The sequence below is a fragment of the Gossypium hirsutum genome, chromosome D10, assembly GCF_007990345.1.
Source record: "Gossypium hirsutum isolate 1008001.06 chromosome D10, Gossypium_hirsutum_v2.1, whole genome shotgun sequence".
Taxonomy (NCBI): Eukaryota; Viridiplantae; Streptophyta; class Magnoliopsida; order Malvales; family Malvaceae; genus Gossypium; species Gossypium hirsutum.
The window spans coordinates 7903067-7975155 of NC_053446.1; the positions used below are offsets into that span (position 1 = coordinate 7903067).

The 72089-nt window shown below is 32.3% G+C and overlaps 1 long non-coding RNA gene, 13 other non-coding genes and 1 pseudogene across 14 annotated transcripts; 6 read left to right on the forward strand and 9 right to left on the reverse strand.

Moving 5' to 3' along the window:
- Nucleotides 1–3063: 3063 nt before the first annotated feature.
- On the reverse strand, nt 3064–3223 carry LOC121222701 (U1 spliceosomal RNA). Its single transcript, XR_005920064.1, has one exon. It is a non-coding gene; the product is annotated as a U1 spliceosomal RNA (small nuclear RNA).
- Nucleotides 3224–19545: 16322 nt separating this feature from the next.
- Nucleotides 19546–19742, forward strand: LOC121222902 (U2 spliceosomal RNA). Its single transcript, XR_005920271.1, has one exon. It is a non-coding gene; the product is annotated as a U2 spliceosomal RNA (small nuclear RNA).
- A 1392-nt stretch (nt 19743–21134) lies between these two features.
- Nucleotides 21135–21285, forward strand: LOC121222655 (U4 spliceosomal RNA). The gene has a single exon (XR_005920012.1). It is a non-coding gene; the product is annotated as a U4 spliceosomal RNA (small nuclear RNA).
- Nucleotides 21286–22883: 1598 nt separating this feature from the next.
- On the forward strand, nt 22884–24643 carry LOC121222363 (uncharacterized). The gene is made up of 3 exons (XR_005919597.1): nt 22884–23090; nt 23371–23485; nt 24347–24643. It is a non-coding gene; the product is annotated as an uncharacterized lncRNA (long non-coding RNA).
- Nucleotides 24644–26995: 2352 nt separating this feature from the next.
- Nucleotides 26996–27160, reverse strand: LOC121222967 (uncharacterized; annotated as a pseudogene).
- A 669-nt stretch (nt 27161–27829) lies between these two features.
- On the forward strand, nt 27830–28026 carry LOC121222913 (U2 spliceosomal RNA). Its single transcript, XR_005920283.1, has one exon. It is a non-coding gene; the product is annotated as a U2 spliceosomal RNA (small nuclear RNA).
- Nucleotides 28027–29499: 1473 nt separating this feature from the next.
- LOC121222974 (U4 spliceosomal RNA) lies at nt 29500–29650 on the forward strand. Its single transcript, XR_005920340.1, has one exon. It is a non-coding gene; the product is annotated as a U4 spliceosomal RNA (small nuclear RNA).
- A 4691-nt stretch (nt 29651–34341) lies between these two features.
- Nucleotides 34342–34502, forward strand: LOC121222973 (U1 spliceosomal RNA). The gene has a single exon (XR_005920339.1). It is a non-coding gene; the product is annotated as a U1 spliceosomal RNA (small nuclear RNA).
- A 4693-nt stretch (nt 34503–39195) lies between these two features.
- Nucleotides 39196–39355, reverse strand: LOC121222768 (U1 spliceosomal RNA). The gene has a single exon (XR_005920139.1). It is a non-coding gene; the product is annotated as a U1 spliceosomal RNA (small nuclear RNA).
- A 4419-nt stretch (nt 39356–43774) lies between these two features.
- LOC121222660 (U4 spliceosomal RNA) lies at nt 43775–43925 on the reverse strand. Its single transcript, XR_005920018.1, has one exon. It is a non-coding gene; the product is annotated as a U4 spliceosomal RNA (small nuclear RNA).
- A 1392-nt stretch (nt 43926–45317) lies between these two features.
- LOC121222924 (U2 spliceosomal RNA) lies at nt 45318–45514 on the reverse strand. Its single transcript, XR_005920294.1, has one exon. It is a non-coding gene; the product is annotated as a U2 spliceosomal RNA (small nuclear RNA).
- Nucleotides 45515–47687: 2173 nt separating this feature from the next.
- LOC121222712 (U1 spliceosomal RNA) lies at nt 47688–47847 on the reverse strand. Its single transcript, XR_005920077.1, has one exon. It is a non-coding gene; the product is annotated as a U1 spliceosomal RNA (small nuclear RNA).
- Nucleotides 47848–55363: 7516 nt separating this feature from the next.
- Nucleotides 55364–55523, reverse strand: LOC121222812 (U1 spliceosomal RNA). Its single transcript, XR_005920183.1, has one exon. It is a non-coding gene; the product is annotated as a U1 spliceosomal RNA (small nuclear RNA).
- Nucleotides 55524–65425: 9902 nt separating this feature from the next.
- On the reverse strand, nt 65426–65621 carry LOC121222834 (U2 spliceosomal RNA). Its single transcript, XR_005920205.1, has one exon. It is a non-coding gene; the product is annotated as a U2 spliceosomal RNA (small nuclear RNA).
- Nucleotides 65622–69411: 3790 nt separating this feature from the next.
- LOC121222823 (U2 spliceosomal RNA) lies at nt 69412–69608 on the reverse strand. Its single transcript, XR_005920194.1, has one exon. It is a non-coding gene; the product is annotated as a U2 spliceosomal RNA (small nuclear RNA).
- Between the last annotated feature and the right edge of the window lie 2481 nt (nt 69609–72089).

The window sequence follows — 72089 nt, forward strand, 5'->3', positions numbered from 1 at the left end:
GGAGGAAGTCTACATAGAACAACCACCTGGATATAGCATACAAGGAAAGGAGGACAAAGTCTACCGATTGAAGAAAGCTTTGTATGGATTGAAGCAAGCCCCAAGAGCATGGAACACAAGGATCGACGAGTACTTCCGAAGAAATGGATTCATCAAAAGCCCGCACGAGCACACCCTGTACACAAAGAAGAATGGATATGGAGATATCATGATCGTATGCCTATATGTGGATGACATGATCTTCACCGGAAACAATCCAGGTATGTCTGATGATTTCAAGAAAGCTATGACTAAAGAATTTGAAATGACAGATATCGGTGAGATGTCATACTTTCTTGGAGTCGAGGTGAAACAAATGCAAGATGGAATTTTTGTCTCTCAAAAGAAGTATGCGGAGCAGATTTTGAACAAGTTCAAAATGAAGGATTGCAAGCCAGTAGTCACGCCAGCTGATCCAGGGATGAAGCTAAGTGTTGATTCGACAAGGGAGTCGATAAATCCGACGTTGTTTAAAAGTCTCGTTGGAAGTTTAAGGTATTTGACAATCACACGACCAGATATTACATATGCAGTAGGATTGGTGAGCAGATTCATGGAGAAGCCGAAGCAAGACCACTTAATTGCCGCAAAAAGAATTTTGAGATATATCAAAGGTACGATGAACCATGGTTTATTCTATACCCACTCACAAGATTCAAAATTAGTTGGCTACTCAGATAGCGATTATGGGGGAGACTTGGATGATCGGAAAAGCACTTCCGGATATGCATTCCACATCAGTTCCGCAGTTTTTTCATGGTCGTCAAAGAAGCAACAAACAATTGCTCTCTCAACATGTGAAGCAGAGTATATGGCCGCAGCAACTTGTACATGCCAAGCAATGTGGTTGAAGAATATTTTGGAAGAAATAGGTGTTTCAAATGAAGGTCCAATTACCATCTACGTTGACAACAAATCCGCTATATCACTTGCCAAGAATCCGGTGTCGCACAGCCGAAGCAAGCACATCGATACGAAGTATCATTTTATCCGAGAGCAAGTGAAAAACAAAAACGTGGAGTTGGTCCATTGCAGGACAGAAGATCAACTGGCAGATATTTTCACAAAGCCGTTGAAAGTGGAGACATTCAACAAATTCAAAGAGAAGCTCGGTATGAAAGTTGGGTTTGAGGGGGAGTGTTAGAAATCAAACCCACTCCAAGCATAATCTAGAAGCATGAGACGTGGAGCAATTTTGTGCCATGCAAAGTGCTGAAATTTTAGCCATACAAAGTGCTCCATTATTGAGATGTTTTGTGGCTGGAAATTAAGTGGATTAATAGCCACATTTGTTGTCACTTTATCAGCCTATAAATAGAGGCTTGAACTTGTGTTGTAATGAAGAAAAATGAGAAGAAAAAAGAAATAAGAGAAGCAACGTGAGTGAGAGTGAGAAGGTTAGCAAACCTTGAGTGAGTTAAAATCTAGCAGCAGCTAGACTATCTAGTCATTGAGAAAATATTTGTAATCTTCGTATTGTAATATATTGAGTGTGTAATAAAAAGTAAATTTTCGGCCCATCACGTTTCCAACAAAGCTATCAACTTGCCTTTGAGTCCAAAACGCTGTTACAGGTAGCCTCTTCATAGGAAATGGAGTGGCTCATCAGTTGGAAGCTGATGTTGTTAACAACATAAAATCTCTTTATTTTGACCGACATATTTCAACATTGAATTATTAGATTTATTCTGTTTTCAGCTAAAAACAATTTATGCCTTCCTTTATCTCCTCTAGTCTTATATGTGACCATTTTGGAATTTCTGGGAGGCTCCCTTTGGGGCTAAATACTTATAATTGTGTCAAAACCAACTGATATTTGCCTTGCCCAATTAATTATGTAGTCCAAAAAGAACCATCAATCAAAGCCATTAAAATATAAGCTCGCTCTCATTAAAGCTGCTCTGCCATTTCATCTTTGGAAACAATGGACACCGACATCGCAAGAACATAACAGTTGTCCGAGGAATTTATAGGACGGAGCAAGAGTCGCTGGTCATAACCTTACTTGAACAGTATCTGTTCAATAGGCACGAATCTCTGGTCATAACCTTACTGAAGCTGTGTAGAGGATCGTTTCCTCCCGACTGCAATTGAGGTCACTACTGTCTACCCTAGACCATGAGACTCAATGATCACCCATCGACTCCGTTTATATGCCGCACCCCGTACAGGGATGTTTAAACATTGTGAGGTGCTCTCTCTTTATATGGTCCACCCTTACGTTTTGTTTATCATATACTAGGGATGTGGACTAATTGTGTGGTTGTATTCTTTAAAAATTTCACACCATCATTTTCATCATTTTCATTAAGGATTAAACAAAGAGTAACTAAAACAGAATCAATTAAAAACGATAGTGATAAAATTAAAAATTTTTGTAGTTTGATGATCAAATAGAAATATATTAAAAATTAAGTGACTAATAATGTAATTTATTCTAATATTTATTTGACATAATTTATTTGAGGCTTGGCTTTATGGGATTACAACATGGTGAGCTAGACTTTATTTTCTAATGCTTATTGCTTATGAAGAAAAATAAATGTACAATGTTAAATTTATTCGGTATTTTAAAAACATTAGTTCTACTAGTTGACATATCCAATCTTGTTCGGTTTATATAATTTTAATTTGTAAATCAAATAGCATGAAATGATCACAAGATTGCCTGATGGACTTTGCCGCACTTTTATTTCTGCGAGAGCTTCTTGAAATATATGCTTTTAAACATACTCGGAGATTGCTTCATAAAAATTATGTCATATTCATTATTAAATCCTACGATTGACATACAATTATTTTATTAACTTAAAATTGGTAGGGGTTGCGTGAACACAGATCCATGCTGGTATCAACTGACCCTTTCCTGCTGGTATCAACTAGCATGGAATGGTCACAACTCACAAGGTTGTCTCTCTCTTACACTTTTTTCACTCCCGCGAGCTTTTCAAGCTATTTATCCGTACGTAACAAAGAATTATGTCCTATATTATGTTACAAATTACTTTTTACAGCTTGAAATTGGTAGAGGCTGCGCGCACGCAAGCCCTACTGCCACAAATTATGACATAGGCTCTCCCTCCTGGGGAGACCTTAAAGCAGCACCCCTCCCAAGTGCAATGGTGGTCACTACTCTAGGCCATGAGTCTTCATGATCACTCATTGACCCTGTCCAGGTAAGTATGTTTTAATGTTGCCCTATCCTCTCTCCTTATACACCACCTCTTATGTTTTGTTTACCATATGCTAGCAATGTGGGATTCAAGTTGCATTGGGGCCATAAAGATCTAGAACATTTTTACCTTTCAATGCTTCTAAGCAGTAATTAACATTTCCCAATCTCAATTTCTGTCAATAATAATATTGTTTTATTTTGTCAACATTATTCTTAATTTTATAGTAATGTGTTAAATACTTTTCAATATCAAATATCGATCTTTTAAAATACCAATAAATATAAAAAACATGCTCATTGTTGCTATGTATAATACACCTGAATGTAAGTGAATTTTTCTTATTTACTAATTTAAGATTGAAACATTATGATATCATTTAGGATTATTAAGTGTATAAACAATATCTATATTTATAAACCCATCGTCCAACCTCTATTTCAAAAAACCGAAAGCGTATGTTATCCTAATTAGTGTAAGTCATGTTTCATGACTAAAGTACATAATAGAACACATTGATTGAACTTTATTTGTTCCATACGCCACAACTTTTATTGAAGTGAAGTCTACATAATAAAAAAAGGGTATTCATAAGACATGAGTTGGCCATTTTCTTCTTGAAAGTTTAATTTGTACAGGGATGTGCTCAACCAAGGAAAAGAGGAGCGGATGACCAATACATACATAGTTTAAAAAATTTAAACAAAATTCAACATGTATCAATACTTATACTGAATTATCGATATCTTTACTATAGCATCGATACTTTGACTGAAGTTCGTTACTTTCCTTAAGGTATCAGTATTTTACCCCTGGTATCGATACCAAATCTTGATTTGATGTTCGGAAATAAGAGAAATTCATTATGGAACAATGTACACCTTTATTCCCTAACTCTCTCAGTCATTTCAAATTAGCCCAATATGTTCAAAATATGCGGTTTGTCATCCAAGATCATTATCCAACAACTCATTTCTTAAATATATATATGATATTTTCTTAATCGATGAACTCTATGTGGATACCTTTTGTACCAAAATTCATAGAGTTAACACAATTATCAAAGTTTTACAAATAAGTCATTTAGAGGACTTGTATCAGCAAAAATAGTTTACCTTTTCCACATACCATCACTATTGCCAACATTTATCGGTTAATTCATCAATTAAGACTTCCTTAATTCATTTTAAAACATTCACTCACTTGATACTTCAACAGTAAATTTGATGTTCTTCTACGTGTTAGCAGATCTATAGTTTACAATAATTTCTTAACATTATAACTCTCATATTAATTTTGCCTCATCCTCCTTTCCATTCCACATCCTTTATGTATATATTAGAATGTTTAGCTTTTAGTATAATATGCTTATACGTAACATTAACTATAATTCCACTATTTACTTATGTGTTAATAACAAAGTTGTCCACTTGTGTCATAATCAATTCATTATTTATATTTTGAGCTACAGAATTCGAAATTAAGATCTGCTTGATATTTTTGAAACTGGGCTCAAATATATTTTTACCATAAAAATTTCAAAATTTATACTTTAGCCAATCAGGATAATAAATTCTTCAAATTTTCCCATGTTTTGTTGTTTGACAGTTTCGACCTTTCTTTACTAAGAATCAATTATCTACGGGGTTCAGATAATGTTTGTGTTTGATTTTCTTGAAAATAGGCTTGTTAAAAATTTAAACATACAAATTTAATTCCCTAATAAGTTTTGTAAAATTTTTGATGATTTTTCAAAGTCAGAACAGGGAAACCCGAATCCATTCTAACCTTGTCCGACAAAAACTAATATATCTCAAAATCTACAATTCCATTGCTTACACCTTTTATTCTATACAAAATTAGACTCAATAAGCTTTAAATTTATCTTTAATTAAACCTCTAACTAAATTTCCATGATTTTTTGGTGAATTTTCAAAGTTGAGCCACTGCTGGTGTCCAAGCTGTTTTAATGGAAATATTTTCTTCCCATGGTTCTTTACTAGAGGTGCTCGTGGGTTGGGTCGGACCTAAGCATGATATTAGTATAATTTATGCTTGTCTAAGATTGGCCCAACGCAAAACATGGGCTTAAAATTTTGCCCAAACTCGTATATATCTGCAAAAGCTAACCCAAGCTCATTTTAGGTCCACCCATATTATTTTTAATTTTTTTTAAAAATATTTATTTTATATTATTTTAATATTTAATAATTTTATACATTTTTATTTATTGAATTTTTTTATATAGTCATCTTAACACTATTTTAGTGTTTACATTACAGTAGTATTATATATTTAGTATAAGTTTATCTTTTTTAATGTGTTTTAAATTATATAATATATAAAAACAATATAATATAAAGTATTATACACTTAAAAATGGGTCAGGCTGGGTCGGGCTCGAGGCTTGAATTTTCAAGCTCGAGCCTATTTTTAAGCTCAAGCCCGACCCATATTTTAAACAGCCCTAATTTTTTTTGCCTAAACTCATTTTTTGAGCCTAATACTTTTACCCAAACCACCCCAAATTTTGGGCAGACCTTCGGGCCTTGGCAGGTAGCCCGACCAATGAACAGGTCTATTCTTTGCACTATCTTTAATTCAATCATACATAATCACCATATTTTGATTACTATTCAATTTAATCACTTATGTTTATGTGTACATTACATATTCATTTCTTAATCTCAGTACTTTTCACAATACAAATCACATTTTCTCTTATTTACCAATTTAGCATTTTAAATCTCTATACTTTATCAAATACTTTTTATTTCTAGTATTTAAATCACAATACATGTTTCATAAATCTCATTCACAACATATTTAACTCAATCTATTGAAATACAAGCAGGGTTAGTATAAAACTTACCCCCTTTGTCAAGAATTTCTTCCTCTCTTCTTCATTTCCCTTCCTTCCTTAACTTCACCACTTTCATTCCCTTTTCTTCTCATTTTCTTCACTTTCATCTACTATTTTTTTCCTTCTAAATTGATGAACATATTCTATAGAATCTCTACTTTATCTTTTCTCTTTGGTGTCTAAGGAAATTTTCAAGATGAAAAGGTGGATTTTCATGGCAAAAGACTAAGTTGTAAGAAAAATAAGACTTTCTTTTCTCTAGCTATCTCTCATGTTGAAATGTGAAAAGATGGTGAATTCCCTTCATATTTCCTCTCTTTTTATACCAATCATTTGCATAATAAAATATTAACAAAATCTAATTAAAATATTAATATTATAACATTTATCTAATTATTTAATTTAAAATATCATTAAAATATCTCCCATGTCATCATTACACTCTAGAATTCTTTCTCATGCTAATTGACCATTTAGCCCTTCATAATCCTTAAAAATTTCATCCTTGAATAATCACTTAATTTGATAAATTATGATTTAGTCCCTCATAATTTTTATATATCCAATTTAGTCCTTATTCATTCATTTTCCTTATTTTTTAGACTCTTTTATCTGTAATATATTTTCACTATTAGCCCTTCAACATTTCCATATTTATACTTTAACCCCTCACATTTTAAGTATTTACACTTGGACTACGAAACTTTTCATATCTTTACAATTTAGTCCCTAGGTCAAATTAGTATTTCACAACATACTTTTTGTTTCATTTTTCTCTAACACTTATCCTTTACTTTCTTTATATCTTATTTCATTAACTCGTTTAGCATTGCTTTTGAAAAGTATTTTTAAAAAAGTGTTATGGAAAAGTGATTTTGAGAAGTACTTTTGAAAAGTTTAGCTTAAGATTTATGTAACACCCTAAACTTGGCCTAGACGTGATGACCGAATTTGGAGAAATTACATTAGCTTGTTTTAAAACCTAGAAGTTAAATCCTAGCTTTAGAAACTGAGAATTCTGAAAATAATATTTTTAGCAAACTTCTATGTTATTTTGGAAAAATTACGCATAGAACTTATTTATTTTACAAAATAGCTCTTAACTTGATCTTGTTTGAAAACTTCCGATTTAATCAAACTTAGTTGTGCGTTTCGAAAACTTAAGTTTTGGCAAAATTCTCAAGAACTTAAGTTCGGAAACACTATTTCCAACCCAGAAATTAAATTCGAACTCATGTGTTTAGAAATATTAATGTTGACAGATCATTTCCAAAACTAAGGTAAACATTTGTTAAAAACCATTTAATTATTTACAAAAAAACACTTAAGATATTACTTAATTTACAACGTAAAATTATCAAATTTTTAGTTTTAAAAACCAAAATCCATTTTGTTAACTCGTGTGATTTTGTTGTTTCACGTTCGAAAATATCAATTACCAACAAATTAAACAAAAACCAGAACACAGCTAAAAAACATATTACAATCCCAAAAGCCCAAAATAGATAATTACGAAAATCACTATATTTTAATTAACTGATAAAACAATCCGAGCTCCCACACGTTGTCCGATCCTAAGTCTGTAGTTAACCTGAAACATATTAAACAAACGAGTGAGCTAGAAGCTCAATGTAACACCCTATACCCGGTCCATTCGCCGGGCCCGAGTAACAGGATGTTACACCATCGTCACACATCGAACTCATAATAATTTATCACATTATTAATAAATCAGTCTTATTATAAGGCATTCGCGCGAATTTTAAGTCCAACATACATCAAAGCAACATTAAAACATGCCCAACATACTACAAACAAACTTATTATATCAATTAAACATGCATTAGAGCCACTTAGCAAAAATTCTTGAATAAGTACGTAGGTATCGATATTGTAACAAAGATATCGATATTTCTCTTATAGTGTATCGATACCAATTAGAAAATCGATACCAAATTAACATTTTATTTCTCATTTAAAAATCGATGTCTCGAAAATTATCGGTACCCCTATTAAAGTATCGATTATTTTACCCTGAGTATCGATACTCGTGGTAAGGTATCGATATCAAATTACAATATTGACTTCCTGCACATCAAAATATCACAAAGGTATCGTTTTTATAACCCGAATATCGATACCTCTGCTCCAGACCACAAAAATACAACACATCTAAGCATTTAATCCATCCCAACAAATATCTAATCAACATGCATCATTTACCTCTTTAAACTAATGTCAAAACAACCAAAATAACAGTTCAAAACATTAAAAACATGTCTGAGCAAGAATCAACATACCAAGGTCCAAGCTTATAGTTCCTAGGAATAATTAAGCTATAAAATATCCAAAACATCATGGCAGTATCATGCAATAGTTCTACTACATTATTCAACGTCCATTGATCATACATACATTTAATGGCATTTCAACACAGTAAATATTCAAACCAAAACAATAAATGGATTAGGGAAAAATCAAGAAGAAGAAAAAGAAGAGAAAGATGGAAAAACTCAGAGAATTTTTACAAGAGGAGAGGGAGAAGAATAGATAGCAAAATATTTTTTTTGGAAAAGAGAGTCAAAATTTGGTTATGGGAAAAAAAAGAAAATAAAATCTCGATACCCCCAAAATCCCTTAATCTTATCCCCTAATTCCCACTACACATCCACTACTCAGAATCCCCCTATTACACAACTTTATCCTGAAATCTGAGCAAAAAATAATACCCTTGCCTACATAGGGATTCGAACACAAGACCTCCACCATAATAACACACTATTTAACCACCAGACTAGCAGGCCCATTCTAATGTAATTTACCCAATAGTAAGACATACTTCATTCAAAATACCAAAATTTACCCAAGCGAAGGCTTGAACTTGGGACCTCGCAAACACTTCCAGAACACATAACCACTAAAGCTGAAAAATATTTATGTTATATTTTTACAATAACGAAATTAGAAATTTTGGGGCATTACACATTCAAAGTTACAAGCTCGGGAATATTGGAGATGTATCCTTCATTTGAATTGTCCCTTTTTGTTTTCTGGGTCCTCAAAGACCAGTCTCAGACTACAGCATTTTTCTCGGTTACTTGCGTAATTGACTCTTCCATTAGAAACCCTTTTTTTGGCAACCAACCTCTAATCAACACCTTCCTAATAGGATGCCTATGAGGCATGATGAGAAATAAAATGAAGACAAATAACCTTAGGTAGTACTGACAACAAATATAAACGGATGAAAAACCATGATAAATCTAATAAACTATTTAATCATGCATTTTTTGGAGAAACTGACCCATGTTTTTACCCTATCATGCTCTACGAAACAAACCTACCCCACATACTTATCAGATAATCTACCCGATCCCAAATCTATTACACGGACCCGATTCCTTCGTAAAAATGTAAATGTAAAAGAAAAACAAGGTAGAGGACAACGTTCCCGTGTACTTATTTGGTAACTATCCAATAGACGGAGGTTCGGTATGGCTCTAATTGGGTAGCTTGTACGATTCACTATATGTGGTTTTGGTTCTAGAAAGGTACTCGAATTGTCCATACTGTTGCCTACTAAGGCTAGTACGGAGCCTCAATCATCACCCATCACAGGCTTATGAGTTCAATTCAAGGGATTACATTTACTTATGCCTATGCGGAAGGACAAGTTAACTCACAAAAGCATAAGTCATATGTAACCCGGAAGTATTTCACTAGCCTGTGAGAAGGGACAAGTTAACTCATGAAGGCGTAGCGTTTACTTCCACTTAAACGGACGGAGCTCGGGTAGAGGGCTCATGTTATGCAAGAATGCAAGTGCACAGTGTGTGGGGAGAAACTCATAAACCTTTTGTTTTTTTATTTACTAAAAACCAAAATAGTAAAATTTAAAGCTAAAAAGCAAAAAGATAAAAACAAGTTAGAAAAATATTTACAACATGATACAGATGCATGACTTTTCAAAAACAAAATTCAAGGATCACGATTAAAAGTTAATTTGAACAAGGAATTTTTAAAATTTTGACAACAAACATTTAACATCAGACTCGACTCTAAAAGAAAAAAGGATGTCCCCAGTGGAGTCGCCAGCTGTAGCGACCTAAAAATTTGGCACGAGCGCTAGTCGAAGTGATTATTGAAAATTTGAAAACAGAGTCTCGATTTTTTTTAAAAAAATATGAGTCGCCACCGATTTTTTCTAGGTGTGATCGGACACCTATTAAATTCTTTTTTTAAAAAAGAAAAATTATCTTTTAAATTATCTTTAAAAAAGAGTCGTTTTTAGGTCTACGTCAAAATTCAGAGAAAATTAGGGTTCAGGAGTCGGTTACGCACGAAGAAGGTATTAGCACCATCGTAATGACCAAAATTGGTATCTCGTTAAGCGCACGTTGTCTTAATTTTTAAAAATACGAGTTCAATTTAATATTTAATCGTGATCCGTTAAAAAATTTGATAAGTTACATATTATTATATATCCTTTAAAATATAATTTGATATTTTACAAAATAAACATTTTATTAAAACATGAGAATTTTTGAATTTCTCGATTTTCTAGAAGGGTGTCCCGTATTTAACACGAGCCAATGATATTCACCTAACATAGCTGTCGAAACCAATTTTAAATTTGAAAAACAGGGATCGACCTTTAAAAATAAAGTGGGAGTCACCACCGGTCTTTTATTAAGGTGTGATCGGTTCACCATTAAAATAAATTTTAGGTCTGCGAGATTTGAGAAAATAGGTTCGGGGGTCGGTTACTCACGAGGAAGGGTTAGCACCCTCGTGATGCCCAAAATTAGTACCGAATTGATTGTTTGATGTTTTAATGTCGAAAATTTTGAAAAGATTTTAAAAAATACAACCCTTTTTAATTTCAAATTTTAATAAACCAAGTTGAGCAATAAGATGTACTCGTTTCGCAGAGATAAATTGCCACACTCAATGAGTTAGGGTAAAACAATTCAATCTTTGAAATTAGATTTGTTCTCTTTTTTAGAAAATCACGTGATTTAAAGTGGAGATTCGATTATTTAAGTCAATCGAGAAATTTGAACCCAATAAGTTAGGGTTTGATCCCTCGAAATTCTTAAACAACCGACATTGCCTTTATTCTTTTAAAATCGAGATAACAAAATGTCATATCCAGTAAGTTAGGATCTAACATTTTGAAATCTTAAGAATTTTATTTTAATAATTGGAGGTTTTTTTATTATAAAATGGGCGCTTGATTATCTAAGTTCATCGAGAAGAATCGAAGCCCAGTAAGTTAGGGCATAATTCTCTCGGGAATCTATGAACGCCAAGCCCCTTTTTTTAGGATCATAAAACGATTATGAAGCTTTAATAGAAAATCAATTCTTACAAAAAGAACATGATTAAACAACGATACATATAATGCAAACATATATACATGCTACCTAAATTAAACAACCCATAAGATCATAAGAATAACAAAGGTATTTCCAATACGTATATATATAAAACTATAAAGCATTATTAAAAAAATTTTAAAGTTTATTATATATATATGCGTTCATGAATGAAAACAAACAAAAAGGTATGCATAAATTATATTAAGATGATATCTAAAAATATAAAAGATTTATAGCATTAAGTGATGAATTTATAGAAAAAATATTAAGATGAATTAATTGGGAGTAAATTAGAAATCAAACAAAATCAAAGGAAAAATGTCAAAAACAGAATAAAATGGCGAGTCAAAGTGCGACATGCGGATAACATGGGGACCAAATGGAAATATTTCCCATACCCCCAAAACACAGCGTCTTTGCGCGGACCAAAACGGAATGAACACAAAATGCACGGCCAAATGTAAACAAAATATAAAGGTTTATTTGAATGCATCATAAAAAAAGGACTACGTGCGCAAAAATCCCCTCAGACCCAAAACACGCGGATCCTTCCCCTGGGTCGGGTCACCGCGCAGGTCGAGGGCCACCAGACGACTCCGATTTGAAGCTATCGCATTAGCTACAAATGGCGACGTTTTAAAACCTACTGCTAAAACTAAAAAAAACCTAAACTAAAACCTCTGCGCCGCTTCGACGAAATGTCACCTCAGAGCCCTCTCCCCTCACTACAACTCCGATGACTACAGAGAGAGCAAAGGTCCGGCCACTGGGTACGTTTCCCTTTTTTTTACTGTTTCTTTTAACCAAAGGTTAATGAGCTTCGAAAATCAGAAAAAGAAAGACGGAAAATGAAACTAAATCAGCCAAAGAAGAAAGAAACCCATAAATCACCTTTTTGATCTTTCAAAAATTTTTTGTATTTCGAATGCGTGTGTTTTTTTGTGCTTTTTTCTCTCTCTCTCCCCTTACAAAAAAAGCTCTGCCCTTGTTTTATAGGTCGAGATTAAAAAAATGAAATCCCCCTCGAATCCCCTTTTTTACAATTTCTTATCTTTTCCTATTTTCTAATTTGCTGGCGGTTTCAATTCTTTTTGCTTGCTTTCTATGCCTTTTTCGTTTGTTTCTCCTTCTTGCAGGTATACAGAGGCCGTATGGTAACGTGGCGTGGCTTGGCACAGCGCATGGAGGTGTGGCACGTAGCGATGGCGTACGTGGGAAAGCGCGCGCGAGGGTAAAGGCTCGGCACGTGAGGACGAAGGCCTTGGTGGCTGTGGCGTGGCACGTACAGATGCTAACTGGCGTGTGTGCAGGCTGCTAAGGTTTCTGACTTCTGGTTTAGGCTAGAATATTGGGCTTAGGTTTAGGCTAATTTGGGTTAAAAACGGTTTAGGCCACATTAGGCTCATGTATTTGGACTGTTTTTATTAGACTTTTAATTTTATTTATTATTTTTTTCTTGGCTCATGTATATTCACCCAACATAGCGATGAAATCAACAGCTTAATGTCAAATCGATTAGTTGCCTTATTTGTTGAAATTATTTAAATTTAAAATTATAAAATGGAATAAACAAAATAATATTTCAAAAATGCCATGAAAATGCTAATTTAATTAAAATGGAATAATATTTAAATACAGAGACTAAATAAATAAAATAAAAAAGATCGAGAGTTTACCAAAAACCCAAAGTTATGGTTTTGACCGAATCAGGCTACACGACTTGAGCTCTTTTTTTCTTTTCTTTTTTTCTTTTCCCTTTATCTTTTTTTTCTTTTTTTTTCTACTGTTGGACCTGCTGAACCAGCTTGCTCGGTGCTACTGGGCTGGCTGCTGGGGTGGGCTGGTTGTGCTGTTGGGCTACTGCAGTTGGGCCTGCCGAATCTAGGCTGCTGTTGTTTTTTTCTTTTCTTTTTTTCTTTATTCTGCTAACAGGCCTACTGTTGGGCTGCCTACTTCTGGGTTGTCTGGCCTGCTTGCTGGGTGCTGGCTTGCTGTTAAAGACTTGGGCTGCTGCTGGACAGGCTTGTTAGATATGGTGGATTTGGGCCTATTAGAGGTGCTGCTGGCTGCTATCGGGTCGAATCCTGGTCAGCTCCGGATCGGATGGGTTGTGTCGGGTTGTCCCGACTATATTTTTTTATTTTTTTCTCTTCTTTTTTCTTTTTTTCTTTCTTTCCTTTTTTTTATCTCTTTCTTCTTCCTTTTTCTTTTTTTCAAACCCTAGCCTCCTTCACCGCCACCGCCGTCTCCTTGGCCTATGGTGTTTCAGCCGCTAACATCCCCTTCTTCCTTCCCATTCTTTTTTTTCTTTTCTTCTTTCCCCTATTTTTCTCTCTAATTTTGACAGTCCCAAATTGAAAGGTGCCGCTGCCCGTGCTCGGTGGTCATGGCTCCTACTCCTTTTCTTGTTTTATTTTTTTGTTGTTCTTTGCTGCTCTTGTTTTATTTTTTGCTTTTTTTCTCTATCATGGCTTGGTTGCTTGGTTCGGTGATGGTGGTGGTGCGGCGGTGCAGGCGATGGAAGAGTGATGGTCGCGGTGGCGGTGGGGTGCGGCTTTTGGAGCTGTTTGTTCTATTTTTTTTTGTTTTTGCTTTGTTTTTATTGATATCTGACCCCTTTCCCTCTCATTTTCTCCTTTTTTATCTTACCGATTTTGTCTTCTTTTCCTTTGTCTTCAGGTGGCAGTGGAAGGCATCATGAGCCTAGGCTGACTATCGAAATAGCTGAAGGTGGCAGTACACACCCGGATGCTGATTGGGGTGTTCTGACATACCCAGAAAGACCAAGCTATAGAGGACGCAAAATTTTCGAGGTCAAAATTTAATTTTAGGAAAATTTAAAGTCAAAATGTAATTTTAAGAAAGCTGAGGGATCAAAATTTCGTATTTTCATCAAGTGATATTAATTTTAATTTTATTCAATTTTATCCTTTATCTTGATAATCAACCAACATCGTATTTGTTTAGTTTGATTAATCATTTTTAACTCACCTCATTACCATAACATGCAAAACAAGGTAACTATGCAACAATTGAAATTAATCAAATCATAGAAATACAAATCAAACACTCGAGTTACTCGTCATCGGCTTTCATCTTTCCTCTCCCTATTGACGTTCCCGCATCGTATTTTGCTACGACTAATAGCCTGACAATACATAATATTAAATTCCAGCTCAAATCACAAATAATTACAAAGTCACACATATTTCACAATTTATCCAATTTAGTCCGTAAAACCGAGACTAACCTAACTTTCAATTTAAAGCTCTGAATTGAAATCTAATTTCACTAATGCCTATCAGAGACCTCCTATTTCTTATTTCTACTGCCAATTTAATATTTTATATAGTTTAGTCCCTAATGTACAAAGTTATAAATTAACTTTACAATTCAGTCCTTTTTTCACATCTAAACTTTTCAAATCTATCAATTTAACACCTAAAACTTCAAGAAATCAACAATGGCAACTTTCTAAAACTTTAACAGTTTTACAAATTGGTACATGGGTAAGCTAAATCAAGCTCCCATGACCTCAAAAACATAAAAAATTACAAGAAAATGACTTGATTGTAACATCTAATTAGTGACCAAAACTTTGAAAACCCTTGGAACCTTTTGTTTTTCTCTTCATGGTTTGTAGGTGGAAGATGACAGAAAGTTTCTCTTTCATTCCACCAAATTGTCTTATTTATAATAGGATTAATTTGTAATTTGGTTTAATTAATTGTGTTTTAACTAATTTAACCTTAATTAACTTAGGTTAGTGACTAAAAAATCTTACCATTCACTATTTTTCATTTAAATATGATTTAATTGCTATTTTGGATCTTTGGTTAATTGCAATGTCAGTCCTCAAGTCATTTCTTAATTAAAAATCTATAGTGATTGGACTTTAGAATTTAGTCACTAAACCTTAATTAAACACAATTTCGACTAAATTACTTATCCAAAATTCAATTCACTTATATAATAACTTTGTAAGTATTTAATAATATTTACGGGATTGGTTTACGGAAATGGAGTCTCAAACCCGTCTTTTTCAACACCACTAGAAACCGGATCGTTACAATTATAAAAATTATTGAAACTCAACAAACAGTTGTTCTACTTTGGAAAACAAGGTTAGCAATCTCATCGTGGTTAAAATGTTATGTTTTCAGAAGAAAGACCCAAGTTCCCTAAACAAACAACCTATAGAAGAGTATGAAGCCGTGAAAAGAGGGAAAAATGGTGCAACTCATATGAAAGTGAATTGAAACCAAGCTTACTCCATCCATATAATCCGAGCCATACTCCATCCATACGATTGAATTTAGAATGTGTATTCTTACACTTCATTCCAGTAACCTTATTCAACCAGTTTATCACGACCTCTCATAGTTGCTTAACACCTCATCAAGTTCTCACAATAAATTAAGCTTACAACTTTCTTATCATTGGTCAAGAGGTTTGTTAGCCATGTAATACTTATTATTCTTCTTTTCCAATTCTCAATTTTTATTGCTCTTTCATTACTTTTAGTTTCTGCTTTTTCTATTCTATTTTACGTTTTCTTTTTATTATCTCTGGTAGTAATTACTATGTTAACTCAGTTAGAAATTTTAAACACCGAATTTATTAAAGTTATATATTTCAATAGACCGAATTTAAGTGCTATTTTCATCTAACTTAGAAGGTGTATTCCTACACTCCATTTTCATAACCTTGCTCAACAAGTTTATCACAATCTCTCATTATTATGTCCAACACTTCATCAAATGAATAAATTTGATTATTTGAATTGCTATTGTCTGTATTTTTAAATACTAATCTCTTACAAATAAAATAAATATTAAAATGCTAAATCCTTCAAATATTTTGAACACCTTAATTTCATAAACAAATTGTTCCACCTTAATTTTTCTTCTTAGTTTTCAATTCAAAAATTTTATTTCTCTCTTATTAGATTTTGGCTTCCGCTCTTAGCCTGACCCATTTTTAAGTTTATAATACTTTATATTATATTGTTTTTATATATTATATAATTTAAAACACATTAAAAAGATAAACTTATACAAAACATATAATACTACTCTAATGTAAACATTAAAATAGTGTTAAGATGACTATATAAAAAATTCAATAAATAAAAATGTATAAAATTATTAAATATTAAAATAATATAAAATAAATATTTTTTAAAAAAATTAAAAATAATATGGGCGGACCTAAAATGATCTTGGGTTAGCCTTTTGTAGATATATGAGAGTTTGGGCAAAATTTTAAGCCCATGTTTTAGGTTGGGCCAATCTTAGACAAGCATAAATTATACTAATATCATGCTTAGGTCCGACCCAACCCACGAGCACCTCTAGTAAAGAACCATGGGAAAGAAAATATTTCCATTAAAACAACTTGGACACCAGCAGTGGCTCAACTATGAAAATTCACCAAAAAATCATGGAAATTTAGTTAGAGGTTTAATTAAAGATAAAATTAAAGCTTATTGAGTCTAATTTTGTATAGAATAAACGGTGTAAACAATGGAATTGTAGATTTTGAGATATATTAGTTTTTGTGGGACAATGTTAGAATGAATTCGGGTTCTCCTGTTCTGACTTTGAAAAATCATCAAAAATTTTATGAAACTTATTAGGGAATTAAATTTGTATGTTTAAATTTTTAACAAGCCTATTTTCAATAAAATCAAACACAAACATTATCTGAACCCCGTAGATAATTGATTCTTAGTAAAGAAAGGTCAAAACTGTCAAACAACAAAACAGGGGCAAATTTGAAGAATTTATTATACTGATTGGCTAAAGTATAAATTTTGAAATTTTTATGGTAAAAAGATATTTGAGCCCAGTTTCAAAAATATCAAGCAGATCTTAATTTCGAATTCTGTAGCTCAAAATATAAATAATGAATTGATTATGACACAAGTGGACAACTTTGTTATTAACACATAAGTAAATAGTGGAATTATAGTTAATGTTACGTATAAGCATATTATACTAAAAGCTAAACATTCTAATATGTACATAAAGGATGTGGAATGGAAAAGAGGATGAGGCAAAAATAATAGGAGAGTTATAATGTTAAGAAATTATTGTAAACGATAGATTTGCTAACACGTAGAAGAACATCAAATTTACTGTTGAAGTATCAAGTGAGTGAATGTTTTAAAATGAATTAAGGAAGTCTTAATTGATGAATTAACCGATAAATGTTGGCAATAGTGATGGTATGTGGAAAAGGTAAACTATTTTTGCTGATACAAGTCCTCTAAATGACTTATTTGTAAAACTTTGATAATTGTGTTAACTCTATGAATTTTGGTACAAAAGGTATCCACATAGAGTTCATCGATTAAGAAAATATCATATATATATTTAAGAAATGAGTTGTTGGATAATGATCTTGGATGACAAACCGCATATTTTGAACATATTGGGCTAATTTGAAATGACTGAGAGAGTTAGGGAATAAAGGTGTACATTGTTCCATAATGAATTTCTCTTATTTCCGAACATCAAATCAAGATTTGGTATCGATACCAAGGGTAAAATACTGATACCTTAAGGAAAGTAACGAACTTCAGTCAAAGTATCGATGCTATAGTAAAGATATCGATAATTCAGTATAAGTATTGATACATGTTGAATTTTGTTTAAATTTTTTAAAGAATACAACCACACAATTAGTCCACATCCCTAGTATATGATAAACAAAACGTAAGGGTGGACCATATAAAGAGAGAGCACCTCACAATGTTTAAACATCCCTGTACGGGGTGCGGCATATAAACGGAGTCGATGGGTGATCATTGAGTCTCATGGTCTAGGGTAGACAGTAGTGACCTCAATTGCAGTCGGGAGGAAACGATCCTCTACACAGCTTCAGTAAGGTTATGACCAGAGATTCGTGCCTATTGAACAGATACTGTTCAAGTAAGGTTATGACCAGCGACTCTTGCTCCGTCCTATAAATTCCTCGGACAACTGTTATGTTCTTGCGATGTCGGTGTCCATTGTTTCCAAAGATGAAATGGCAGAGCAGCTTTAATGAGAGCGAGCTTATATTTTAATGGCTTTGATTGATGGTTCTTTTTGGACTACATAATTAATTGGGCAAGGCAAATATCAGTTGGTTTCGACACAATTATAAGTATTTAGCCCCAAAGGGAGCCTCCCAGAAATTCCAAAATGGTCACATATAAGACTAGAGGAGATAAAGGAAGGCATAAATTGTTTTTAGCTGAAAACAGAATAAATCTAATAATTCAATGTTGAAATATGTCGGTCAAAATAAAGAGATTTTATGTTGTTAACAACATCAGCTTCCAACTGATGAGCCACTCCATTTCCTATGAAGAGGCTACCTGTAACAGCGTTTTGGACTCAAAGGCAAGTTGATAGCTTCAGGTTTTGTGGAACGTCACCGGACGGACGAACTAGGCCTGCTCATTTCAACAGCTTTCCTTGAATTGCTGCCAATACCATATCCGGAAGAACTAAGTCTTCCATTATCTCTCCTATCATATCCATCAAAGCAGCTACAAATCTTCCTATTCAAAATTATGTCACCTGCAATTGGGCTTCGAAACTCTTTTTCTGAATAAAAAATTAATTAATTTAAAAATTAGTGTAAGACATTAATTCATAAGATGCTTTAATTACGGTAAATGTAAAATATAACATATTTTAATAAATTGTGGACGTCAACAATTCCCAAAGTAAAGATAGAAACCTTTGCAAAAGTATACAAACAGAAACTTCCATGTAATGTAAACCTTACAGTTTGCGAATTCTTCTTTAGTATTTAATGGCTTACCTACTAATATTGCATAGTTGGAAAGACTGATTGCTTCTTCATCTTTTGACCTATATCAAGCTGCAATAAGAGGACTAGTGTTATAATATCCAAAAATTTACATGTGCAAATTCACCAACATGCAATGTGCTGTGCAGGAAAAATTATACTAGTTTTGTCCATAGCAAACTAAAAGTTCCTTCTGACATAGTCGAAATCCCATATAGAGAGCGCAAGCCAAGGGTAAGGCAGAGACGCATTATAAAAGAAATATCAAGATGAGTTTAAGCTCATACCTTTCTCGGCCTTTTGGCTAAGATCAAGTGTAGTATCTGTTCTTATCAGTTTAATATCTGATACGTGGATCATTGATCCGCATGATATTAAATCAATATTTTTAGGGGGAGAGCTCATTAACAATAGCTTGCTATTGGGGTTCTCGAGTGTCGTCTTTGTTTTGCACTGCTGCATCGTTCTGGCACACCCCTCCGATTGTAGTTTTAACCTTTTGAACCAATAGACGGTAGCTTCTTGTTCGGATTGTATTAATAATTGAGGTGTAAATCTGTTTAAAGACACTATTTTAAGGGTTAATGTACTTGAGTTTTAGTCCAAACCTAATGGATGGTATCTAATTTAATTTCTGAAGTTCATTGAAGAATTGTTGTTTCAATTTGTAGTTGGCGCATAGAATTGCCGTTCAATCATTTAATTGGCTTTTCAGTTCTACGTTCTAATCATTTAAATTGAACCTAGAAGCTATTTGATTTTAAAATTTCACTGTTTTACGATAATAGAAACAATGCTTACTATTTGTATATAACATTTACATGGCTTCACACACATGGTGCCGTGTTCTTCAATTAAATACCACGTAATCGAGATGGAGTTTGGAACTTGTACACTAAGGCTGTTGTCTTTGTGAAGCTGATGGAGGATCTTCATCAATTGAGTGAACTTAGGGTTCTAAACTCGGAGGTAATGGAGTTGGATAAATGCTTGACTAATCTCAGAGGAAGACTTGAAGGCAACGAGTGTCTTTATGGTGGCATTCTTGTGAATGTGTCATGGTGTCTTTATGGTGTTGTTCCGCAACGCCAACAGCATGGCTAATGCCGAGTTTTGATCGTGCTCGTGTGGTGGTGATTTTTCTCTAGTTGACTTTTAGAGCTGTTTTATGTGGCTTGTTTTATATGGTTTACTGGTGTTTTCTGGTTTTATTTTGGTGTATCCTTTTGGTTGGGTTATTTTTTATGTTGTTTTATCTTTGTAATCCCACTGTTTTCAGTGGTTGTTTTATTTTTAATATAATCATTTTGATGGCCGAGCAAAAAAAGTAGTAAAAAAAAATTTAATGCCAGGCTTTAAATTTCAATTTCTTAAAACATTTTCTTTTACAATTTGAAGTACTAAACATGGCGTTCAACATCCACCTCAACTCATTTGCATCAGCAATGACCTCCATATTTGATATATTTTTAATTGATGATAAAGTATTATTATATTTATGTTTTAAATTTAATTTTTACTCAAATCATGTTTTAGCATTTTACTTTGTACTTATAATTATTTAGAAAAATTGAAACTTCAAAATAATTCAACCACTAAAAGTGGCTGACTTGAATAGAAGACAAGTAAAAAAAAATCATATGTATCGTATTTTTATAGTATTATTATTTAATATAGGTAAAAAGTTTTAATTACACATTTATTCATTTAATTTTCTTGTGAAGTTAAACAAAAAAAAAACTACACTAGAAGCTAAACAAGGATACAACAAAATACACAAAATTAGGCTATTATATCCCACATGTACCGGACAATAACTCAGACAAATCTTGCACCTGCTATAAAATGGAGCTAAAAAGATCTGGTCAAGCCATCTTTGCGCTTGGGGCAATGACGCAGCTAGTGAGGTTTTAACCGAGGCGCGTCTATTGCTGGTTGAAAACTATTTCCAGACCCCCTCTTAGGCCTGGGTTCTGCCCTGGCCTTTGAGAATTTCTGGAAGGGTTCCCTTCGGGGTAAAACCCTACAATTTCTAGTTAATTACTTTGCTCTTCTTTTTCCCCTTAAAATTAAGATGGAACAATTTGTTTATGAAATTAAGGTGTTCAAAATATTTGAAGGATTTAGCATTTTAATATTTATTTTAGATTTTTGAATTTAAAAATACATACCGAAAATTCTTGAGCAAGTGTTCGACACAATAATGAGAGGTTGAAACTTGTTGATCCAAGCGTATTATACGTAGCAACTATTAGTACAATTTTATATCTACCGATAATTTTTTATTAAATTTAGGGTAATTTATTAACTAATTGATCCAACCATTCACAATTCAATTGTTGATCATTTCACAAAATTCGATCTACTCAATTAATGAAATATATAAGTTTAATTAACTGTACACCAGGTAATTACTATCTACTAGAGAAATAATAAAAAGAAAATGTACAACATAATAGAATAGAAAAAGTAGAAACTAAAATTAGTAAAAGAGCATTAATAAAAATTGGGAATTGAAACATAAGAACAAAAAGAATAATAAGTATTACAGGGGTAACAAACCTCTTTCACCAATGATAAGAATGTTGTGAGCTTGATTTAATCAAAAAACTTGATGAGGTATTAAACGCAACTATAGAGATTATAATAAACTAGTTGAATAAGGTTACAGGAATGAAGTGTAAGAATACACACTTTGAGTTTGGATAGTATGCGTAATCACTAAATTAATTTGGTTAATTTGATTAATTAAATTAATATTTATTTTGGAAAATAAAAAACAAATATTGAAATAGATTAAATTATAAATTGTTAGGTCAAAAGTTAAGGAAGTACATATAATTAGACTCAATACATGAGAAGTTCAATCCCCTCATATGATAAGTGAGGGGTGGCAACCTTAGTAATATTTACTAGGGTGTGCCGCTCATCACTCTCCTAGTTAGACTAGGGGAGTATTTTTTATTAAATAAGTATTATTTGTGTTATTCTTATTCAACTAGAATTATCCCATATCTCTAGAAATAGATAATATTAGTAGAGCTATTAAAACATAAGTTTGATATATTGTTATTCTGCCATAAAGTAACCAAAAAATTATTTACTTAAAATAAATTCTATTTTTTGGTAATTATAATAGAATTACTTTCCTACTGAAAGTAATTAAGTTTCTTGTTTTGTGTAATTTAAATCCATCTCATACAAAGTACAAGTACATTTCAAGAAAAGATTTATTGTTGACGTTGACTCGGTTTTCAAAATTTTTGAACTTATACTATAACTGAAAACCGTTTTCTTAACCCACTACAGGAAATTAAGCTTTTAGCGGCGTTTTTAGTGGCGATTGGACCAAAAACGCCGCAAAAGTTTAGAGCTATTACGATATTTTTATTAGAAACGCCACAAAAGGAAGCAATCGCGGCATTTGGACCAAAAATGCAGCGAATATGTATTAAAATTTTACAAAACGGCGCCATTTTTAGTGGCGTTTGGACTAAAACGCCACAAAGATTATACATTAGTGGCGTTTTTCATAAACGCCGCAAATTTTTATTAAAGTGGACCTAAACGGTGTCATTTTGTTAGCCCCGAAATTCCTTTAGTTTTTCCCCAAATCAAATTTCCCTGAAATCCCTAAATTATTTTTCCCAAATCACTTTATTTCTTCCCCAATTTCCCCTAACTGATCGAAATCTCTAACTATTAAAGAAACAAGCCAACATAAATTCTTGTTTCCCTCCAAATTATCAAAATCATTTAACTTTTTGTTTGAGCCTAATTTTTGGCTGGAAATTCTTCGCCTCTTTCTCTCCGCTGCCGCTTCAAAAGGTAAAATTCTTTGCCTAATTTTATTTCATGGTCTTATTACTGTTTTAGTGTATTTGTATATAATTTGTCTATACATGGGGATGATTTATTTTTTTATATTCCCATTTCTGTTTAGCATGATTAGTAAGGATTTTTTTTACTTTGTTTGTTCATGCTTCTCAAAGCTTGATTCTATTTTCTAGTATGTTACATGTTTTTTCCTGGCTTGTAAGTTGGTTTTTTCCCTCTCCTTGTGTTTGAAACTATTATATTCTACTTGTCCTTTGATGTCGAATAACAGGGGAAAATGCGCCAAACTACCTTTGTATTGAGTGGATAACAAAGATAACTACGGGATATGGGAGGCTGCTGTTGTTCTTCCCGGAAACCTAATCTGCATGGGACACCTGTATAATGTTAGTAATATGCCCATCTTATGAATATGTCTAATGCCTTTATTATCATATAGGACTTTTTCTTATTTCATACTTAGGAAATAAAGCATGTTTGTTTGGAATATTGGGAGTATTCACTCACAATAATCCACAATAACAGGTTGGAAAACGAATGGAAAAGGAAGAAGCAAATGAGAATGAAAAGAAGAATATTTTTAATACCATTAGTTCACTCTTTTTGTAATTGGTTATTCCATTAAATTGACATTCTTTTTAATCCCTTTTGTTCCTTCTTTCACTTGAACCAGTTATAGAACCTGTGATCTGCAACTGATTTTTTTTATCTGATTAATGTTGGAACTTTTTACTGACCCCAGGGTCTTCTTTAATCATCTGAATAGAGATGTCTGTTTGTGTGCATGCTCAGATTTGTGGAAACTATTTTTATTGTGATTTCCTGCTTCAGCTTGTCTGATTCTTCATTGTATTTTGCTATTTCTTTCTTTCTTTTTAATATTGATGAAGAGCAAAAGGGAAAAAAAAACTAGAGGTTTGGTATATGAATCCATCAATTCCCCTAACATGAGAATCTCCTCCAAATACACCATAAAAAACTTCACGGGAGATTGAGTGTTTATATGTGTGTGAAGGATGAAGCCCTTGTGTTGTTTGTTGTGGCCATTGTGCTAATATAGTAGCTTACGTGGTGATTTCTAATTTCTTTTGGTGGAGATATCCCTTTAACTGCTACCTTGATAAAAGGGTTCTTGAGAATCCCAGTCTTTTATGTATTATTCTTTGAATTTTAAAACCCCTTTCCACAGTGTCCACCAGCTTAGGAAGAGAATGAGTCTTTTAACACCTCATGATGTATTATTGCAGGGTTTTGGTTTGGGAAAACACTTAAAGCTTGGGTTTGGAGATACGTAGTTATCAGCATTAGTTGGCAGATAATATTGTCCCAGTGCAGGTTGCAGTTCGTTGCGATGAAATATCATCAATCTCCATGTCAGCTATCTTTTTTAATAGTTGCACGGATTCTTCGTCTCTATCATCTTGAGTGTTTCCAATATCATATGCCAATATTCTTCTTCCATCAGTCCATAGGCTATAAGTTTTTTGTTGAAGTAAATATTGGACTTTGGTCATTAAATCTATTCTTGTTTGGATATGATAATAACTGAGATTATTATAACACTTGTCAATATTTTTTGTCAAGTTTCTTTTTTCTTCTTTAGTTACTGAAAGGTTCGGACCTCCAATCATTTTTTAATGATCCAAATTTGATATGGCTGATAAAATTTTTCTTTTTAGCTATACCATTAAGACTACTGATTTCAAGATGAAAATAATAATAAAAATCATCTTCATTTATCATACGTAATAATATAGACTTAATAAATGCAGAAAAATCTTTTAATAAATGGAAAGAAAAATTTTGAATTTTTATTTCTTTAACAAAACCCCATTCAATACTACTTATATCAAATGGTTCATGATCAAGTCTAAATTTTATAGTAGGGAATTTTTTATTTAAATCGTTTGTAATAACATAGGCTTGTAAAAAATATTCTGAAAAAGCTTTTTGAAATTGAACTTGCTGTTTGCAGATAGCTCCATTTATTTTTGTAAATATTTCCACTGGTAAAATTTTTCTAGCCTTATTATATAAACATAACCTAAACATTTTATTCATAATAGGGCTATTTGTTCCTTTATTAATAAAATACTGACATATATCAAGAAGATTGTTTATCTCCTTAATATCTAAATAACTGATTTCTAGTTCTTCCCAATCTCGATATAAAATAGATTTTAATAATAAATCATGACCTTCTTATTCTTTAGTTATTTTTTCAACTAGAAATTGTGAAAGCTTAGTAAGAGCTCTCCTGAAATTAGCTATTTATTCAGTAATATGGGTTTCCATATATCATTAATAAAATTATATAATTCTGATGGTAAGTCTAAATTATAAAAAGATTTTATTTCCTGAATTTGTTGTGGTTTCAACAAATTTTCTGATGCACAAAATTTTTCTGCTCCTTTATAATTTCAGTATAACCAGCTTGATATGCTGAATTTGGATCTTGAGACTAAGGGAATTGACTTTACCGGTTGTGGTGTAAATGATAAATGAGTTCCAACTGGTTGTCTTACCATTGGATATAGAATCCTTGGTTAGGATAAAAAGATACTTGAGAAGGTATTGTCACAAATCCTTGATTAGGATTTGTCGATTTGAATGTTTTCCCTTTGTTGGGCCTTTTATGAACAGTAGTTCATTTATCGACTTTTTCTAGAGGTTTTTTTACCTCTATCCATATGGCATGCTAAGATAATCAACAATAATATTGTTAGTACCTTTTTACGTATAAGACTTCAAAATTAAAATTACATAATTTATTATATCATCTAATTCTTCGAGGTACCACTTTTATTAGTAAGAAAATGATTAACTGCCTGATTATCAGTTTTTATAATAAAAATTTCAGATGCTAAATATATAAGAAAGTGTTTTTATTCCTCTCTTTATTGCTAATAATTCTTTTTCATATATGACATAATTAATTTCATTTGGTTTAAATTTCCCCGAACTATATCCACATATTAATTCTTCTTTATTTATTGTTCTAGCTTTTAAAATACAACCCCAATAATTTTGTGAGGCGTCTGTTTCTAAAATTAATTTATCACCTTATTTAGGTAAATAAACTTTTGGAATTTGATTAATTTCAGATTTTAAATTTTTTTATGATTTTCGAGTCTATTTTAGACCAGATAAAAGGTTTATCGCCATTGATAAAACTAAATAATGAAAATAGTTATAATCTAATTAACATTTATTACTTAAAAGATTTAGTTAAAATAATTAGAATTGAAGTAAAGTTGTTTATCTACTCCTATTTTCTCAGATTGAGCACATTTCCTGTACAAATTAGACATTCAAAGCGAAAACAGACAATTCATGTTATATGAATACAATTTTCTATTATACCAACTCTACTTCAACAAAATTTGTTGCTAATGGAATAAATCTTGATCAATTAATCTATTCAATTATGTACTTTATACTATGAATCATATGACTTACACTAAATAGATTTAGATAGGCTTTCAACCCCTTTGAAATAGAGATTAGATATGACAGATTTATATATATATATAGATATGATTAAAGAGATATTTTAATCTTTCAAAAATCATGCAAGAACAATACATTTAATTAGATAAGATGAAAATACCACATAAATTGGGGTGTATTAAATATGGAAACGATGGATTTTATATTTACCGGCACTTTAAAGGACTAATATTTAATATCGAAAAGTATTTAATAGATTTTTATAAAATGAAGAAAAATGCTAATTGATTAAAATAAAATTTTTATAAATAGAAATCGAGATTGAAAAATGTTCATTAGTGCTTATAAGCATTGAAAGTTAGAAATATCTTAAACCCTTATGCCCCGAACACAATCTAAGCCAACAACTTGGACCTACATCCCTACCACATGACAAACAAAACCTAAAGGTGTTGCATAAGGAGAGAGCATATAATAACAGCTTTTGAAGCTGTTTACCCATATGGAAAAAATAATTATATCCTACGCGAACGCAATGGGGACGTATCAGATATTAAACTGATAGAAACAGATACTACTCTTGATCTTAGCCAAAAGGTCGAGAAAAGGATCAATAAATGTCTAGATTTATATTTTATAATGTACCTTCGCCTCACCCTTTGCTTGTGCTCTCGATATGGGTCTTGGAGTAGGTCTGAACATTTGTTGCTATGGACAGAATGTATATAATTTTTTCTGCACCCCCACATGGGATGCTGGTGATTTTGCACGTGAAAATGTTTGGATAATATAACTATAGTTCACTTATTGCAGCCTATACTGATCATAAGCTGGAGAAGCATGTAGATTAGACCTGCAACTACGCGATGGAATTGGTAAGCCATTAAATAAAACAACAATTTGCAACATGTGTAAAGATAGAAACCTTTGCAAAAGTATACAAACAGAAACTTCCATGTAATGTAAACCTTACAGTTTGCGAATTCTTCTTTAGTATTTAATGGCTTACCTACCAATATTGCATAGTTGGAAAGACTGATTGCTTCTTCATCTTTTGACCTATATCAAGCTGCAATAAGAGGACTAGTGTTATAATATCCAAAAATTTACATGTGCAAATTCACCAACATGCAATGTGCTGTGCAGGAAAAATTATACTAGTTTTGTCCATAGCAAACTAAAAGTTCCTTCTGACATAGTCGAAATCCCATATAGAGAGCGCAAGCCAAGGGTAAGGCAGAGACGCATTATAAAAGAAATATCAAGATGAGTTTAAGCTCATACCTTTCTCGGCCTTTTGGCTAAGATCAAGTGTAGTATCTGTTCTTATCAGTTTAATATCTGATACGTGGATCATTGATCCGCATGATATTAAATCAATATTTTTAGGGGGAGAGCTCATTAACAATAGCTTGCTATTGGGGTTCTCGAGTGTCGTCTTTGTTTTGCACTGCTGCATCGTTCTGGCACACCCCTCCGATTGTAGTTTTAACCTTTGGAACCAATAGACGGTAGCTTCTTGTTCGGATTGTATTAATAATTGAGGTGTAAAGCTGTTTAAAGACACTATTTTAAGGGTTAATGTACTTGAGGTTTAGTCCAAACCATAGGGCTATAATTTCTCATTATTTTCATCTGCATTACTTAGTTGCTGTTTGCCCTCCTGGATTAGTTAATTGTTTGAAGTAATGGATGGTATCTAATTTAATTTCTGAAGTTCATTGAAGAATTGTTGTTTCAATTTGTAGTTGGCGCATAGAATTGCCGTTCAATCATTTAATTGGCTTTTCAGTTCTACGTTCTAATCATTTAAATTGAACCTAGAAGCTATTTGATTTTAAAATTTCACTGTTTTACGATAATAGAAACAATGCTTACTATTTGTATATAACATTTACATGGCTTCACACACATGGTGCCGTGTTCTTCAATTAAATACCACGTAATCGAGATGGAGTTTGGAACTTGTACACTAAGGCTGTTGTCTTTGTGAAGCTGATGGAGGATCTTCATCAATTGAGTGAACTTAGGGTTCTAAACTCGGAGGTATTGGAGTTGGATAAATGCTTGACTAATCTCAGAGGAAGACTTGAAGGCAACGAGTGTCTTTATGGTGGCATTCTTGTGAATGTGTCATGGTGTCTTTATGGTGTTGTTCCGCAACGCCAACAGCATGGCTAATGCCGAGTTTTGATCGTGCTCGTGTGGTGGTGATTTTTCTCTAGTTGACTTTTAGAGCTGTTTTATGTGGCTTGTTTTATATGGTTTACTGGTGTTTTCTGGTTTTATTTTGGTGTATCCTTTTGGTTGGGTTATTTTTTATGTTGTTTTATCTTTGTAATCCCACTGTTTTCAGTGGTTGTTTTATTTTTAATATAATCATTTTGATGGCCGAGCAAAAAAAGTAGTAAAAAAAAATTTAATGCCAGGCTTTAAATTTCAATTTCTTAAAACATTTTCTTTTACAATTTGAAGTACTAAACATGGCGCTCAAAATCCACCTCAACTCATTTGCATCAGCAATGACCTCCATATTCGATATATTTTTAATTGATGATAAAGTATTATTATATTTATATTTTAAATTTAATTTTTACTCAAATCATGTTTTAGCATTTTACTTTGTAACTTATAATTATTTAGAAAAATTGAAACTTCAAAATAATTCAACCACTAAAAGTGGCTGACTTGAATAGAAGACAAGTAAAAAAAAATCATATGTATCGTATTTTTATATTATTATTATTTAATATAGGTAAAAAGTTTTAATTACACATTTATTCATTTAATTTTCTTGTGAAGTTAAACAAAAAAAAAACTACACTAGAAGCTAAACAAGGATACAACAAAATATACAAAATTAGGCTATTATATCCCACATGTGCTGGACAATAACTCAGACAAATCTTGCACCTGCTATAAAATGAAGCTAAAAAGGTCTGGTCAAGCCATCTTTGCGCTTGGGGCAATGACGCAGCTAGTGAGGTTTTAACCGAGGCGCGTCTATTGCTGGTTGAAAACTATTTCCAAACCCCCTCTTAGGCCTGGGTTCTGCCCTGGCCTTTGAGAATTTCTGGAAGGGTTCCCTTTTGGGTAAAACCCTACAATTTCTAGTTAATTACTTTGCTCTTCTTTTTCCCCTTAAAATTAAGATGGAACAATTTGTTTATGAAATTAAGGTGTTCAAAATATTTGAAGGATTTAGCATTTTAATATTTATTTTATTTGTAAGAGATTAGTGTTTAAAAATACAGACAATAGCAATTCAAATAATCAAATTTATTCATTTGATGAAGTGTTGGACATAATAATGAGAGATTGTGATAAACTTGTTGAGCAAGGTTATGAAAATGGAGTGTAGGAATACACCTTCTAAGTTAGATGAAAATAGCACTTAAATTCGATCTATTGAAATATATAACTTTAATAAATTCGGTGTTTAAAATTTCTAACTGAGTTAACATAGTAATTACTACCAGAGATAATAAAAAGAAAATGTAAAATAGAATAGAAAAAGCAGAAACTAAAAGTAATGAAAGAGCAATAAAAATTGAGAATTGGAAAAGAAGAATAATAAGTATTACATGGCTAACAAACCTCTTGACCAATGATAAGAAAGTTGTAAGCTTGATTTATTGTGAGAACTTGATGAGGTGTTAAGCAACTATGAGAGGTTGTGATAAACTGGTTGAATAAGGTTACTGGAATGAAGTGTAAGAATACACATTCTAAATTCAATCGTATGGATGGAGTATGGCTCGGATTATATGGATGGAGTAAGCTTGGTTTCAATTCACTTTCATATGAGTTGCACCATTTTTCCCTCTTTTCATGGCTTCATACTCTTCTATAGGTTGTTTGTTTAGGGAACTTGGGTCTTTCTTCTGAAAACATAACATTTTAACCACGATGAGATTCCTAACCTTGTTTTCCAAAGTAGAACGACTGTTTGTTGAGTTTCAATAATTTTTATAATTGTAACGATCCGGTTTCTAGTTGTGTCAAAAAAGACGGGTTTGAGACTCCATTTCCGTAAACCAATCCCATAAATATTATTAAATACTTACAAAGTTATTATATAAGTGAATTGAATTTTGGATAAGTAATTTAGTCGAAATTGTGTTTAATTAAGGTTTAGTGACTAAATTCTAAAGTCCAATCACTATAGATTTTTAATTAAGAAATGACTTGAGGACTGACATTGTAATTAACCGAAGATCCAAAATAGCAATTAAATCATATTTAAATGAAAAATAGTGAACGGTAAGATTATTTAGTCACTAACCTAAGTTAATTACGGTTAAATTAGTTAAAACATAAGTAATTAAACTAAATTACAAATTAATCCTATTATAAATAAGACAATTTGGTGGAATGAAAGAGAAACTTTCTGTCATCTTCCACCTACAAACCATGAAGAGAAAAACAAAAGGTTCCAAGGGTTTTCAAAGTTTTGGTCACTAATTAGATGTTACAATCAAGTCATTTTCTTGTAATTTTTATGTTTTTGAGGTCATGGGAGCTTGATTTAGCTTACCCATGTACCAATTTGTAAAACTATTAAAGTTTTAGAAAGTTGCCATTGTTGATTTCTTGAAGTTTTAGGTGTTAAATTGATAGATTTTAAGTTTAGATGTGAAAAAAGGACTGAATTGTAAAGTTAATTTATAACTTTTTACATTAGGGAATAAACCATATAAAATATTAAATTGGCAGTAGAAATAAGAAATAGGAGGTCTCTGATAAGCATTAGTGAAATTAGATTTCAATTTGGAGCTTTAAATTGAAAGTTAGGTTAGTCTCGGTTTTAGGGACTAAATTGGATAATTGTAAAATATATGTGACTTTGTAATTATTTGTGATTTGAGCTGGAATTTAATATTATGTATTGTCAGGTTATTATTCGTAGCAAAATACGATGCAGGAACGTCAATAGGGAGAGGAAAGATGAAAGCCGATGACGAGTAACTCGAGTGTTCGATTTGTATTTCTATGATTTGATTAATTTCAATTGTTGCATGGTTACCTTGTTTTGCATGTTATGGTAATGAGGTGAGTTAAAAATGATTAATCAAACTGAACTAATACGATGTTGGTTGATTATCAAGATAAAAGGTAAAATTGAATAAAATTAAAAATAATATCACTTGATGAAAATACGAAATTGGCTTGACTCATGTTATGATATATATATGAATTGATGAATTGGTTGATGAATTGAAAATGATGAGTTATAAATTGAGCTATATTATGATTTGGATAATTGGTTACCCTATTAATTATTCGTGCAAAGTTGGATTTAGCTGACATCCCATAGGATAGATTAAGTATGGGTTGCTTCAACTACGTGTTGATGAGCGTTGGACACAACTTTTACTTCGATTATACCGATGAGCGCTGGATACAATTTATTTACTTTAGATTTTCCAATGAGGTATTGGATGCTAAGTTGGTGTGTTGGTTAGATCCATGTATCTGTTCGAGCCCGAGTCAGGTTAATAAGGGAATAATAATATGTATATACATTGCAAATTTGTTGAAAGATGATTGGAATTGATTATATGCTACTAAGTTGGATTACAAGCACTTTTATACGACATTAAATGTCGAGATATATAAAAGGTTACGCAAAATGAATAACTAGCCAGAAAGTCAATTCGGTAAGGTTTGGAATGTATCATTTGACTTGGTAATGAAAAGTGACATAATTATTTTTTATAAGTTGGTATTTATACAATTCATTCAGAATTGAAATTTTGGTACGCAATTGATTATTTAGTGTGTTATTTTGATTTGAATTATAAAAATACCATTGAGCTTTATCGCTCAATGTACGGTTTTGTTTTTCGTGCTTAGACTAGGTACAATTCAAGATCCCAAGCATCGACTTCAACATCCAACCAAAAATCCTGGACTCAACAATGTTGGTGAACCTCTTTTGTTAGTTATATGACATGTACCTAGTAGAGTCATTTTGGTATTTTGCTAATGGTAAACGTGGATTATATGTAGTTGAATGAAATGTGTTAGGTGGCTAGTTTATAAGTAATATGGCATAGATATTTTAATTATTAACGTACTAATGAACTTGAGAAGTTGCTTGAATGGTATTGATATCGACTATTGATGACTTGAACATGTATGGTAATGATTGTAAAGAAATTGTAGGTTGATGCCCATTAGGAATTGCAAAAACAGTGTGTGATATTGCGATGTCGTTTGAATGTCATCGCGACGAGAAAAGACCTATAATGTCACGACAAGATGAGGGACCTCGTTGTCTCGATGAGGCCAACACAATAAGCGGCATCGTGATGTTAAGTGGTCTAACGTCATGATGTGACAAACTGTTTAGTGACATCACGACGTTCAAATGTTAATGTCACGACGTCAATCCTATATTTTGAAACTTTTACAATTTGGTCCTTTGACCTCAAGTTACTATTTGAACTTTAGAAAGTTAGTGTAAGACTCGTAAATGATTGCATATTGTATTGAACATATGTTTTTGGTTGAATTTAAGCATTAAATGGTATGTTTTGATTATGATTGATCGTAGTTGCTTCGGCAACGAATGTGGCACATTGCAATTTGAACTCGGCAACTGAGTCGGGTATAGGGTGTTACAATAATGATAGTTATAGTTCTCATTAATATTACTAGATTTTATCGCACCACAATGTGGGTGAACAAAAATATTTGATAATTAAAACATATCTATAAAAATATGGGTTAGTATTTGGTATACTTGTAGTATACTTTTTTTTATTTCACAAGTAGCTTTAAAAAATTGCTACATGTCTCCTTTTTAAATATTTTATTATACCCCTGTAGGACGCTTGTCAACCTCCTGACCTTACTTATGAAGTCTAAAAACGCCATTAGCAGTATACCAAATATTTCCCTAAAAATATATCAACAAATTATATGAAAATATGAAAATATATTAATTACCCTTTTAAGGTAAGGGTATTTTAGGATAGATGTTAGCTTGGATAGGGAGATTTACAAGGCTTTGGTTGAATAAGCATAAGGAGGTGATTTTGAAAAAGCTAAAATAGAAATTTGGTGTGGATTATAGGAATTGAGATAAGTTAATGCTTTGTTCATCCACTCTTTTCCTTGGATTGAGCATTAAACTAACAAAGAGAAAAGGGCCAAATCATATCTAATGAATACCATTTTTTACTATGTAAACTCTACTCCAATAAAATTTGTTGTTTAGGGAAAAAATCCTTTTCAATTAATTTGTTTAAATAAGTACTTTTATTATGAATTAAGTAGGATCAGATAGGTTTTCGGTGTTTCTTTCCTTGAAATAGAGGTTGTATGATGGATTTATACACTTAATAATTTTAAATCAAATTTTATTTAAAAAAGGTATTTTAATCTTAAATCACTTAATAATCTTAAATCGAATTTGATTAGAAACAGGGATTTCAATCTTAAATTAGTGACGAAGAAAATATCACTTGAATTCAAGTGTATTATACATGGTAACAATGAGTATACTTCTTATATTTATAGGTATTTTAAAAGATCGATATTTGGTATTGAGAAGTATTTAACATATCACTATAAAATTAAGAACAATGTTGATAAAAAAAAACTATTATTATTGACAGAAATCAAGATTGGGAAATGTTAATAATTAGTGTTTAGAAGTATTGAAAGGTAAAAATGTTCTAAATCTTTATGCCCACAATGCAACCTGAATCCCACATTGCTAGCGTATGGTAAACAAAACATAAAGGGTGGTGTATAAGGAGAGAGGATAGAGCAACATTAAAACATACTTACCTGGACGGGGTCAATGAGTGATCAGGAAGACTCATGGCCTAGAGCAGTGACCTCCATTGCACTTGGGAGGGGTGCTGCTTTAAGGTCTCCCCAAGAGGGAGAGCCTACGTCATAATTTGTGGCAGTGGGGGCTTGCGTTCGCGCAGCCTCTATCAATTTCAAGTGAAAGTAATTGATATCAAATTTTAGGATATAATTCTTTGTTCTATATGGATAAACAGCTTCAAAATCTCGAAAAAGAGTGTAGAAAGTGTGTGAGTGAACATTGTGACCATTCCATGCTTTAGTTGATACCAGCAGGAAACGATCCTCTACAGCTTCAGTAGGGTCAAAGGCAAATATCAGTTGGTTTCAACTGTCAAGCATACTTAAGAACACCTAGGTAGCCTCCCAAAAATTCCAGGCGGGCAGGTAAGAGGAGACAGACATAATTTCTTTTTTAGCTGAAAAGAGAATTAAGATAATAATTCAATTCAGAATGTTCACAAATAAATATGTTTACAAATCTACCTTTTGAAAATTATGTCATAGTAACGATACCACTGCAATTGGGCTTTGAAACCTTTTTTTTTTCTTAAAAATTCCTAAAGTAAAGATTGAAGCCTTTGCAAAACCATACAAACAGAATCTAATCCCTTCACACATTACATTTTGCAAATTGTTGTTTTATTTAATGGCTTACCAATACCATTGCGTAGTTGCAGGTCTAATCGACATGCTTCTCCTGCTTTTGATTAATTCAAAAGTTTCGATCAATTTAACTTGTACTACAGATAACTTTGGTTCACTCGGTTTTTGTTAATTTCTAATTAACCAAATTAATCATTGCAGACTATTACTTACGGAGGTCTGATTAGAGCGGAAGCCAAATAGTGTGGCAACAGAAATAAGCCAATACAGAGAAGAGAAGAAACCAAAAGCAAAAATTTCTATCACTTGGAATCCGGATCTCTTAAAAATAGACCAGTTTTTCGAGAAATAAAAAGTGACCTAATAAATTTTTAGAACAATTTGTCAATAAAAGGCATTGCGGTTGGTTTGCAAGTTCAATGAAAAGTTGTTGGTAAAAGGTTATTTTAGTATCGAAAATTATAGGAAAACAGAAAGAGCTTGCCAGGGATATCATACTATCAGTGACCACATCTCCGCAACTAACAGCACGTTTGGTTCGCTGTAATGGAATAGAGGCGTAATAACAAATCAATTGTTTGGTTGAATGTAATAGAATAGAGGCGTAATAGTATTCTTGTGTTTGGTTGAATGGAATGGAGGTGTAATAGCATAAGGGAAAAAACTAAAATGACTAGAATACCCTTAGCAGAAATTTGTTTAGGTAAATGATTATTGTTATTGTTATTAAATTTTAATAAGATTATTAATATCAGTAATAAATAACTTAATCATATTTTAACATAATTATTATTAAATATATTTAATTAAAATATATAATTTAATAAAATTCTTAATAATCAATATTCTTATATGAATTTACTCAAATCATAATATATAATGCTATAAAAGATAATTTAACATAATTATTAACTTGACGCAATGTATGTTTTTTTGAACCACAGGTCTTTTTTTTGTCCAACTTAATTTTTGAGACCTGATTTTTTTTTTAAATGTTGAAGACCTCTACAAAAATATTGAAAGGACGTTTGTATAGCCTGACAGATTGACCAGTCTTGTTCTTATTTATTCCTTCTCCTTATTTTGATTTTTAAAAAAAATTAAACATAATAAATTATTATAAATATAAATAATTAATTACATCAGAAGTTAATACTTTGTAGGGGCAAATTTTTTGGGAGATCTCAAACAAGCTTAAACCATTTGGTCTGTCTTGTACCAATTTAACCAGGTTATCAACCTCCTGATTAGGGGTGTTCAATCTGTTAACTGACCAGTTAACCAACCCGAACTATCATTAATTGAATTAACCGACTCTTTTAAACCCTTAACCATTAATCAAACTGAAATTTTTTCAAAAAAAAAATAACTGAACTGAACTTTTTCGATTAATTCGGTCGGTTAATTGAACCAATCGAATTTTATAGGTTTTTTGATTTTTGGTTAAAACAAGTATAAAACATATAAAAAAATTAACCGAATTAACTGACCGATTAATTTATACTTCTAAAAAATCAACCGAACCGACCGACCCCAGACTGAATATTATAATATTATTTATTAAGTTCGGTTAACCGACCAATTTCGAACCGAATTAATCATTAACCGAACTTCCAAAAAAATTATTAACCGACCCCGACCGAATTAATTCAGTTAACCGAACGATTAACCGAATTAGGTCAGTTAACTGAATTAATTCGGTTTTACCCAAAATTTGCACACCCCTAATCCTGGTTATCTTCTCTAGAGATGTGGCATATACTCCAGTGCCCAATCTGCACCCAAATTTGATGAATTCTTCTGATCAAAGGAGATTTGGAACTCTTGGAAGAATTCTCTTAAATGGCCTTAGTCACCTCAAGATTATCATTTTTAATCAAGACATTATCATAACCCCGATCGATTAAGAGTACCAAACCATCTAAGATGCCCCATGATTCAGCATAAAAAAATAGAGCAGTTCCTCATAAAAAAGATTTTGATTCTTCCAAATGGGCCAAATCATGATCCCAAAAAGGTAATTCCAGTCTACATCTCCCAAGCACTTGACATGTTGATTCTGCAAGTTTGATATAAGCCATTCATGCAAATTACTAGAATAAAATCAAGTTTGCCGATCTACTAGAATTAACCGATCCCAAATACTCCTTGTTGCAGAACCGTCCATAATGACATAAAGTATATCTTTGAAACCATGCCCACAAACACCACAAGTCGTATCATGCCCAATTCCCTGACGTACTCTTTCCACATTGGTCACCACAAGTCTTGTCTGTGTGTTATTTATACTAAATGTTTTACGATTGCTAATCTTAAATTGAATATATTAGAGTTGTGTGATCTGAATCCCGTTTGATCCGATTTAAAAAATTCGATATATAATTCAGTTGTTAAAGAAATAAAATAGAGGCAAAATTGGGGATCTGGGGTGGGTACGACCTCGAGTCGAACCACTAATTTTGACCGAAGGTTCGGGGGCGGAGCTCTTGCAGTACGGACCTGCCGCACAAGTTAAATTCGTATAGGGGTATACTTTTTACCCTAACAAACTGTGCATAGTCGAAAACCTCTTGTATTTTTTCAACAGTGAATTTCTTCTCCTCTGCCTATGATTTTTCCCAATAAAAATTTTTGTGTGTTCTTATTTTTCTTTCTTATTTTTGTGTGATTACTCTTGCTGTCATTATCGACCTATAATATAACAGAATATGATTAAAAAAACAATTAAATCTTTCAAGAATTACATAAGAACAGTCTATTTAATTATTTAAGATGAAAATACCATTTAAATTCAATCGTATTATACATAGGAACTATGAATTATATCTACAGATAATTTTAAATAAATTTAGGGTAATTTATTAACCAGTTGAATCAACCAGTTGCAATTTAATTTTCGATTATTTAAAAAAAATCGATTTATTCAAGAAATATATAATTTCTATAAATTTAGTGTTTAAAATTGCTAGCTGAATAGTAGGAAGAAAATGTACAACATGATAGAAAAGATAGAGCGGAAGCCAAAATCTAATAAGGGAGAAATAAAATTTTTGAATTGAAAAATAAGAAGAAAAAGGAGTGTTAAACCGATATTTGTTTTATGGGCTGAAGTACGAAAGTTGTGAGCTGGTTAAGTAAGGTTATGGCAATGAAACGTAAGAAAACACATTCTGAGTTAGATGATAGTTGGGATTTGTGTTGAAATCTGTTTTTACAAAAGCTTGGTTTTAGTTCACTTTCATAAGAGTCACAACCCCTTTTCCTCTTCATCGCTTCAAATTTTCTACACGTTTGTTTTGTTAGGGAATATAGGGTTTTCTTCTTTAAAACATAACATCTCAGCTTTGACGAGATCCCTAACCTTGTATTTCAAACTACAACAATTCTTGGTTGAGTTCTATAATTTCTGTAACGATGGCTACAATGCTAATTAATTATACTAGCTTTGATGGAATAGGCGTTAAGAGGCGGTTCTGAAGAAAATACGGTAGAAACTCTATGTACATCATAGGAATTTAGATGATTTGATTCCTTATCCGCTCATTATGTCATTCTTATCAATTTTACTATGTATATCTTGTTTATCTACTCTTACTTTCTTTGGATTGTCACAAAATTAGATAGTTAATGCGAAAATAGACAGATCATGTCATATGAATACCATTTTTTATTATGCCATCTCTACTTTAATAAAATTTGTTGCTCATGGAATAAATCTTGATCAATCAATCTATTCAATTATGTACTTTCTATTATGAATCATATGACTTGTACTAAATAAGATTAGATAGGCTTTCATTTCCTCCTAAATAGACGTTGGATGACGGATATAGATATGACTAAAAAGATTTCAATCTTTCAAATAAGATCAATCCATTTGATTAGATAGGATGAAAATACCACATAAATTAGAGTGTATTAAACATGGAAATAATAGGCGTAATTTTTATATTTACAAGCACTTTGAAAGATCAATATTTGATATTGAAAAGTACATCTTTACAAAATGAAAAACAATGTGCGTATAAGCACTAAATGTTAAAAATGTCCTAAACCCTTATGCCCTTAACCTGAGCCTACATCCCTACCACAAACAAAACCTAAGGGTGTTCTGTAAGGAGAGCATATAATAACAGCTTTTGAAGCTGTTTACCCATATGCAAAAAAGAACTATATCCTACAATTGATTACCAATGACTTTCCATAACTTGAAATTGTAGAGGCTGCGCGAACGCAATCCCCCACTGCCACAAATTTTGACGTAGGCTCTCCCTCTTGGGAGACCTTAAAGCAGCACCCCTCCCAAGTGCAATGGAGGTCACTGCTCTAGGCCATGAGTCTTCCTGCTCATTCATTGACCCCGTCCAGGTAAGTATGTTTCAATGTTGCCCTATCCTCTCTCCTTATACACCACCCCTTATGTTTTGTTTACTATATATTAGCAGTGTGGGATTCAGGTTGCATTGGGGGCATAAAGATCTAGAACATTTTTATCTTTCAATGCATTTAAACACTAATTATTAACATTTCCCAATCTCGATTTCTTTCAATAATAATATTGTTTTATTTTATTAACATTGTTCTTAATTTTATAGTGACGCGTTAAATACTTCTAAATATCAAATATCGATCCTTTAAAATACCCATAAATATAAAATTATGTCCATTGTTGCCATGAATAATACACTTGAATTCCGAGTGATATTTTCATCTTAAGTAATTTAAGATTGAAATACATTTTTTAAATCAAAGTCGATTTAGAATTATTAAGTGTGTAAATCATATCTATATTTATAAATCCATTGTACAACCTCTATTCCGAAGAAAGAAAAACCAAAAGCCCACTTAATTAATAATAAAAGTACTTATTTGGATAAATTGATTGAAAAAGATTTATTCCCTAGACAACAAATTTTATTGAAGTAGAGTCTACATAGTAAACAAAAAATTATATTCATTAGATATGATTTAGCCCTTTTCTCGATAGTTTAATTTATACATGGATGTGCTCAATCCAAAGAAAAGAACGGATGAGCAATGCATACTAGTGAAAATGGTAAGAACAACATAATAGGAAGACAGAGCATTAACTCATCTCAATTCCTATAATGTACACCGAATTTCTATTCTAACTTTTTTCAGACTCATCTCCTTATCGAAGCCTTGTAAATTTCCCTAAATTGGTTGACTGAGTTGGTGTCACGAGTCAACTTGAAATTAACTTAGTTGTGAAAGTACTAAAATACCCCTACTTTAAAGGTAATTAATATTATTATCAGGGTATTTTCATACTTTTTTATAATCTCCAAATAAAACAACTGAAAAACATTATTTAGGAATTGAACACAAGACCAACAAATTTATATAAAAACTCCTTGCTGCTCACAAATAATCATTTGTGGATATATTTTTAGGGAAAATATTTAGTACACTGCTAATGAAGTTTTTAGACTCCACAAGTAGGATTAAGAGGTTGACAAGTGTTCTATAGGGGTATAGCAAAATATTAAAAAAACTTAAAAATAGAGAGATACGTGGCAACTTTTTAAGGCTACTTATAAAATAAAAAAAGTACACTGCTAGTGTATAAAATACTAACTCATATTTTTATAGTAATGTTTTAATTATCAAATATTTTTATTCACCCACATTGTGAGTACGATAAAATCTAACAATATTAATAAGCATTGTAGCTATCATTATGAAAATTATCGGAACTTAGCAAACAATCATTCTATTTTGAAATACAAGGTTAGAAATCTCATCGAGGCTAAAATGTTATATTTTTAGAAGAAAGATCCAAATTCCCTAAACAATCAACCTTTAAAAGAGTCTGAAGTCATGAAAACAGGAAAATATGGTGTAACTCATATGAAAGTGAATTGAAACCAAGCTCACTCCATCCATATGTTCCCAACCATACTCCATCCATATTGCAGCGACCTAAAAATTTGGCACGGGCGCTAGTCGAAGTGATTATTGAAAATTTAAAAATAGAGTCTTCATTTTTTTTTAAAAAAAAAGAGGAGTTGCCACCGATATTTTTTCTAGGTGTGATCGGACACCTATTAAATTCTCTTTTTTTTAAAAGAAAAATAATCTTTTAAAATTTCTTTAAAAAAGAGTCGTTTTTAGGTCTACGTCAAAATCCAGAGAAAATTAGGGTTCAGGAGTCGGTTACGCACGAGGAAGGTATTAGCACCCTCGTGACGCCCAAAATTAGTATCTCGTTAAGCGCGCATTGTCTTAATTTTTAAAAATACGAGTTCAATTTAATATTTAATCGTGATCCGTTAAAAAAATTGATAAGTTACATATTATTATATATCCTTTAAAATATAATTTGATATTTTACAAAATAAACATTTTATTAAAACACAAGGATTTTTGAATTTCTCGATTTTCTAGAAGGGTGCCCCATATTTAACACGAGCCAATGATATTCACCCAACATAGCGATGAAATCAACGGCTTTATGTCAAATCGATTCGCTGCCTTATTTGTTAAAATTATTTAAATTTAAAATTATAAAATGAAATAAACAAAATAATATTTCAAAAATGCCATGAAAATGCTAATTTAATTAAAATGGGATAATATTTAAATACAGAGACTAAATAAATAAAATAAAAAATATCGAGAGTTTACCGAAAACCCAAAGTTATGGTTTTGACTGAATCGAGCTACACTACTTGAGCTTTTTTTTCTTTTTCTTTTCTTTCTTTTCCCTTTTTCTTTTTTTCTTTTTTTTTCTACTGTTGGACCTGCTGAACCAGCCCACTCGGAGCTGCTGGGCCTGGCTGCTGGGGTGGGCTGGCTGTGCTGTTGGGCTACTGCAGTTGAGCCTGCCGAATTCGGGCTGCTGTTGTTTTTTTTCTTTTCTTTTTTTCTTTTTTCTGCTGACAGGCCTTTGTTGGGATGCCTACTGCTGGGCTGTCTGGCCTGCTTGCTGGGTGCTGGCATGCTGTTAAGGACTTGGGCTGTTGCTGGACAAGCCTGCTGGGTCTGGTGGATTTGGGCCTACTAGGGGTACTGCTGGCTGCTATCGGGTCGAATCCTGGTCAGATCCAGGTCGGATGGGTTGTGTCGGGTCGACCCGACTGTATATTTTTATTTTTTGCTCTTCTTTTTTCTTTTTATTTTCTTTCTTTCTTTTGTTTTCTCTCTCTTTCTTCTTCCTTTTTCTTTTCTTTTTTTTTTCAAACCCTAGCCTCCTTCACCGCCACCGCAGTCTCCTTGGCCTACGGTGCTTCGGTCGCCAGTATCCCCTTCTTCCCTCCCCCTTCTTTTGTTCTTTCCCTTTTTTTTCTCTTTTCTTCTCTCCCTTTCTCTCCTATTTTGACAGTCCCAAAGTGAAAGGTGCCGCTGTCTGTGCTCATCCTCAGTGGTCGTGGCTCCTCCTCACTTTTTTGTTTTATTTTTTGGTTGTTCTTTACTACTCTTTTTTTTTCTTTGTTTTTTTTCTCTATCGTGGCTTGGTTGCTTGGTTCGGTGATGGTGGTGGTGCGACGGTGCAGACGACGAAAGAGTGATGGTCGCGGTGGCGGTGGCGTGCGGCTTTTGGAGCTGTTTGTTATATATTTTTTTTGCTTTTGCTTTGTTTTTATTGATATCTGACCCCTCTCCCTCTTATTTTTTCCTTTTTTATCTTAATAATTTTGTCTTCTTTTTCTTTGTCTTTAGGTGGCAATGGAGGGCATCATGAGCCTAGGCCGACTGTCGGAGTAGCTGAAGGTGCCAGTGCACGCCCGGATGCTGATTGGGGTGGTCTGACATACCTAGAAGGACCAAACTGTAGAGGACACAAAACTTTTGAGGTCAAAATGTAATTTTAAGAAAATTTAGGGTCAAAATATAATTTTAAGAAAGTTGAGATGTCAAAATATAATTTTAAAAAGTTAGGTGGTCAAAATGTAAATTTTAAATTTTATATTTTTTCTGATTATTATTATTAAAATATAAAAACCAAAAAATTAATGGGCTAAAGCCTAAAGAACAAAACCCAATCATAATGGGCCCAATCATTGGGCCCATATGAGACCAGCCCGGCCCGTAATTTGGAAATTATACACGAACCTTGACACAGACAAAATTTAGTGATTACGCATACTATCCAAACTCAAAGTGTGTATTCTTACACTTCATTCCTGTAACCTTATTCAACTAGTTTATTATAATCTCTATAGTTGCGTTTAATACCTCATCAAGTTTTTTGATTAAATCAAGCTCACAACATTCTTATCATTGGTGAAAGAGGTTTGTTACCCCTGTAATACTTATTATTCTTTTTGTTCTTATGTTTCAATTCTCAATTTTTATTAATGCTCTTTTACTAATTTTAGTTTCTACTTTTTCTATTCTATTATGTTGTACATTTTCTTTTTATTATTTCTCTAGTAGATAGTAATTACCTGGTGTACAGTTAATTAAACTTATATATTTCATTAATTGAGTAGATCGAATTTTGTGAAATGATCAACAATTGAATTGTGAATGGTTGGATCAATTAGTTAATAAATTACCCTAAATTTAATAAAAAATTATCGGTAGATATAAAATTGTACTAATAGTTGCTACGTATAATACGCTTGGATCAACAAGTTTCAACCTCTCATTATTGTGTCGAACACTTGCTCAAGAATTTTCGGTATGTATTTTTAAATTCAAAAATCTAAAATAAATATTAAAATGCTAAATCCTTCAAATATTTTGAACACCTTAATTTCATAAACAAATTGTTCCATCTTAATTTTAAGGGGAAAAAGAAGAGCAAAGTAATTAACTAGAAATTGTAGGGTTTTACCCCGAAGGGAACCCTTCCAGAAATTCTCAAAGGCTAGGGCAGAACCCAGGCCTAAGAGGGGGTCTGGAAATAGTTTTCAACCAGCAATAGACGCGCCTCGGTTAAAACCTCACTAGCTGCGTCATTGCCCCAAGCGCAAAGATGGCTTGACCAGATCTTTTTAGCTCCATTTTATAGCAGGTGCAAGATTTGTCTGAGTTATTGTCCGGTACATGTGGGATATAATAGCCTAATTTTGTGTATTTTGTTGTATCCTTGTTTAGCTTCTAGTGTAGTTTTTTTTTTGTTTAACTTCACAAGAAAATTAAATGAATAAATGTGCAATTAAAACTTTTTACCTATATTAAATAATAATACTATAAAAATACGATACATATGATTTTTTTTTACTTGTCTTCTATTCAAGTCAGCCACTTTTAGTGGTTGAATTATTTTGAAGTTTCAATTTTTCTAAATAATTATAAGTACAAAGTAAAATGCTAAAACATGATTTGAGTAAAAATTAAATTTAAAACATAAATATAATAATACTTTATCATCAATTAAAAATATATCAAATATGGAGGTCATTGCTGATGCAAATGAGTTGAGGTGGATGTTGAACGCCATGTTTAGTACTTCAAATTGTAAAAGAAAATGTTTTAAGAAATTGAAATTTAAAGCCTGGCATTAAATTTTTTTTTACTACTTTTTTTGCTCGGCCATCAAAATGATTATATTAAAAATAAAACAACCACTGAAAACAGTGGGATTACAAAGATAAAACAACATAAAAAATAACCCAACCAAAAGGATACACCAAAATAAAACCAGAAAACACCAGTAAACCATATAAAACAAGCCACATAAAACAGCTCTAAAAGTCAACTAGAGAAAAATCACCACCACACGAGCACGATCAAAACTCGGCATTAGCCATGCTGTTGGCGTTGCGGAACAACACCATAAAGACACCATGACACATTCACAAGAATGCCACCATAAAGACACTCGTTGCCTTCAAGTCTTCCTCTGAGATTAGTCAAGCATTTATCCAACTCCATTACCTCCGAGTTTAGAACCCTAAGTTCACTCAATTGATGAAGATCCTCCATCAGCTTCACAAAGACAACAGCCTTAGTGTACAAGTTCCAAACTCCATCTCGATTACGTGGTATTTAATTGAAGAACACGGCACCATGTGTGTGAAGCCATGTAAATGTTATATACAAATAGTAAGCATTGTTTCTATTATCGTAAAACAGTGAAATTTTAAAATCAAATAGCTTCTAGGTTCAATTTAAATGATTAGAACGTAGAACTGAAAAGCCAATTAAATGATTGAACGGCAATTCTATGCGCCAACTACAAATTGAAACAACAATTCTTCAATGAACTTCAGAAATTAAATTAGATACCATCCATTAGGTTTGGACTAAAACTCAAGTACATTAACCCTTAAAATAGTGTCTTTAAACAGATTTACACCTCAATTATTAATACAATCCGAACAAGAAGCTACCGTCTATTGGTTCAAAAGGTTAAAACTACAATCGGAGGGGTGTGCCAGAACGATGCAGCAGTGCAAAACAAAGACGACACTCGAGAACCCCAATAGCAAGCTATTGTTAATGAGCTCTCCCCCTAAAAATATTGATTTAATATCATGCGGATCAATGATCCACGTATCAGATATTAAACTGATAAGAACAGATACTACACTTGATCTTAGCCAAAAGGCCGAGAAAGGTATGAGCTTAAACTCATCTTGATATTTCTTTTATAATGCGTCTCTGCCTTACCCTTGGCTTGCGCTCTCTATATGGGATTTCGACTATGTCAGAAGGAACTTTTAGTTTGCTATGGACAAAACTAGTATAATTTTTCCTGCACAGCACATTGCATGTTGGTGAATTTGCACATGTAAATTTTTGGATATTATAACACTAGTCCTCTTATTGCAGCTTGATATAGGTCAAAAGATGAAGAAGCAATCAGTCTTTCCAACTATGCAATATTAGTAGGTAAGCCATTAAATACTAAAGAAGAATTCGCAAACTGTAAGGTTTACATTACATGGAAGTTTCTGTTTGTATACTTTTGCAAAGGTTTCTATCTTTACTTTGGGAATTGTTGACGTCCACAATTTATTAAAATATGTTATATTTTACATTTACCGTAATTAAAGCATCTTATGAATTAATGTCTTACACTAATTTTTAAATTAATTAATTTTTTATTCAGAAAAAGAGTTTCGAAGCCCAATTGCAGGTGACATAATTTTGAATAGGAAGATTTGTAGCTGCTTTGATGGATATGATAGGAGAGATAATGGAAGACTTAGTTCTTCCGGATATGGTATTGGCAGCAATTCAAGGAAAGCTGTTGAAATGAGCAGGCCTAGTTCGTCCGTCCGGTGACGTTCCACAAAACCTGAAGCTATCAACTTGCCTTTGAGTCCAAAACGCTGTTACAGGTAGCCTCTTCATAGGAAATGGAGTGGCTCATCAGTTGGAAGCTGATGTTGTTAACAACATAAAATCTCTTTATTTTGACCGACATATTTCAACATTGAATTATTAGATTTATTCTGTTTTCAGCTAAAAACAATTTATGCCTTCCTTTATCTCCTCTAGTCTTATATGTGACCATTTTGGAATTTCTGGGAGGCTCCCTTTGGGGCTAAATACTTATAATTGTGTCGAAACCAACTGATATTTGCCTTGCCCAATTAATTATGTAGTCCAAAAAGAACCATCAATCAAAGCCATTAAAATATAAGCTCGCTCTCATTAAAGCTGCTCTGCCATTTCATCTTTGGAAACAATGGACACCGACATCGCAAGAACATAACAGTTGTCCGAGGAATTTATAGGACGGAGCAAGAGTCGCTTGTCATAACCTTACTTGAACAGTATCTGTTCAATAGGCACGAATCTCTGGTCATAACCTTACTGAAGCTGTGTAGAGGATCGTTTCCTCCCGACTGCAATTGAGGTCACTACTGTCTACCCTAGACCATGAGACTCAATGATCACCCATCGACTCCGTTTATATGCCGCACCCCGTACAGGGATGTTTAAACATTGTGAGATGCTCTCTCTTTATATGGTCCACCCTTACGTTTTGTTTATCATATACTAGGGATGTGGACTAATTGTGTGGTTGTATTCTTTAAAAATTTCACACCATCATTTTCATCATTTTCATTAAGGATTAAACAAAGAGTAACTAAAACAGAATCAATTAAAAACGATAGTGATAAAATTAAAAATTTTTGTAGTTTGATGATCAAATAGAAATATATTAAAAATTAAGTGACTAATAATGTAATTTATTCTAATATTTATTTGACATAATTTATTTGAGGCTTGGCTTTATGGGATTACAACATGGTGAGCTAGACTTTATTTTCTAATGCTTATTGCTTATGAAGAAAAATAAATGTACAATGTTAAATTTATTCGGTATTTTAAAAACATTAGTTCTACTAGTTGACATATCCAATCTTGTTCGGTTTATATAATTTTAATTTGTAAATCAAATAGCATGAAATGATCACAAGATTGCCTGATGGACTTTGCCGCACTTTTATTTCTGCGAGAGCTTCTTGAAATATATGCTTTTAAACATACTCGGAGATTGCTTCATAAAAATTATGTCATATTCATTATTAAATCCTACGATTGACATACAATTATTTTATTAACTTAAAATTGGTAGGGGTTGCGTGAACACAGATCCATGCTGGTACCAACTGACCCTTTCCTGCTGGTATCAACTAGCATGGAATGGTCACAACTCACAAGGTTGTCTCTCTCTTACACTTTTTTCACTCCCCCGAGCTTTTTAAGCTATTTATCCGTACGTAACAAAGAATTATGTCCTATATTTTGTTACAAATTACTTTTTACAGCTTGAAATTGGTAGAGGCTGCGCGCACGCAAGCCCTACTGCCACAAATTATGACATAGGCTCTCCCTCCTGGGGAGACCTTAAAGCAGCACCCCTCCCAAGTGCAATGGTGGTCACTACTCTAGGCCATGAGTCTTCATGATCACTCATTGACCCTGTCCAGGTAAGTATGTTTTAATGTTGCCCTATCCTCTCTCCTTATACACCACCTCTTATGTTTTGTTTACGATATGCTAGCAATGTGGGATTCAAGTTGCATTGGGGCCATAAAGATCTAGAACATTTTTACCTTTCAATGCTTCAAAGCAGTAATTAGCATTTCCCAATCTCAATTTCTGTCAATAATAATATTGTTTTATTTTGTCAACATTATTCTTAATTTTATAGTAATGTGTTAAATACTTTTCAATATCAAATATCGATCTTTTAAAATACCAATAAATATAAAAAACATGCTCATTGTTGCTATGTATAATACACCTGAATGTAAGTGAATTTTTCTTATTTACTAATTTAAGATTGAAACATTATGATTTCATTTAGGATTATTAAGTGTATAAACAATATCTATATTTATAAACCCATCGTCCAACCTCTATTTCAAAAAACCGAAAACGTATGTTATCCTAATTAGTGTAAGTCATGATTCATGACTAAAGTACATAATATAACACATTGATTGAACTTTATTTGTTCCATACGCCACAAATTTTATTGAAGTGAAGTCTACATAATAAAAAAAATGGTATTCATAAGACATGAGTTGGCCATTTTCTTCTTGAAAGTTTAATTTGTACAGGGATGTGCTCAACCAAGGAAAACAGGAGCGGATGACCAATACATACATAGTTTAAAAATTTTAAACAAAATTCAACATGTATCAATACTTATACTGAATTATCGATATCTTTACTATAGCATCGATACTTTGACTGAAGTTCGTTACTTTCCTTAAGGTATCAGTATTTTACCCCTGGTATCGATACCAAATCTTGATTTGATGTTCGGAAATAAGAGAAATTCATTATGGAACAATGTACACCTTTATTCCCTAACTCTCTCAGTCATTTCAAATTAGCCCAATATGTTCAAAATATGCGGTTTGTCATCCAAGATCATTATCCAACAACTCATTTCTTAAATATATATATGATATTTTCTTAATCGATGAACTCTATGTGGATACCTTTTGTACCAAAATTCATAGAGTTAACACAATTATCAAAGTTTTACAAATAAGTCATTTAGAGGACTTGTATCAGCAAAAATAGTTTACCTTTTCCACATACCATCACTATTGCCAACATTTATCGGTTAATTCATCAATTAAGACTTCCTTAATTCATTTTAAAACATTCACTCACTTGATACTTCAACAGTAAATTTGATGTTCTTCTACGTGTTAGCAGATCTATAGTTTACAATAATTTCTTAACATTATAACTCTCATATTAATTTTGCCTCATCCTCCTTTCCATTCCACATCCTTTATGTATATATTAGAATGTTTAGCTTTTAGTATAATATGCTTATACGTAACATTAACTATAATTCCACTATTTACTTATGTGTTAATAACAAAGTTGTCCACTTGTGTCATAATCAATTCATTATTTATATTTTGAGCTACAGAATTCGAAATTAAGATCTGCTTGATATTTTTGAAACTGGGCTCAAATATATTTTTACCATAAAAATTTCAAAATTTATACTTTAGCCAATCAGGATAATATTCTTCAAATTTTCCCATGTTTTGTTGTTTGACAGTTTCGACCTTTCTTTACTAAGAATCAATTATCTACGGGGTTCAGATAATGTTTGTGTTTGATTTTCTTGAAAATAGGCTTGTTAAAAATTTAAACATACAAATTTAATTCCCTAATAAGTTTTGTAAAATTTTTGATGATTTTTCAAAGTCAGAACAGGGAAACCCGAATCCATTCTAACCTTGTCCGACAAAAACTAATATATCTCAAAATCTACAATTCCATTGCTTACACCTTTTATTCTATACAAAATTAGACTCAATAAGCTTTAAATTTATCTTTAATTAAACCTCTAACTAAATTTCCATGATTTTTTGGTGAATTTTCAAAGTTGAGCCACTACTGGTGTCCAAGCTGTTTTAATGGAAATATTTTCTTCCCATGGTTCTTTACTAGAGGTGCTCGTGGGTTGGGTCGGACCTAAGCATGATATTAGTATAATTTATGCTTGTCTAAGATTGGCCCAACCCAAAACATGGGCTTAAAATTTTGCCCAAACTCGTATATATCTGCAAAAGGCTAACCCAAGCTCATTTTAGGTCCGCCCATATTATTTTTAATTTTTTTAAAAATATTTATTTTATATTATTTTAATATTTAATAATTTTATACATTTTTATTTATTGAATTTTTTTATATAGTCATCTTAACACTATTTTAATGTTTACATTACAGTAGTATTATATATTTAGTATAAGTTTATCTTTTTTAATGTGTTTTAAATTATATAATATATAAAAACAATATAATATAAAGTATTATAAACTTAAAAATGGGTCAGGCTGGGTCGGGCTCGAGGCTTGAATTTTCAAGCTCGAGCCTATTTTCAAGCTCAAGCCCGACCCATATTTTAAACAGCCCTAATTTTTTTTGCCTAAACTCATTTTTTGAGCCTAATACTTTTACCCAAACCACCCCAAATTTTCGGCAGACCTTCGGGCCTTGGCAGGTAGCCCGACCAATGAACAGGTCTATTCTTTGCACTATCTTTAATTCAATCATACATAATCACCATATTTGATTACTATTCAATTTAATCACTTATGTTTATGTGTACATTACATATTCATTTCTTAATCTCAGTACTTTTCACAATACAAATCACATTTTCTCTTATTTACCAATTTAGCATTTTAAATCTCTATACTTTATCAAATACTTTTTATTTCTAGTATTTAAATCAAAATACATGTTTCATAAATCTCATTCACAACATATTTAACTCAATCTATTGAAATACAAGCAGGGTTAGTATAAAACTTACCCCCTTTGTCAAGAATTTCTTCCTCTCTTCTTCATTTCCCTTCCTTCCTTAACTTGATCTTGTTTGAAAACTTCCGATTTAATCAAACTTAGTTGTGCGTTTCGAAAACTTGAAGTTTTGGCAAAATTCTCAAGAACTTAAGTTCGGAAACACTATTTCCAACCCAGAAATTAAATTCGAACTCATGTGTTTAGAAATATTAATGTTGACAGATCATTTCCAAAACTAAGGTAAACATTTGTTAAAAACCATTTAATTATTTACAAAAAACACTTAAGATATTACTTAATTTACAACGTAAAATTATCAAATTTTTAGTTTTAAAAACCAAAATCCATTTTGTTAACTCGTGTGATTTTGTTGTTTCACGTTCGAAAATATCAATTACCAACAAATTAAACAAAAACCAGAACACAGCTAAAAAACATATTACAATCCCAAAAGCCCAAAATAGATAATTACGAAAATCACTATATTTTAATTAACTGATAAAACAATCCGAGCTCCCACACGTTCTCCGATCCTAAGTTTGTAGTTAACCTGAAACATATTAAACAAACGAGTGAGCTAGAAGCTCAATGTAACACCCTATACCCGGTCCATTCGCCGGGCCCGAGTAACAGGATGTTACACCATCGTCACACATCAAACTCATAATAATTTATCACATTATTAATAAATCAGTCTTATTATAAGGCATTCGCGTGAATTTTAAGTCCAACATACATCAAAGCAACATTAAAACATGCCCAATATACTACAAACAAACTTATTATATCAATTAAACATGCATTAGAGCCACTTAGCAAAAATTCTTGAATAAGTACGTAGGTATCGATATTGTAACAAAGATATCGATATTTCTCTTATAGTGTATCGATACCAATTAGAAAATCGATACCAAATTAACATTTTATTTCTCATTTAAAAATCGATGTCTCGAAAATTATCGGTACCCCTATTAAAGTATCGATTATTTTACCCTGAGTATCGATACTCGTGGTAAGGTATCGATATCAAATTACAATATTGACTTCCTGCACATCAAAATATCACAAAGGTATCGTTTTTATAACCCGAATATCGATACCTCTGCTCCAGACCACAAAAATACAACACATCTAAGCATTTAATCCATCCCAACAAATATCTAATCAACATGCATCATTTACCTCTTTAAACTAATGTCAAAACAACCAAAATAGCAGTTCAAAACATTAAAAACATGTCTGAGCAAGAATCAACATACCAAGGTCCAAGCTTATAGTTCCTAGGAATAATTAAGCTATAAAATATCCAAAACATCATGGCAGTATCATGCAATAGTTCTACTACATTATTCAACGTCCATTGATCATACATACATTTAATGGCATTTCAACACAGTAAATATTCAAACCAAAACAATACCAATGAAACAATTATGACATCCATCAAAAGTGCTAGAAAACTAAACCCATAAAATATCATGAGGACCACAATAATAATCAATCAAAGTCTAACCACATTGCCTTATCCCTACATTTCAAAAAATAATATTAATACCACCTACGCAAATACTAAAGCCTAACTGGGATCACTTCTTTGGTATTCCCGCACCGTTCACACCTCAAATGCTAAATATCTACAATGGTTAGAGAGAGTGGGTGAGCTTAAACAAGCTCAGTGAATGTTGAAGTAACCACAAAGTATACACAATAGCAGAGGTTAAACAAGAGCATACTTCAACACATTCACAATCATATTCTAACCAAGTCAAAATAGCATATTCACGTTTCACTAAATCATAAAACTAACATATACTCTTACATGCAATTACACTCAACTCGCTTATATATATAACTCATTTAACAATAATTCGTCAAGACTAAATAATGTATACATACTTTAATAACTCATAAGCCTAGCTCATATATTCACATGCATTCGCAAGTTAAATGAAAATGACCCAAACCACAATTACATATACAATTAGCATGAGAACATACTAACATTTTCATGAAACTTAAATCAACCCATTTAGCATATTATTCACATGTTTATACATTCATCTTGCACCGTATTATCACAATATATAACATCACATTTAAATTATAATTTGGCACTTGAGGCTATGAAACATAAAAGTGGGTTCTACCACCACACATCGGATACACGGATCTCCAACACACCAATTGACTCATAGAGTTGAACATATCCCAAAAAGTGAAGCATAAAGCTAACAGTCTCCAACACACCAAACATGTCCTAGTGAATGGAGCTTGGCTCACATTCCCTTATCTCCCCAAACTGTCCCAAGGCTTCAATGCCCAAATCACAAAACACAAATATGAGTACTCACAATCTTATGGCATGCCAACTATATCCAACAGCTTTAAGATATCACAAGGCCAAAATATCCACAATTACCCACACTTAATTACTGATTTAATGCACATCATCTCTGTTCATATTCATCAATTTACATCACAAACTTGTACACATTGCATGCTTATCGAAATAACATTTAATTGCACTTTAAGTGCCACAATGATGCTCATTGAGCCATCACATATCCGACCACATTGTGTGCATTAAAATCAGTACATCGTATATCACATACAAGTATTCTCACATACTACCTGTCATAATAATATCACATTCTACAATTCAACACATATATACTTATCAGAATTTCGCTTGCTTTTGCTACACATTTGCACTATTAGCATATCGTTATCATTTTCATTTGGTATGTATATCATGCCCACAACACAACACAATTCACAATAGTCATCACACATGTCTCATATCACAATATCATGTCTAATAATCAATCTACAATTATTCACATAAGTTGCCAAAATAAAGCAAGGAAAATAGTAAGCTTACACTCGAAACTTAGGATAGGGGTTTAGGCTATTCCTAAGATCCCAATTAACACTATGAATCGTGTTTACAAGTAGCGATTCCAAACACTCACCGTTCGCATTTTCGCCTAATCACTGAAAGTTTAAACTAGCCTTTCCTTACCTTTATATTTACTCATTGAAGGACCTAATGATTTTAAAGCTCCAACAAGGTAAATCACACAATGACACAATCAACAATTAGCCAAATACTCACTTCAAACAATCAAAACACATGCCTATGTTAAATTTTCTTGTAACTGAAACATTCAACATAACAAACTTAAAATTCAAATATCTCGGTCTATACTTACTATTTTTGCCTAAAACGAATTCCATTCATCTAATTATTCACCTATGATAGATTCTCAACCTTTAAACTACACAAAACTATCAAATTCATGGTATCAAAATTTTTCGACATGTTATGGCAATTTTCACAAAAATTCATTAAATCTTTAGAAACCCTTAAACTTGGCCTAGAAAACTAAACCCATAAAATATCATGAGGACCACAATAATAATCAATCAAAGTCTAACCACATTGCCTTATCCTTACATTTCAAAAAATAATATTAATACCACCTACGCAAATACTAAAGCCTAATTGGGATCACTTCTTTGGTATTCCCACACCGCTCACACCTCAAATGCTAAATATCTACAATGGTTAGAGAGAGTGGGTGAGCTTAAACAAGCTCAGTGAATGTCGGAGTAACCACAAAGTATACACAATATCAGAGGTTAAACAATAGCATACTTCAACACATTTACAATCATATTCTAACCAAGTCAAAATAGCATATTCACGTTTCATTAAATTATAAAACTAACATATACTCTTACATGCAATTACACTCAACTCGCTTATATATATAATTCATTTAACAATAATTCGTCAAGACTAAATAATGTATACATACTTTAATAACTCATAAGTCTAGCTCATATATTCACATGCATTCGCAAGTTAAATGAAAATGACCCAAACCACAATTACATATACAATTACCATGAGAACATACTAACATTTTCATGAAACTTAAATCAACCCATTTAGCATATTATTCACATGTTTATGCATCCATATTGCACTGTATTATCACAATATATAACATCACATTTAAACGATAATTTCGCACTTGAGGCTATGAAACCTAAAAGTGGGCTCTATCACTACACATAAGATACACGGATCTCCAACACACCAATTGACTCATAGAGTCGAACATATCCCAAAAAGTGAAGCATAAAGCTAACAGTCTCCAACACACCAAACATGTCCAAGTGAATGGAGCTTGGCTCACATTCCCTTATCTCTCCAAACTGTCCCAAGGCCTCAATGCCCAAATCACAAAACACAAATATGAGTACTCACAATCTTATGGCATGCCAACTATATCCAATAGCTTTAAGATATCACAAGGCCAAAATATCCACAATTACCCACACTTAATTACTGATTTAACGCACATAATCTCTGTTCATATTCATCAATTTACATCACAAACTTGTACACATTGCATGCTTATCAAATTAACATTTAATTGCACTTTAAATTGGTAGGGGTTGCGTGAACACAGATCCATACTGGTATCAACTGACCCTTCCTGCTGGTATCAACTAGCATGGAATGGTCACAACTCACAAGGTTGTCTCTCTCTTACACTTTTTTAAATCCCGCGAGCTTTTAAAGGTATTTAATCCTTACGTAATAAAGAATTATGTCCAATATTTTGTTACAAATTACTTTTTACAGCTTTAAATTGGTAGAGGATGCGCGCACGCAAGCCATACTGCCACAAATTATGACATAAGCTCTCCCTCCTGGGGAGACCTTAAAGCAGCACCCCTCCCAAGTGCAATGGTGGTCACTACTCTAGGCCATGAGTCTTCATGATCACTCATTGACACTGTCCAGGTAAGTATGTTTTAATGTTGCCCTATCCTCTCTCCTTATACACCACCTCTTATGTTTTGTTTACCATATGCAAGCAATGTGAGATTTAAGTTGCAATGGAGGAATAAAGATCTAGAACATTTTTACCTTTCAATGTTTCTGAGAAGTAATTAACATTTCCCAATCTCAATTTCTGTCAATAATAATATTGCTTTATTTTGTTAACATTATTCTTAATTTTATAGTAATGTGTGTTAAATACTTTTCAATATCAAATATCGATCTTTTAAAATATTAAGAAATATAAAAAGCATGCCCATTGTTGCTATGTATAATACACCTGAATGTAAGTGAATTTTTCTTATTTAGTAATTTAAGATTGAAACATTATGATTTCATTTAGGATTATTAAGTGTATAAACAATATCTATATTTATAAACCTATCGTCCAACCTCTATTTCAAAAAATCGAAAGCGTATGTTATCCTAATTAGTGTAAGTCATGTTTCATGACTAAAGTACATAATAGAACACATTGATTGAACTTTATTTGTTCCATACGCCACAACTTTTATTGAAGTGAAGTCTACATAATAAAAAAAGGGTATTCATAATACATGAGTTGGCCATTTTCTTCTTGAAAGTTTAATTTGTACAGGGATGTGCTCAACCAAGGAAAAGAGGAGCAGATGACCAATACATACATAGTTTAAAAAATTTAAACAAAATTGAACATGTATCAATACTTATACTGAATTATCGATATCTTTACAATAGCATCGATACTTTGACTGAAATTCGTTACTTTCCTTAAGGTATCAGTATTTTACCCCTGTTATCGATACTAAATCTTGATTCGATGTTCGAAAATAAGAGAAATTCATTATGAAACAGTGTACACCTTTATTCCCTACCTTCTCTCAGTCATTTCAAATTAGCCCAATATGTTCAAAATATGCGGTTTGTCATCCAAGATCATTATCCAACAACTTATTTCTTAAAAATATATATATATATATATATATATGATATTTTCTTAATCGATGGACTCTATGTGCATGCCCTTTGTACCAGAATTCATAGAGTTAACACAATTATCAAAGTTTTACAAATAAGTCATTTAGAGGACTTGTATCAGCAAAAATAGTTTACCTTTTCCACATACCATCACTATTGCCAACATTTATCGGTTAATTCATCAATTAAGACTTCCTTAATTCATTTTAATACATTCACTCACTTAATACTTCAACAATAAATTTGATGTTCTTCTACGTGTTAGCAAATCTATCATTTACAATAATTTCTTAACATTATAACTCTCCTATTATTTTTGCCTCATCCTCCTTTCCATTCCACATCCTTTATGTATATATTAGAATGTTTAGCTTTTAGTATAATATGCTTATACGTAACATTAACTATAATTCCACTATTTACTTATGTGTTAATAACAAAGTTGTCCACTTGTGTCATAATCAATACATTATTTATATTTTGAGCTACAGAATTCAAAATTAAGATCTGCTTGATATTTTTGAAACTGGGCTCAAATATCTTTTTACCATAAAAATTTTTGAATTTATACTTTAGCCAATCAGTATAATAAATTCTTCAAATTTGCCCCTGTTTTGTTGTTTGACAGTTTTGACCTTTTTTTACTAAGAATCAATTATCTACGGGGTTCAGATAATGTTTGTGTTTGATTCTCTTGAAACTAGGCTTGTTAAAAATTTAAACATACAAATTTAATTCCCTAATAAGTTTTGTTAAGTTTTTGATGATTTTTCAAAGTCAGAACAGGGGAATCTGAATCCATTCTAACCTTGTCCCACAAAAACTAATATATCTCAAAATCTACAATTCCATTGCTTACACTGTTTATTCTATACAAAATTAGACTCAATAAGCTTTAATTCTATCTTTAATTGAACCTCTAACTAAATTTCCATGATTTTTTGGTGAATTTTCAAAGTTGAGCCATTGCTGGTGTCCAAGCTGTTTTAAAGGAAATATTTTCTTTCCCATGGTTCTTTACTAGAGGTGCTCATGGGTTAGGTCGGACCTAAGCATGATATTAGTATAATTTATGCTTGTCCAAGATCGGCTCAACCTTAAACATGGGGTTAAAATTTTGTCCAAACTCACCTATATTTGCAAAAGACTAACTCAAACACATTTTAGGCCCACCCATATTATTTTTATTTTTTAAAAAAATATATTATATTATTTTAATATTTAATAATTTTATACAATTTTTATTTATTGAAATTTTTTATATAGTTATCTTAAAATTATTTTAATCTTTACATAAGAGTAGTATTATGTATTTAGTATAAGTTGATTTTTTTTCAATGTGTTTTAAATTACATAATATATAAAAATAACATAATATAAAGTATTATAAACTTAAAAACGGGTCAGACTGGGTCGGGCTCGAGGCTTGAATATTTTAAACAACCCTAATTTTTTTGACCAAACTCATTTTTCGAGCATAACATTTTTACCCAAACCATCCCAAATTTCGGACAGACTTTCGGGCTTTGGCGGGTAGCCCGACCCATGAACAGGTCTATTCTTTGCACTATCTTTAATTCAATCATACATAATCACCATATTTTGATTACTATTCAACTTAATCACTTATGTTTATGTCTAGATTAAATATTCATTTCTTAATCTTAGTACTTTTCACAACACAAATCATATTTTCTCTTACTTACCAATTTAGCATTTCAAATCTCTATACTTTATCAAATACTTTTTATTTCTAATATTTAGATTAAAATACATGTTTCACACATCTCATTTACAACATATTTAACTCAATCTTTTTTCTAGGACAACTCAATCTATTAAAATACAGGAAAGGGTTAGTATGAAACTTACCCCCTTTGTCAAGAATTTCTTCCTCTCTTCTTCATTTCCCTTCCTTCCTCATCTTCACCACTTTCCTTCCCTTTTCTTCTCATTTTATTCACTTTCATCTACAATTTTTTTGCTTCTAAATTGATGAACATATTCTCTAGAATCTCTACTTTATCTTTTCTCTTTGGTGTCTAAAGAAATTTTCAAGATGAAAAGGTGGATTTTCATGGAAAAGGACTAAATTGTAAGAAAAATAAAACTTTCTCTTCTCTACCTATCCCTCAAATTGAAATGTAAAAAGATGATGAATTCTCTTTATCTTTCCTCTCTTTTTATACCAATCATTTTCATAATAAAATATTAACAAAAATCTAATTAAAATATTAATATTATAACATTTATCTAGTTAATTAATTTAAAATATCATTAAAATATCTCCCATGTTATCATTGCACTCTCGAGTTCTTTCTCATGCTAATTGACCATTTAGCCCTTTATAATCCTTAAAGTTTCATCCTTGAATCATAATTAATTTGGTAAATTATGATTTAATCCCTCATAATTTTTCATTTATCCAATTTAGTCCTTATTTTCTAAACTCTTTCATCTTTTAGATATTTACACTATTGACCCTTCAACTTTTCCATATGTATACTTTAACCCCTCACATTTTAAGTACTTACACTTGGACTACAGAACTTTTCATATATTTACGATTTAATCCCTAGCTCAAATTAGTATTTCACAACATACTTTTTTATTTCATTTTTCTCTAACATCCCTTATCCTTTACTTTCTTTATATCATATTTCGGTAACTAGTTTAGCATTACTTTTGAAAAGTGCTTTTAAAAAGTGTTGTGGAAAAATGTTTTTGAGACGTACTTTTGAAAAGTTTCGTTTAAGATTTAAGAATTTAGTATTACTGTCAAAAAATGCTTTTGAGAAATAAAATGTCTATTTTAGACATGGTATTATAAAGTAACAAATATGCATTTAAATAATATTCAAATTAGTTAATATTATGATATTTTAGCAAGAATATAAAAAATAATTTATTATAAATTGTTGTTAATATTTTAATATATGAAATATAAATTTTAAATATTTTTAAGCAATTAATATTAATTATTTATAAAATTTAATTAGAATATATAAACTATATTTTAAATATTTAAATATAACCATTAAATATTTGTAATTAGATATTAACACATTTGTATTATTTTAAGAAATACTTTTTTTAGTTAATGATTTTATTTTAAAATTTATTTTGAATATATAACCCATATTAAATATTAACATAACATAGAAAATATAAACCTAACAAAGTAAAATATTACATGTATTTGGATTAAACAATTTACATTAGCATTTGCAATTTAAAGTGAATGACAAATGGTAGAAGTAAAATGGAGGTATAAAAAAGTAATAATGCTTCCAGATGTGCTTTTAGCTCAAGAAAAGCTGTGAAGAACAAGCTACTTTTAGCTGAAATTTTTAGCTTTTTAGAAGTGCTTTTCAAAAGCATTTTTGGTGCTTAATTACCCTTTCACCCCTCCAATAACATAGTATTTTTCTTTTTTTTCTTGGTGCTTAATTACAATTTTGTTAAAATCATTAATTAAAAATAAAAAAATATTTTTTAAAATACTAATTACAAATATTTAATGGTTATATTTAAATATTTAAAATATAGTTTATATATTCTAATTAAATTTTATAAATAATCAATATTTATTGCTTAAAAATATTTACAATTTATATTTTTTATATTAAAATATTAACAACAAGTTATAATAATTTTTTATATTATTACTAAAATATAATAATATTAACTAATTTAAATATTATTTAAATGCATATTTGTTACTTGATAATAACATGTCTAAAATGGATATTTTATTTCTCAAAAACACTTTTTGACAGTAATGCTAAATACTCAAATTTTAAACTAAACTTTTCAAAAGCACATCTCAAAAGCACTTTTCCACAGCACTTTTCAAAAGCAATGAAGAACTGGCCCCAAAAATGCTTTTGAAAAGTCACTCATTTCAACTAAAAGTTATTTGTTTAGCAAAATTTTTCTTTTAAAGGTACTTTTTTTAATCATTGTTAAACACTGTTGAAAAAAATTCTCACTTACTTGTTTAATACACAGAGTATGTTTACATTTATAGACTATTTGTTTAACTAACTAACTAATCTTGTAACTGCCTAATTTTGCTAACTACTAACTACATTAACTTCTCAACACTCCCCCTCAAGTTGAGGGTTGATATATATCTTTAACCCCTAACTTGGATACTAAAAACTCATGTTGTTTGATGCTCAAGGCCTTTGTCATCAAATCAGCAAGTTGCTCGGTTGTTCTAATGTGCTGCATCTGAATCGTTCCATCCTTGATTTTATCTCTTACAAAATGGCAGTCAATCTCTATATGCTTTGTCCGCTCATGAAAAACGGGATTAGCAGCAATTTGCAACGCTGCTTTACTGTCTGAAAGAACCAATGATTTATCAAATTGATTGGGACTAACTTCTTTCAATAAACCGTTCAACCATACAACCTCTGCTACAACCACTGCCATACTTCTATACTCCGCTTCTGCCGATGATCGGGAAACTGTGGTCTGTTTCTTTGACTTCCACGAAACAAGGGATTCTCCAATTTTTATACAGAAACCAGTCACCGATCTCCTAGACATGGGGCATGAAGCCCAATCAGAGTCACAAAAAGCAATCAACTGTGTCTTGCTTGCTGCAGGTAATAGAATACCTTGACCAGGATTTTTCCTTATGTATCGTACCACCCGAAAAGCAGCTTCTAAATGCGATTTTTTTGGTCTGTGCATGAACTGACTCAAATGTTGAACCGCAAACGTTATGTCTGGTCGTGTATTTGTCAAATATATCAATCTTCCCAATAACCTTTGATACATTGTAACATCCGTGACTAAATCATCTCCATCCACCTTTGTTTGTACCGACTCATCATACTCAATTGATGTGAGTTTCAAATTCTGTTCCAGCGGTGTACATACTGACTTTGCTTCTCCTAATCCCAAATCAGCTATCAACTCCAAAGCATATTTCCTTTGATTCAATATAATCCCTTTATTTGATCTCATTATTTCAATTCCAAGAAAAAACTTCAATACACCCAAGTCTTTCATCTTAAAATTCAAATGCAGAAACTGCTTCAATTCATCTATCATGCTAGCACTGCTGCCTGTAATTAATAAATCATCCACATATATGAGTAGAACAACCATGTTACCTCCATCCCTCTTTGTGAACAAGGAATAGTCGTATTTACTTTGTACATATCCTCCTCGTATTAAAGCCTCTGTAAGCTTCGAGTTCCACTGCCTGGACGCTTGCTTCAGACCATACAACGATTTACGCAGATGACATACATGAGACTCCCCCTGGCTGCGAAAACCAACTGGAATTTCCATATAAACTTCTTCGAATAGGTCTCCTTGAAGGAACGCATTGTATACGTCCATCTGAAAAAGAGGCCAGTTATGAATGGCTGCCATGCTTATCACCGTCTGAACCGTGACATGTTTAACGACCGGAGAAAAAGTGTCATGAAAGTCAATACCAGCCTTTTGATTATATCCCTTAGCAACAAGCCGTGCTTTAAAGCATTCCACCGAACCATCAGAAGCATATTTAATTTTGTAAACCCACTTGCAGCCAATGGGAACAACGCCAGGCGGTAAAGGAACAATCTCCCATATACCATTAGCCTCCAAAGCTTGAATCTCTTTTTGCATGGCATCAACCCACCGAGGATCCAAAAGGGCCTCATCATAAGTACAGGGTTCAAGTAAAGAAGAAACATGAGCAGCAAACAATTGAGTATGAATAGGCAAATGAGAAGAAGAATAAACAGCAACTATAGGAAACAAACTTGTGGCACAAGAAGTGGACGATTGGTTAGAGCAGACGTAGTCCTTCATCCAAGGAGGCTGCTTAACAGACCTCGTAGTACGTCGTAAAGGAACAGCAGTAGGCATAGAAGGGTTAAAAGATGGCTCGGGTACACAAGATGAAGAGGATGAAGAAGATGGAATAAACAAGGAAGAGGAAGGTTCAAGTTGTAGAAAAATAGAAGGATCAACATCAGGAAAAGGCAAAACCGGTTTGGTGGGAATCTTAAAAGGAAATATGGTTTCATGAAAAACAACATCTCGGTTAACAAAAAAGGTTTTGGTTTCAAGACTAAACAACAAGTATCCTTTTTGTACAAGAGAGTAACCCATGAATACAGATGGAATAGCCTTATGAGAAAATTTATCATGGTAGCTAGGATTAGTAGCATAAGCTAGACAACCAAAGACCTTTAATCGAGAAAAATCAGGTGACTTATGATACAATAGCTCAAAAGGACATTTCTAGCTTAAAATAGGCGTAGGAAGACGATTAATCAAAAAACAGGCAGTTAAAACGCACTCACCCCAAAATTTGCTAGGCACGTGAGACTGAAATTTTAAGGATCGGGCGACTTCTAGTAAATGTTTGTGCTTTCGTTCAGCAACTCCATTTTGTTGAGGAGTATAAACACAGGAACTTTGATGAACAATTCCAGACATATTAAAAAATTCAGTACATTTATTTTTAAAGAATTCATACCCATTATCACTACGAACAGTTTTGATTACAGTAGAAAATTGATTTTTAACCAACACAAAAAATTGTTTGAGACATATAAGAGCATCACTCTTAGAGCGCAACAAATAAACCCAAGTCATTCGTGTGTAATCATCAACAATCGTTAAAAAAAACCTATGACCACTATGAGTAGAAACTCGATAAGGTCCCCACAAATCAATGTGCATAAGAGAAAAAGCAGTATTAGCACGAGACTTATGAATAGGAAATGGAAGTCTGGTTTGTTTAGCTAGTGGACAAACAGGACACTTATGAATACTGTCAACAGTAGATTTTGTACAAGAAAAAATAGGAACCTTGTTCAGTCTCGAAACCGACGCATGACCAAGTCTATGGTGCCAAAGAATGGATGAATCTGTAGAAGCCATGGATGAATCTGTAGAAGCCATTGTAACAAAAGAAGGAGGTAAAACCATAGTCTGTTGAGACGGATCCAGGATATAAAGACTACCTCGTGCTTTACCAATCCCCCTCATCCTTCCACTGGAGAGATCCTGTATAAGGCAAAAATGAGGATAAAAAGAAACCATACAATGAAGATCGGTGGTAAGTTTGGAAACAGAAAGTAAATTGTAACGAAAATTCGGAACATAAAGAACTTTTGTCAATGAAAGGTTAGGTAAAATTGTGCAAGTGCCAGTATGAGTAACGGAGACTGAAGACCCATTTGGAAGCCTAACACTTGGTGACCCTAATGGACATGTAACAGGAGATTCCAAGAAATGAAGATCCGACAGTATATGGTCAGTGGCCCCAGTGTCAATGATCCATTTGTTACCAAGATCCACCATACCTGCTATACTGGTAGCAGCTTCAACGACAACAGGGTCTTTATTCAACAAACGCATGATCTGGTTATATTGATCTTGTGTAAACATAGGTGCTGTCGGACATGACCCACTAGAGTCCAGTACTTCACTACTACAAGCAGAGTCAGGGGTAGAAACATTATTCACTGCCGAAGAAGAAGAAACATTCATTTTCCTCTTTGTAAACTTAAAATCTGCAGGATAACCGATGAGTTTATAACAAGTCTCTCTTTTATGTCCCTTAACTTTGCAGTGGTCACAAATACCATTAAATCGTTTTTTCTGTACCATCTGAACTGAAGAAAAAGGAACCAAGTCATCCCTAACATTACTAGAACTATGCTTTCTCTGCGACTCTTCTTGCATAATCATCGAGTACGCATGATTAACAGACGGTAAAGGACTCATCAATAAAAACTGACTACGCACAGCACTATATGACTCATTCAATCCCATAAGAAACTGGAATAAACGCTGCTGTCTAACATGAACATCATTCTGTCGAGGCTGACCACAATCACAAGAAACCGGTGGTACAAGGGCATCATATTCGTCCCAAAGTAACTTCAATCTGGTAAAATAGGCAGAGATTGAGACCGTACCTTGAGAATAGGTAGTAATTTCACGATGCAAGAAATAAATTCTTGAACCGTCAATTTTGTGAAATGTTCACTAAGATCGTTCCAAACTGCTGCCGCACTGGACGCAAAAACAATCCCCGTCGAGAGTTCTTTACTAACAGTATTTAGAATCCAAGAAAGGACAATCGCATTGCAGTGCTCCCACTGATGACCCATATCCTCCGGTACCATGGTTTTAGAACAGGTGCCATCCACAAATCCCAACTTGTTTTTTGCCAATAACGCAATTCTCATCGTCCGACTCCAAACAGTGTAATTCTCAACACCTGTCAACTGATGAGCGACGAGCAATGTACCCGGAGTATCTGATGGATGAAGATAACACGGGTGATTGAAATCAAGAACAGAATCAGAGAGACTCATCTTCTTTGTTACTGAAAGAACCCAAAAAGAAAACAAAGATAACCAGCAATCCAAAAAACGTCGAAGACACAAATGAAAAGTGCCCTAGAGAACAAACCAAAAACTGCCAGAAAAAACGACTATCATAGCATCTGATACCATGTTGAAAAAAATTCTCACTTACTTGTTTAATACACAGAGTATGTTTACATTTATAGACTATTTGTTTAACTAACTAACTAATCTTGTAACTGCCTAATTTTGCTAACTACTAACTACATTAACTTCTCAACAAACACAACCTAAGAATCTATCTCATATTATTTTTTACTAAGGGGGTTTTGAGGATATTAGATAGTAAGTGAAAAATTAAAATCAAATAGCATCTAACAATTAACTTAGGAGGGCAAACAGTAACTAAGGATGCTGATGAAAATAATGAGAAATTATAGCTCTATGGTTTGGACTAAACCTCAAGCACATTAACCCTTGAAATATTAGTGTCTTTAAAAAGATTTACACCTCAATTATTAATACAATCCGAATAAGAAGCTACCGTCTATTGGTTCAAAAGGTTAAAACTACAATCGGAGGGGTGTGCCAGAACAATGCAGTAGTGCAAAACAAAGACGACACTCGAGAACCCCAATAGCAAGCTACTGTCAATGAGCTCTCCCCCTAAAAATATTGATTTAATATCATGTGGATCAATGATCCACGTATCAGATATTAAACTGATAAGAACAGATACTACACTTGATCTTAGCCAAAAGGCCGAGAAAGGTTTGACCTTGAACTCGTCTTGATATTTCTTTTATAATGCATCTCTGCATTAGCCTTGGCTTGCACTGTCGTTATGGGATTCTGATTATGTCAGAAGGAACTTTTAGTTTGCTATGGACAAAATTAGTATAATTTTTCCTGCACAGCACATTGCGTGTTGGAGAATTTGCACATGAAAATTTTTGGATATTATAACGCTAGTCCTCTTATTGTAGCTTAATATTGGTCAAAAGACGAAAATGATAACACCCTAAACCCAACCTAAACATTATGACCAATTTTAGAGAGTTACAATAACCATTTTTAAAAAGTCCGACTTGTATTACTTAAAGTTCAAACAATTTAAAGTCATTTAATTAAATAAAAGCAAACCATGTAAATCCAATCTTTAGAACAACAATCCGAAAAGTTAGTACTAATAAGTCTAGATAAACTAGTAAAATAATCAATCTGAAAGTGATTGAATTCTTGCTACGTCGACCCGCCTAAGTTTGAAAGTTACCTGAAATTCAAATAAGCAGACAAAATGAGCAATAAGCTCACTGTGTAACATATATAACCTTATTGAAGCTGTGTAGAGGATCGTTTCCTCCCGAGTGCAATTGAGGTCACTTACTCGTTACCCTAGGCCATGAGACTCATGATGACCCATCGACTTCGTCCAGGTTTATATGCCGCAGCCCGTACAGGGATGTTTAAATGTTGTGATATTCTCTCTTTATATGCCCCACCCTTGTGTTTTGTTTATCATATGTTAGGGATGTGAACTAATTGTGTTATTATATTCATTAAAAATGTCACATCATTATTTTCATTAACGATTTAACAAAGAATGACTAAAACAGAACTAATTAAAAACGTTAGTGATGAAATTAAAAATTTTTGTAGTTTGATGACCAAACATAAACACACTAAAAATTGACTAATAGTGTAATTTATCCTAATATTTATTTAACATAATTTATTTGACGCTCGGCTTTATGGGATTACAACATGGTGAGCTAGACTTTATTTGCTTATGAGCAAAATAAATAAACAAAATAATATTGTTTTATTTTATCAACATCGTTGTTAATTCTATAGTAATGTGCTAAATACTTTTCAATATCAAATATCAATCCTTTAAATTCCAGTAAATATAAAAAGCATGCTCATTGTTGCTATGTATAATACACCTGAATTTAAGTGATAATTTCATATTAACTAATTTAAGATTGAAACACTATGATTCCATTTAGGATTATTAAGTGTATAAATCATATCTATATTTATAAATCCTCGTCCAACCTATGTTTCAAGGAAAGAAAAATCGAAAGCCTATCTTATCCTAATTAGTGTAAGTCATTATTCATGACTAAAGTACTTAATAGAACACATTGATTGAACTGTATTTGTTCCATATGCAACAAATTTTATTGAGGTGAAGTCTACATAATAAAAAATGGTATTCATAATACATGAGTCGGCCATTTTCTTTTTGAAAGTTTAATTTGTACAGGATGTGCTTAACAAAGGAAAAGAGGAGCAGATGAACAATACATACATAGTGAAAATGGTAAGAATGGCCTAATAAGCGGACAAAGAATTAATTCATCTCAATTCCTATGATGTACATCAAGTTTTTACTTTCGCTTTTTCCACCTCATCATTTTATCAAAACCTTGTAAATCTTCTTATCTAAACTAGTATAATATTAATGAGCGCTGTAGCTATCATTACGAAAATGATCATAACTCAATGAACAATTGTTCTACTTTGAAATACATGGTTAGGAATTTCATTAAGGCTAAAATGTTATGTTTTGAAGAAGAAAGACCCAATTTGCCTAAATAATCAACCTGTAAAACCTTGTAAACCTTCTTATCCAAACTAGTATCTTCAAACTTTAAAAGAAAATGTCTTAAGATATTGAAATATCAAAAGGATGCATTTTATTGCTATCTCTTATCTTCGTTTCATTAGAAAATTAAGACATAACTGGTATTTATTATTGCAAATGTGAAACTATACTAAAGCAGGATCATGACCATAAAAAATGAATACTCAATCGAGACTTAAGTGACTATGGAAGTCAACACATTTATCTATACTACTAAATTTTAATTTTGATTGTTAATTTAAAATAGTAAGTGTAATTAAATATAAATACAAAGTTCAATCGAATAATTTGTTTAATTAATATTATTGTTTGTTTACTGTCATAATAAAATCGAGAAAAGTTAAATATCCAATAATTAATGATTAAATGTTATTAATTTTATGATTATCATACATAGTTAGTGATATATTAAAAAAATTCTAATGTTAATTTAGTAACACCATGAAAAATAAAAGGATATGAAGTTTTGCTTATATAGTATAGATGAATTCTATAAAATTTAAAATTTTGTATCAAAACATTTAAAATATATATTAGAAAATATCCAAATTTTCAAAATAAAAGCTTATAAATTATATAAAAATTCGTTTTTTAATTGTTAAAATTTTATTCTTTTATAATAGATAAATTACATAAAATAAAATAATATATAATTATAGAAGATATAAATAATTCAAATATATATATTTAAGAAAATAAAAATATTAAAATTAGAAGTTGACCGAGATTGATAGGTCAAAGCTCGGTCGATCATATCCGATCAAAAGATAGTGTTTATGTGGGTTTTTATATCACATATCTTATATGATTGAGTTACGTTATCGTTGATTATCATTAATTGATAAAAATATAAATTAAAAAAAAAGACTTTTAAATAGTTAGTGGTGCAACTGATTAAATATAAGTGTTTTGATACGAAATAAATTGGAATATACAAGTTGTAAATGATGCTATGTAAGATTGGAAGAACAAGAATACATATTTTGTCACCGCCTATTAAGCTTCTTCATTCCTAGTCCTCTTAGATTAAGCGGTTCGTAAAGCCTCACATAAAATTTTTACTTATTTTTTTTTCTCGGCCATCAAAATGATTATATTAGAAATAAAACAACTACTGAAAACAGTGGGATTACAAAGACAAAACAACATAAAAGAAAACCCCAACCAAAACGATACACCAAAACAAAAGCAGAAAACACCAGTAAACCATATAAAACAAGCCACATAAAACAGTTCTAAATGTCAACTAGAGAAAAATCACCACCACGCAAACACACGCAGCAAGATCAAAACTCGGCATTCGCCTAGGCATTAGCCATGCTGTTGGCGTTGCGGAACAATACCATAAAGACACCATGACACATTCACAAGAATGCCACCAAAAAGACGATCGTTCACTTCAAGTCTTCCTCTGAGATTAGTCAAGCATTTATCCAACTCCAATACCTCTGAGTTTAAAATTCACTCAATTGATGAAGATCCTCCAGCTTCACAAAGGCAACAGCCTTAGTGTACAAGTTCCAAACTCCATCTCGATTGAAGACTAATTTACATGGTATTTAGTTGAAGAACACGGCACCATGTGTGTGAAGCCATGTAAATGTTATATACACATATTAAGCATTGTTTCTATGCTTAGAACTTCGAACAGTAGATGCTTATTAGATTTTCAATGATCGTAAAACTGAAATTAAAATCAAATAGCTTCTAACAATTAACCTAATATAGGAGGGCAAACAGTAACTAAGGAATGCAGTTGAAAATAATGAGAAATTATATTCCTATGGTTTGGACTAAACCTCAAGTACATTAACCCTTATAATGGTGCCTTTAAACAGATTTCCACCTCAATTATTAATACAACCCAAATAAGAAGCTACCGTCTATTGGTTCAAAAGGTTAAAACTACAATCGGAGGGGTGTGCCAGAACAATGCAGTAGTGCAAAACAAAGACGACACTCGAGAACCACAATAGCAAGCTATTGTCAATGAGTTCTCCCCCTAAAAATATTAATTTAATATCATGTGGATCAATGATCCACGTATCAGATATTAAACTGATAAGAACAGATACTACACTTGATCTTAGCCGAAAGGCCGAGAAAGGTATAAGCTTAAACTCATATTGATATTTCTTTTATCATGCGTCTCTGCCTTACCCTTGGCTGGCGCTCTCGATATGGGATTTGGACTATGTCAGAAGGAACTTTTATTTTGCTATGGACAAAATTAGTATAATTTTTCCTGCACAGCACATTGCATGTTGGTGAATTTGCACATGAAAGTTTTTGGATATTATAACACTAATCCTCTTATTGCAGCTTGATATAGGTCAAAAGATGAAGAAGCAATTAGCCTTTCCAACTATGCAATATTGGTAGGTAAGCCATTAAATACTAAAGAAGAATTCGGAAACTGTAAGGTTTACATTACATGGAAGAAATTTCTATTTATATACTTTTGCAAAGTTTTCTATCTTTAATTACTTTGGGAATTGTTGACGTCCACAATTGATTAAAATATGTTTTTTTATATAAAATATGTTATATTTTACATTTACCGTAATTAAAGCTTCTTATGAATTAATATCTTACACTAATTTTTAAATTAATTAACTAATTGTTTATTCAGAAAAAGAATTTCAAAGCACAATTGCAAGTGACATTATTTTGAATGGGAAGATTTGTAGCTGTTTTGATGGATATGTGTTGAGATATCAGTAGATAGCGAAAACAATCGATTGAAAAGTAAAACAATAAATTGAAACAGAAAAATAATTGATTGTAAAGTGTAAACAATTGGTTGAAAAGAATCATTTCATGAAAACTCTCTTGATTAAAGCAGTGACATTAGTCTGCTATTTAATACATTTAGTTGTAAACAGAAACAGTTGCCCTAGCTGTTAACAACTCTAACCACCTTAACAGACGTTAACTAATTCTCTGTTATACATTCCATTTCCATAACATTCCCCCTACTTGGCAACTCCTATCTTCTGCTACCTTATAACTCGTCAGTCCTGCTAAGAACTCTAAGCTAAATTCTGAACTTAGTGAAGAATCCGGCTGACAATGGTTTAGTGAGGATATCAACAACTTGGTCTTGACTTGGAACATGACCAACTTGAAGTGTTCCTGCAACAATATTTTCTCTAACAAAGAATAGGTCTAACTCAACTTGCTTGAACTTTGAATGTAAAACCGGATTTGTTGCTTATTGCTCCTGAACTATCACACCACATCATTGCTTTGCTGCTGACTTTCACATGTAACTCAGACAGCAAGGATTGTAACCAAATCACTTCTGCAGTGGCATAAGCCAAGCTCCTATATTCAGCCTCTGTCGTCGACCGAGAAACTACCTATTGCTTCCTTGAACTCCATGAAACTAGATTACCAGCGAGAAACATACAAAACCTAGTAGTTGACCTATGATCTACGTTAGTTCCCTAGTTTGCATCTGAATATCCTTCGAGGGACAGCATTGAAGCTGGAGTAAACACCAACTCATGATCCAAGGTATTCTGTAAGTACCTCAAAATCCGTTTGACAGCTTTAAAATGAAGATAAAGTGGCTTATGCATGAACTGACATACTTTGTTTATTGCAAAGGTGATATCTGGTATTGCGATTACAATGTATTGTAACGCTCAACGATTTCTCAAGTCTTCAACTAGAAAAATTGATCCAGTGCCAAGTCTGAAATTTTTGCTGCCTGTGTGAATCCTGTATTCTTCAAGAGATACAACAGGTTATATGCTTTCAACCTGGTAGTTGCATGTAAGTATGCAGGAGTTCCTCTAATTTCCGGTAGGCTCAGTGCTCACACTGTCTGTGATGCTTAATCCACAAATTAATAAAAGGAAATAGTTGGGCATCTAAGAGGCAACTATTCTATGCGGGCCATTTACAGCTCATCCAGTTTAAAAAGTTAAAAAACCTGACCGTGCTTGCTTATATCCCAAAACCCTTATGGACCCTTTCTCTTCTTCTTCTTTCTTTTTTTTTTTAGTTCTCAGTCTGTAATAGCCCATTTTTGCCCGGGCCCGTAATAAATAAACCAAATTAAATAAATCAAAAAGTCCAAAATACAAAAATATTAACCCAATAAAAATCTAACCCAATACATACAGCCCGAAAACCCCTAACCCAAACCCAATTAAGCCCAAACCTAATTTGACCCAATATGGCAGACCCAATTCCTAAAACAATGGCTCAATTGCTATGTGGCCCAACGACACAAAATCAAAAAACCCTAGCAGAAAGGGTCCCTAGCGCCACAGCAGATGCCCCCTCGCCTTCCTGCACGTGCCAAGCCTCGACCCTCGCACATGCGCCATCGTCTCCGTACCTCCACCTCCACGTCCGCACACCTGCCCTCCATACTTGCAAGAGACCACAAACAAGCAGAAAGCAGACACAAACGATACAAAAAAGAAGGAGAGAGAGAGAAACAAAAAAAGGGAGAACGGGGGCGATTTTTATTTTCATTTTCTTCTGTAAAATAGAGACTATAAAAGAGACGGAGAGATTTGAAAGAGGGGGGTATTAAGAACACAGAGATATTTTTGTATATAAAATACCAAAAATAT